The sequence below is a fragment of the Musca autumnalis genome, unplaced genomic scaffold (genome assembly GCF_047663935.1).
Source record: "Musca autumnalis isolate F117 unplaced genomic scaffold, ASM4766393v1 scaffold_1, whole genome shotgun sequence".
NCBI classification, from domain to species: domain Eukaryota; kingdom Metazoa; phylum Arthropoda; class Insecta; order Diptera; family Muscidae; genus Musca; species Musca autumnalis.
This window is the reverse complement of record NW_027411644.1, coordinates 132,383,004-132,455,092: the sequence shown is the minus strand read 5'-3', so window position 1 is coordinate 132,455,092 and position 72,089 is coordinate 132,383,004.

Genomic DNA, 72,089 nt, shown 5'->3' with positions numbered 1-72,089 from the left:
TCCTTTAGAAAAAGTTTAAGATTTTTCCTTGCAGACTGTTACTTTTAGGGTAAATTGTGCACCATACCTGGCAATACGAACTTGGCTTCAATTAATCCTACAGCTTCACAGATCCTTAAGAGTCAAATTTGCGTGGATGACATCTTACCTAGTGCTCATTCACTAACCGAAGCAAAATCGTATTTTCATGAGGTGATTGATTGGTTACAGTCCGCTGGATTTTCCTTTCATCCTCAAATACTGCTAAATCTTCCCCCATTTGGATCTTTTTGACGAAGATTTTTTACGGTTAGAAGATGTATGCGAAACTAAAACTTTGGGTATTCAGTAAAATGCCATTTACGATTATTTCTTTTACAAGGTGACACATTTCCATTTTGTCAACCGTTGCAAAACAGTTTGATCTTGCAGGATGGTTGATACCTATTGTTATAATCCTAATGCAGCAACTTTGATGGAACGGAAATTCCACGCTGGATCCATTTTTCTACTACAACTAAAATTCAGATACACGGATTTTGTGATGCCTCCGAAAAGGCGTACTGTGCATATTTGTATATATGAACTACATCTTCAGAAAATTCCACTTATACCAATCTGTTGGTTTCCAAGAGCAAAGTAGCACCATTTAAAACTGTAAAGGCCTGCGTACATAAGCTGCTCTGCCTGATTGCCTTGCTTTCCTGCTTCATTTTTGATATAATAAAAATAAAAGAATAACGAAGGTCGAGGAAATTTCGAACTGGGTTGCCCTTTTCTTTTTATTCTATTATCAGAAGTAAGCAAGGTAAGCAGGCAAGGCAGCTTCTGTACGCAGGCCTTAAGCCTCCCGATGCTAGAACCATGGTGGAATAAGAAGGTGTTACATCAAATCATGTCAAACGTCAAATTTGCTCACAATAATGCATTACTGTGAATTGCTTGTTTACATTTTGTATGTGATTTTATTCACAATAACGCATTTTGACAATTGTTATGACGATCAGGTGCTTTTGGCGCTACACCTTATTATTCCACCATCGCTAGGACTATGCGATGCAGCAATGTTATCCAAACTGTTAAAATCTGTTTGCCAAAATTTGGACCTTTCTTCTCCCTAAATATTCTTATGTACTGATTCCACCATAACTTCATTGGAAGATCTTTGTGTTCAATAAAGTTTCCGAGATACTCGACAATGTGGGAAATGCAAACTGGAAACATGTCGTATCAGCTGATAATCCTGCTGACCTGGGCACTCGACGTTGTTCCGCAGATGAACTTCGAACAAATACTCTTTGGTGGCATGGGCCACACTGGTTAGCCAAAGCACTGGCCAAAACTTGCAAATATCAAAGAACCAGAGCTCGAAAAGAAGGTTATTTCATTATATGCTCAAGTTGTTGGAGACGTCCTCCTAGAAGATTTTTCGTCGTTAAATCGAGTTCTCAGAGTTTTCGCTTACGCATTCCGCTTTCTAAATGGCTGTCGACGAAATACAACTCTAGGATTGCGGGCAAATTTAATACTTGCTTATGAAATTTCATTTGTAAAATATTACTTCATTCGATTGGCACAGATGGCACATTATCCGTGGGAATACCAGGCACTCGCATCTAACCAACCAATACCCAGCAAGAACAGACTGAATCCTGTGCTCGACGAAAACATGTTACTTCCGCTTAGCTAATACTGATATGAGCTTTAATGAGAGACACTCCATTATCCTTCCCGAATTATCGAATCGATTATGCAAGTTGCTGCTTGATTTCACACATATTTTGCTACTTCACGCTGAGCATCAGTTTTTTTTTGTGATTAGACCGAAAATTGAATTGTCCGTTCATGTATTCGAAACTGCCGAAACTGCTGTATATACAAACGCATTACCTCTCAAACGTTGGACATTTTCCCTACCTTTCACCAATACAGGACTTGATTTTGCAGGTCCATTTGACTTCGAAACATCAGGCCTACGTAATGCAAAACTACAGAAAGGCTACTCCGCCATTTTGTCTGTCTCTAAACCCGAGCAATTCATTTGAAAGTCTGTTTCGAATTGTCCTCTGAGGCTTTCCTGGCAACATTCAGTAGATTCGTTGGCCGAAGAGGTCTTTCCAACCAACTATTTTCTGATAATGGAACCAACTTCGTTGGAGCCAGTCGAACATTAACAAAGGCTACAAAGCATTTTTACGCAGCAGAACATTTGGTCTCCAAATACAATGTCCATGGTTTTACTTGGCACTTCATACCGTCTCATGCTCTATATATGGGAGGCCTATGGGAAGCTGCCGTCAAAAGTATGAAACCCATTTCCAAAAGGTAGCTGGAAAATTGAAATACACCTATGAAAAGTTCTCCACATTGCTTTTCAGAATTGAAAGTATCCTAAACTCCCGACCGTTGTCTCCTTTGAATGAAGAACCTACTGAACTAGCACCGCTGACTCCTGGCCAACTGTTGCGAGGAGCTCCTCCTATTGCCATTCCTGAACCATCTTCCGAAAATCTATCCCTCATGAATCGATGGCAAGGATTAAAAACTATACAATCTCATTTTGCCAAACGCTGGAAAAATGAATACGTAACCAATCTTCAGCGTAGATATAAATGGAAACGAACTCAGCGAGACCTCGCCCCAGATGACTTTGTCATCAATAAAGAAGATAACCTTCCTCCGACAGAATGACAACTTGGACGCGTGGTCAAAGTGTTTGCAGAGAAAGATTCTAAGATTCGCTTTGTAGCAATTCGCACGCAAAACGGGATCATAGTACGTCCACTCGTAAAACTATGCATCCTACCGAACTGTTAGCCTTTCTCTCTTTGCTCACAAATTTAATAACTTTTTACCTTTCAGTGGTGATTACAGTGTCCCTAAGTGCCGTATCTGCCACGAGAGGCACTTTATAAAATCTTGTCCCATATTCCAAAAAATGAACGTGATGACACGTCGAGACGAGGCACGTGAAAAGGGTTTCTGTTTCAACTGTCTCTGTACTGCACACAAAAGTGAATTTTGTTCAAGCCGTAAAACGAGTATGTTCTGTGATAGAGGGCATCATACCATGCTGCACATCGATACGTAACCAAGCCATCATTCATCTTCAAAACCGGCTTCGAAAAAGGGCTCACCATCACGTAGCTGTAGTCCAGAACATACAACATCAAGAAAACGTCAGAGTCGACGCGAAAAACAAGAGAACCGCTCAACCCCACACTCATCCAAACGCAACACCACTTCAACGCAGCGACGCCGTTCCAACGTTAGCGATCGATTAAACTCCCGGGCCAAATCGAACTTTTTCTTGCCAAAGCGACAAGGTCAGACTACTGACCACGATCTCTGCAAAATTACAGCGGCTACAACTCCCTCTTACACAAAGGGCTGGAAAACCTTTCACTGCCATCAATTTGTTATCATTCCATGATCAGTCCGTTACTGGCGAAGTCCGAAATCAACCCTGATTCGACAAAAGAGAAAAAAGCTACAATCAATATACAACCTCTTGACGGTTCTCGCAGATTAACATTTTTTTAACCCGGTGAATACGGAGATCGTGATAGCAAACGACCAAATTCCAAAAATTTCACGAGCCGGCCTAATTCATACTGCATTCAACATACCAATTGCCGAGAGTTCAGCTTTTGGGTGGATAATATCCGGAAGCTGTCAGTTCTGAAGGTGCAGTCCAGCAAAATGGGGCGGCATGTTGAACCGCTTTCAACAACGTAGACATAAAACTGTTAAAACTATGAATTTTATAAACCTGAATTAATGCACAATCCATTTAAATTTAAATCTACATAAAAATAATTGATGTGAGTGTTGAATGGATTAATCCATTGCGTTTTGTGTGTGGAATCGAAGTTTTCCTTTTATAGTGAGGAGAGTACATAAGGTTTGTTTTCACGTTTGTCTATAAAATATATTCCTATAAAGTATATTGGGAAAAGTTAAAATTTTATTTTCTATAAAAAAATTTAAGCTACATGAAAGATTCTTGGTACATGGATTGGAAAAAAAATCACATTCACAAATCTGTTCGAGATACTAATTTTTGTTATTGCGGTTTCAATTCTCATAATAAGAAAAAAACGTTATTATTATTGTTGTGGATAGTTGACCTGATGAGATTAACTTTTTTGATTTTTATTATTGTTTGGTCCTAGGTCATTAAAAACAATGTTTTTATTGTTCTGAATCTTAATTATCCAATATTTCGATTACCATCAGTAATCATCTTCAAGAAAATTTTAAAGAGAGATGCGACTATTCAATTCTATTGTCACTATCAACAAATAAGAACGGCGTTATACCATCCAACACGAATTGTATTGAAGAAAAAAGGAACAATTTGTTTCCTTTCGTTTATTAAGAAGACTTAATACAAAATTTCAGCAATTGCGGTAAAACAATGTGGCTAACATTCAAAATACCGTTCTATATCAAAACGTCGAGCTATACCGACAAATTTATGATTGGAATTTTTTTGACTCAAAGAAGACTAAATATCAAATTTCCGATATTTCGGTAAGATAATGTGGCTAAAACCTTCAAACTAGCTAAAATCGAGAAGTACGCTTCTGAGGGGGATATGGGAAGACGTGGAACTATACTGATAATTCTCTTCTAGAATATTTTATAACCCCATGGAAGACTATTTGTTATTTAGTCTTCCATGGGGTTATATGCCAATCGGTAGCGACATCTTACCAAGCATAATAAAGCCAGGGTTGGAAATGAATATTTCTAGTAACTTGGCTCAAAGCACTGAATTTGGGTGGATAGTCAGTGGCAAACCTACGCCACACTCTGTTGTAACATTCGCCTCCTGGGCGGCAAGAATTGATCCACTGAACGAGGAACTTAGGAAATTCTGGGAATTAGAAAACGTATCAAACGAAAAAAACTTTGTCTGAATCCGATATATGGTGCGAACAATTCTATATGAAGACTGTTGCGCGAAGATCAGATTGTAGATATGTTGTAAGGCTGTCGTTCAAACAGAATTTACCATCTGGCATATATCTTGGTTCCTCTAGACCTGCCGCTATGGGTCAGTTTCTAAGAATGGAGAAGACACTGGAAAAGAATCCAGTAGGCCTATTCTATAACTTTTATCGATTGAAAAGTTGTTAAAATTTCTTTTGTTTTTGTAACAACTACAAAACAAACAAATGAAATTGTTGTAAAATAAACAATGAGTAAAGTTGTTAAAAAGTTACGGAATAGGGGGGCAGCACTAGCAACGAAATATAATAATGTACTTTCCTTGGGTCTCATGCAAACCACCACAAATTTCGCAATTGTTCAAGATTCACACTACTTCTCCTACTATTTCCCACATCATGCTGTAGTGAAACCTGAAAGAACCTCCACCAAAGTAAGGGTCGTATTTAATGCTGCCAAAAGAACTGCTATTGGATTCTCATTGAACGATATTCTTCATACTGGGTCCACATTACAAAATTAATTAATGCACGTTGTTCTACGCTGGAGATTTTTCAAATATGTTTTCAATGGCGACATCCAGAAAATGTACCGTCAAATATTTGTACATGAAAAGGATCAACAATTTCAACGAATTCTGTTCCGATCCTCTCCTTTAGAAAATGTTGAAGATTTTTCCTTGTAAATGTTACTTTTGGGGTAAATTTTTGCATTTTGATGATAGTAAAGACTCACATCCTACAGCTTCAAAGATCCTTAGTTGTCAAATTTACGTGGATGACATCTTATCTGGTGCTCATTCACTAACCGAAGCAAAATCGTATTTGCGTGAGGTGATTGGTTACATTCCGCTGGATTTCCCTTGAAGAAAATAACAGCAAATCATCCTCAAATACTTGTTACGTGACCGGTACATTGCAAAACCGTCCCTCTCATATTACATCCACTATCAGTACAAAACTACCTTATCAGTACATGCATAATTCCAAATTCATGCATAATTACAACTCCATCCATACATTATTTAATCTTCAGTGTGTTTCCTGGTTGTATCGCCTTACAAATAATTCTCATTCACTCCGTAAACCTAGATGAATAAGATTTTTAGTTTTCGTCGCTGAATTGGGGGTGCTGGCTTTAACCGACGTGAAAGAGAAGACGGGTGGCAGTGTCCGCAGTCCTATTCTATTCAACCGAAGACTACATCAGCCATCGACCTTGCGATACGTTCGCTCCTTCTGATTTGTTCGCTCCTGTCGATTCGTTCGCTCCTGCCGATTCGTTCGCTCCTGTCGATTCGTTCGCTTCTGTCGATTCGTTCGCTCCTGCCGATTCGTTCGCTCCTGTCGATTCGTTCGCTCCTGCCGATTCATTCCCTCCTGTCGATTCGTTCGCTTCTGTCGATTCATTCGCTCCTGTCGATTCGTTCGCTCCTGTCGATTCGTTCGCTCTCTGCGATTCGTTCGCTCTGTTATCTAACTATACCCGACTCTTTTCTTTACAGAGCAGCAATGGAATACGAATAAACCGAACCCAATTCCATGAGCAACACGGTTGGAGAACTCACTGAGTCCTGAATCCCTTAGTTGGATATACCTACTAAAACGAGAGCAGTTGGTGGAGCAGTGCGAAAAGGTAGGCCTCGTAACCGAGGGATATACAGTCGATCACCTCCGGAAACTTCTTAGCAAATATCTAAGGGAGAAAAAGACACAAGCATCGGCTGAAAATTTGCTACGGGAATTGGAGAAGAAGGTTAAATCATCGGTACACGAGATGCAACCATCGCAGACCTTTGTTGAAGTACCAGCACCAGTCCAACGGATAGGTATTTCCGATCTGGATGTAATGAATATAATTCATCGATGGTCACTAAAATTTTCGGGTGACAGCCATCTCGTTGAATTCCTGGAGCGGTTCGATGAGTTGGCGGAATGTCATTCCATCCCATTCGATCGTCTTTTCCCGTCATTTTGGAGGGAAACGCGTTGAAATGGTATCGGGTCAAAAGAGACGAGATCAAATCATGGACGGAGTTTCGGACCGAGGCTGAGCGATTTTCCCTGTCTAAGGGATACATGAGCCAAATAGAGCATTCGTTCTACAACCGACGGCAGCACAATAAAGAAAGGGCAAAGGATTATATATTGGCAATGCTGACAACCTCTCGACGACACCCATTTAATATGGCCTTCGAGCAGAATACAGGCACTACGCTAGACGTCAAGATTTTACAACATTGGACGAATTGATGGAGTTAACCGATGACTTCGAAATATTGAAAAGGGATGAAGCCAGACTAGGAAAGCCGCACACCTCCCAATTGATTCAAGAGGTCACAGTGCCATACGCTCGTGCTGGCGCTGCAAACGCCCAGGTCATTTCCGGTTTCAGTGTCGGAGAACTCCCATAAAGTTCTGTGTGTGGCAAGGATGACATACTTTCTCGAGAGTGTAGCTGCGTCAAAAAGGAACCAATGAATTCGGAGACGAATACCTCCTCACGAGACAGTCGATATTTTATCCCAGTATCAGTGGAAGGGATAAAGGTCAATGCGCTCATCGACACGGGGTCATCGCTTATCTACATCGAGATGTGCAGCCGGGTACTTCAAAAAGAGCTATCCAGATGACAGATCAAAGGCTTGCGGAGTGTGAAACCGATATTCGGTTAGGAGTATAGTGTCGAGGAAAAACGACTAATCTTTTTGTTGCGGTGATCCCAACTTTGGCCGAACCCCTTGTGTTAGGGATGGATTTTCTGGCAGAAAGAAACTGCAGCCTAACCCTTGTAGAAAGCTACAGGGCACTTTCTGGTGTGAAAACCTTCAAACCTTGGCAGGCACGCAATGTCCCCTAATAGGACGATTGCTACAGCAGCCATCCAAATGCTGCTGATTGCTTTAGCAGGAGTCGGCGCGCAACCTCCAAAGGCTGCTACAATAGCCCATCTAAATGACTATTGATTACCTACAAGAGATACCAAGTAAGGTTTAATTTAAAGTTTTACTTCCCTCCAAAAGCTGCTACAATAGCCCATCTAAATGACTATTGATTACCTACAAGAGATACCAAGTAAGGTTTAATTTAAAGTTTTACTTCCCTTCAGAGCGGAGATGTGGTTCCTTCGATGGCCGTGAGTAAAAGAGGCCGCATTTTATTAGTTTATATTTGACATTTACAATTATTTGACAATGAGAAAAGGAACAAAGAACTAAGTATACAATGATGCCAAATTTACATTATTTTACAGAGTTGAACATAACAATTCATCATATTATAAAATTGTTTGAACGAAGTTTAAACACCCTTGATGGAGAGACCGTGTTAACATCCATGGCCGAGCAGCACACGGCATACATTCACACCGTTATATCCCACTCCAAAGGGGAATCTTTAAAATCTCAAACGAATCCAACCGAACCCGTCCATCCCAGTCCGAAGGAATGGAAAACCCGTTAAGATCTGATGGTGTTACCAAGCACACGAAGACCAGAAGCACTAAACCGTTTCCTAGTCAAATTCGACACAAGCTCTACAAGGTCGACAATCACCAGCCCAAGGAGGGCGCAATGACTAGACCAGAGCAAGCCAAGATAAAATGCTCCCGTTCTAAAATTTTTAAAGCAAACCTCACCGACCGCAACCGAGAACTTACTGGTAGGAAGACTAATGGTAAAGACATCGCCAAGGAAGACAGATGGTTACGAGACTGGTTCGCCGCAGGATAAACCGGTCGCAAAAATGAAGCGAAAGCATTTAAGAATAATAGAGGATTAGGAACGATTTGACTTGACCGCTCCTACACCTGATAACAAAAGGTAAACGAGAAGACGGAAAAAACATACGTAATATGTTTTTTTATGAAGCAAGGGGGGATGTAACTTGACCGCTACTTTGCAAAACCTTCCCTCTCATATTACATCCAGTATCAATACAAAACTACCTTATCAGTGCATGCATAATCCCAACTTCATGCATAATTACAACTCCATGCATACATTATTTAAACTTCTGTGTATTTCCTGGTTGTCTCGCCTTATAAATAATTCTCATGCACACCGTAAACCCAGATGAATAATATGTTTAGTTTTCGTCGCTGAATTGGGAGTGCTGGCGTTAACCGACGTGAAAGAGAAGACGTGTGGCATTGTCCGCAGTCCTATTCGATTCAACCGAAGACTACATCAGCCATCGACCTTGCGATACCTTCGCTCCTGTCGATTCGTTCGCTCCTGCCGATTCGTTCGCTCCTGTCGATTCGTTCGCTCCTGTCGATTCGTTCGCTCCTGTCGATTCGTTCGCTCCTGTCGATTTGTTCGCTCCTGGCGACTCGTTCGCTCCTGTCGATTCGTTCGCTCCTGTCGATTCGTTCGCTCCTGCCGATTCGTTCGCTCCTGTCGATTTGTTCGCTCCTGCCGACACGTTCGCTACTGTCGATTCGTTCGCTCCTGTCGATTCGTTCGCTCCTGGCGATTCGTTCGCTCCTGTCGATTCGTTCGCTCCTGCCGATTCTTTCGCTCCTGTCGATTCTTTCGCTCCTGTCGATTCGTTCGCTCTGTTGTCTAACTATACCCGACCCTTTTCTTTACAGAGCAGCAATTGGAATACGAACGAACCGAACCCAACACCCGAAGACTACCGAGCCGAACTCCACAGCCGCCCCCGGTGGATCTACTTGACGAAGATTTTTTACGGTTAGAAGATGTAAGCGAAACTGAACTTTGGGTATTCAATGAAATGCCATTTTCGATTATTTTTTTACAAGGTGACGCACTTCCATTTACCCGCTATTTTCATAACAAAACGAAAAGTTTTGTCAATCGTTGCAAAATTGTTCATCCTGCAGGATGGTGGACACCCATTGTTATAATCGCGAAAGTCCTAATGCAGCAACTTTGATGGGACTGATTTGGATGAGGAAGTAACAGCACATTTCTTTAAAAAATTGAATTATTTCATTTCTAAATTTGCTGACATCGAGAAAATTTAAATTCCACGCTGGATCCATTTTTCTACTACAACTAAAATTCAGATACACGGATTTTGTGATGCCTCCGAAAAGGCGTACTGTGCATATTTGTATATACGAACGACATCTTCAAAAAATTCTACTTATAGCTATCTATTGGTTGTCAAGAGCAAAGTAGCACCATTAAGCAGCAATGTTATCCAAACTGGCCGACCGTCCACGATTGCACAGGAATTCTATACTGTAATTATTGTTGTAAATTTGATTTAAATAAACTAAATGTTAAATGAAAATTTACGTTACAATTCAAATTCTTAAATTAGCAGAAACTCGTCTAAATTAACTTAAATACATCAGTTACATTCGTAACAATATGATTGATACTTTCAACGAGGGCCATTCCTGTACATTCCCTGAAAATGTAAGGAATATCGATTTAGTAGTTTTGTAGATGTAACATATTTTAAAAAGTGGGAATGGTCAATTCTTTGGGTCCCAAAATAGTATGTAAGGTCAGAGACATTTTTAAAAAATATGAGGAAGTTCCCGCCCCTCCGAAATTAGATAAAATATGTAGCCTATTTTCAACGGCGGTCATCCCTGCGTATTCCCTGACAATTTCAGGGAAATTATTTCAGTAGTTTTTGTAAAAATTTTTTTTCAAATTTTCTTTCCACAAAAACCTAAGTTGTGTCGAATCGTTTCAGCTGTTCTCAACTGATGCAATTACCAAAGAACGACATTTGATTTTTATTTATTAAGATCTAGCATTTTTAAAAATAGGGTATAGGGGAAGTTTCCCGCCCCCTCCGAAATTCAACAAAATATGTTGCATATTTTCAACGGGGTCCATCCCCCTATATTCCCTTACAATTTCAGAAAAATTTGTTCAGTTGTTTTTGTAATAAAATTGAACAAAGTGGGTTCAAAAGTGGGCGTGGTCAAATTTTCTTTACATAAAAACCTAAATTGGGTTATGACGAACAATTCAAAAAATAATAATCCAAATCGGTCCAGCCGTTCTCAACTGGTGGAACTACCAACGAACGATATTTAATTTTTATTTATAAAGATACTAGTGGACCCAGCGAACTTCGTCTCGCGGAAGGGTATTAAAATTGATTATTTGAGTCCAAATGCACATTGCAGTTGATTCTTTAATCTGATGTATTAGAACGTCGAAGAATGTTTGAAGTACTAACAGGAGTTTCGAGTATTTGGTAAATTGTGCATTATGAATTCAACATAATATTGTCTCGTTCTCATATACATATTTGCGAATCGTCATCTTTTACTCAAGTAAGTAACTATTATGTTCAGAACCACGTTGAGATTATGAAAAGGAAGGTGGTTTTATTCAATATTTAAGAAATATGGTTGCTATTCCAGTTGAGGCAACTGACACAATCATTTTCGAACTTATACGAATGTTACGTGGATTGTGTTCCTAGAGCCGTAGAGATGATGACTTTAGAAATTCGATGAGGAAGTTACTCGTAGAATCGAGGATTTTATGTAATCGAAGAGGTCTAATTGAATTGAATCCATTATTCTTTGTCATATTTTCCTAAGCAAAAAAATACGATTCTTAGCGTTCCATAGAAAGAATACCAATGTTATGTAGGAAAAAGTTAATGACGATTGATTTGAAAACAATATTCTAAAGCGATTTCTGACGGGTTCTCAAACCTTCTGTATCGGGGCTGTGTGAATGAGAATGCTCTACGATTTATATACCCTTCAAAATCAGATGGTATATTCAATTTATCAACGAAATAATTGTGTGGACCATGTACAGTAAACATTAGGACTAAAAAACAACACATCAGTACTACTTGGGGAGTAGTATCCTAATAACAAAATCGCGTATTTAAGGTAGTTTCAGTGAAAATGTTGCCGAACCGAAAACGATTTTTAAAGGTTTTGTTTACGTCAATGTAAATAAAAGAAAAAAGAGGAGAAATTAAACGGCAGCATTTGCGTTTTGGTATTTTGTTTGACTAGAAGTCAAATGGTTTTTATTTATTTATTATTAAATAAATAAGGCTTTTGGTAACGATATTACCTTGAATATTCGCAACGATTTTGCAGATGCTTACAATAAAGCTTCGATAGCGATCAACGATCCGATTGAAAGTAAAAGTAGATGATGAGAGGAGGGGAAATGCCAAAAAGAACTCAACGAAAGAATTATCGTTAAAATCTGCAATGCAAATGTTACAAGGGTGTAACAAAAAGGAGTTTGCAGATTTTAACGATAATGTCGGCTACAACAGATTGGCCGTTCATAAATTCATTTTTGGTTTGTTTTTAATTAATTTTTTCAAAAACACTTACAAACTAAACGATGGGGCCATTAGGGTCTGGGCCATTAGAGACCCAGAGCAAAGGGATCATTAGGGAAACTTTAATTAGTATAGACCCCAGAGAGCACCCAACCAATGATTGAGTACTGAGCTTGGACACTACTTGTCATCACCTTCGTATAGCGCTCTGGCCCCAACACCAAATCCACACGGCCAACTATATAAAAATGTGGATGGGCGAGGGGCAACCCGATGTAGGACTCCTTAACCCTTTCCGGAATCGCTTCAGCTGGCGTAGACACATGCGCCAAGTAGTTCACTCTAGCTGTCACTGCTTGTGCTGGATCGTATGTTGAGGTGATGGTGAAATGACTATAAGGTATACCATCAATTGAGAGCAGGGCAGTCGCAAATCACGCACCAATGACGTACACACCTGTCTCTGTCTGGCACACTGATCAATGATCGCGCGGACTAGGATGCTTTCAGTGGGGGTGGACAAGCGGACAACAACACTGGAGGAAAGAGATACCACGCCCACTAGTGGGAGACTGCTGAATGATACCGCATTTAAGCTTGTCGATTGGCTGACCGTTTCGGTCGGACGAGAATCGGGCTTGTGCTGCGGACGGACCTTGGACTTTTTAGTCGGACGATGCTTGTTAGCAGGACGAGACTCTGAGTTCGTGTGGTCTTCGGACCATCGTGGAGAAGGGTGTGGTGTTTGTCGTTGCAAATGCGGCAACTGCGTTTGCTACGACAATCCTTTTCCAAGTGACTGCGTGCCAGACAGACAAAATAGTTGTAGGAATTAGTGGATGGTGGTGCTTCAGTGACAGAAGAGGTCTTTGGCGACGGAGTGGTTGGGGGTGTAGTAGGCAAAGGAATGACAGCCGGGCTCGGAGAATTAGAAGCCGCGTCATTCGCCGAAGTGTCCATAGCCTCCGGTTCTTGGGGAGCAGACTCGATGGTGACAGTGGAGGCTATGGCGAAGGAACCCGTAGCAGCAGAAACGGCATCAGAGAGGCCCGTGGCTTGATCAATTTCCGCCATCAATTCATCGTAGTCCCTAAGTCCAACAGCAAAGAATGAAATTTTTTTCCATATTACTATAGAGAGAAAAATAGGTTAAAATATCGAAATTTATTCGGTCAAAACGACCAATTTAGTTATAGGCCGCCTTACAATGGTATTCTCAATGCGAATGTCCGCGAGGCGAACGTGCCCATCGCTGCCGGGAAATACGTTTTCGACCCTACCTAGTTTCCATATTTATACCGCATGTGAAGACTCTTTAAATACTCCTCCTTCCATCTCAAAAAAATTGATGTACCAAAGCCTGAACTTTTCGAAACCTGTAAACAAAGGCTGTTCAGTTATTAGGGGCTCTGGAGGAGCGAGCAAAGGGGCACCGATCCAAAAATGTCCTGGAGTTAAGGCAACAATGTAAGTAGAACTATCTGACATAGGATAAAGCTGTCGAGAATTCAGACAAGCTTCGATTCTCGCTAAGACCGTCGCTAACTCTTCGAAAGTGTAGCGGAGATTACGAGCCTGCTTTCGAAAATGCAATTTAAAACTTTTCACTCCAGCTTCCCAGAGCCCACCCATATGTGGAGCCCCAGCTGGAATAAGTTGCCACGATAGGCCTTGAACTGCATAATTAGATGAAACAGTTCCTGAACATTCTCGAAGAAAAGACTTAAAATTTCTTTCTATTTCTCTGGAAGCCCCGACAAAATTCGTACCATTGTCCGACAATACGGACCGAGGACAACGAGCAACGAGGATGAGCAACAAACCTATGAAATGCTGCCAGAAAATTTGCAGTCAATTAATCTGACACTGCTTCCAAATGAATCGCTTTCGTCGAGAAGCAAACGAAAACGCAAACATACCCTTTTGTAATTTTACAGGCACGACCAGTGAAGGATTTGTCATCGAAAGGCCCAGCGAAATCTACACCAGTTGTAGTAGAAGGCCTATTAATCACGGTTCGTTCCGGCGGAAGCGCAGCCATAAACTTCTAGAACGCTTCTTTTCTATTATGCTAATTCTGCAACGATTAATTACCGAACGAATCAGACTTTTCAATACAGGAACCCAATATTCAATTCTATGAATCCTCAACATCAATTGATTTCCACCATGAACGGAAATCTTGTGGACAAATTCCACTAAAATACAAACCGACAATGATAGGGTAGAATAATAGGATGTCTTTCCATATATGCAAGAGAAGGAGAGTTAAGTAATCTTCCATTCATACGAATTATACCATAATCATCCAAATAGGGGTTAAGAGGAACCAAAGGACTCTTACTATTAAGCGATTTATTTCTAATAAATCCGTATATTCGTCCGCATAGTATTTTCTCTGCGAAAATTATCAATCTAGTGCAGGCGCAATGGCTGTGTCTGGGTAAACAAAATTTCTTTTGTGTGTACGATGGAAGAATCTAAATATATACGAGATAACACGAAGAGATCTACCCAAGCAAGATAACCTAGAAAGAAAGTCCTCAGAGCTCGTAAGGAAAGAGGCATGACTTTTCACCGAACGCTTTTCATTATCGGTTTCAAGTGCCGACAGATCAGGAATTGACCATCTAGATTTTTGATCACTAAGCCAATGTGGCCCATGCCACCAAAAATAGAGGAATTGGCTAGATCAGAAGGAGCAAGACCGCGACTTCCCAAATGTATTATTATCCTCAGATTTAAGGTGGTACCAATTGTGAAAACCAACGTTTTCTTGGATACAAAAAACGCGATTAGCTACAAACGTAATCCAAGTCGAAGGAATTTTTCGCGAACAGGAGAGAACTATAGTTGAGTCCGTCCAACAATAGACCTGACGAAACTCAATATCAATTCCCCGAACTATTGTTTTTAGAAGCTCAAAAGCCAAAGCAGCACCACAGAGTTCTAAGCGAGGCAAAGAAATTGATTTTATGGGGGCCATGCATGGTAGAACAAATACAAGGTAAAGTTAATACTACAACAAATACAACTCGAACAACAACCACAAAGGAATTTGTTTTTGTTTGTAACGTTACTGCCACTTGTATTTGTAAACAAAACAAGGAAATGTCTATAAATTATTGGAATTAAAAAAACTAATAATTTTTCACATTTGGTTGAATATTTTGGAAAACATGAATGAAAATTCGTTACATTTTCAATTTGTATGTTTCCACATCATTCCACTAAATGCATAAATTCTCGCAGAAAGTAGAATTCTTGCAGAAAAGTTTGGGGTCGCTGGAAATTCATAGAAAAAGGAGAAGCTGTTTCAATGTTTTGTTTTAGAAATCAATGAAGCACATGTTTATTAGGGCTTTATTTTTTTAATTTTAATAAAATACCTCACATATTAACAAACGTTGTATCGCCTCTACAAGCGGGGATTTACTGCGCGGCTTATCGTTCGAATTTGGAGGAGGTTACATATCATATGATATGAAGAAGTCTTTCTGGGAAATGGTTTTTTCCGAATGATATATTTTTTTTCTCAAAAAATATATGTCCCTAATGTACATCAAAATATAAATAAATGTATAAAATGTCATATGAAATTTGGCACTAACGTTACAACCCAGTTCAGTCAGCTGTGTATTGCTGTTACCTTTTCTTATTCTACCATGAGGGCCATGCTAGTTTTACACGATAGTAAATGGACGAAAATATCTCCACTAGGGGACTCAATCCTAATATAAATTACCCCCGCGTATGCTTTTTCCGAGGCATCGGAAAAAACATGGATTTCAGCAGAGCAATCAGGAGTATACTGAACCCATCTCGGAATCCTAGCCGAATTAACATCCGTATAGGAATCTACAAATTTGCGTCAATCGGCATCTGTTGTTGACGAAAGGTCGTCATCTCAACCAATATTGTCCAACCACACCTTTGCATAACCATTTTTGCAACAACGATAACTAACACATGATCAAATAAGTTTGCAATTTTTTTGAAAGAACTTCCCGTTTAGTATACGAAGCCTTTTTTGCGATTGGAGCAACCTCGAAGTAAAATGTGTCCAACTGTGCATTCCACCTTATTCCTAACGGCTAACAAATGATCAGGAGAAATACCATCAAGAATCGATTTATTGTTCTCTGTCCACTTCCGAAGTTCGAATTTCGCAGAAACTAATTGATCCCTAGCAGATAAAATTGTCTCCAGGTCATGTGTTCCCGCCAACACGTCGTCAACGTACATACATTTGCGCAAAATGTGCGCCGTGAGTGGGAAATCGGTCTCGGTGTCTTCAGCCAGTTTTAATAGCGTTCGAATTGCTAAATATGGAGCACAATTTACACCAAAAGTCACCGTATGTAATTCAAAGTCTTGGACCGGTGGCGGTTTGTGGGGGAATTACAGAAGAGAATTCTCTGAAGCGAAGCATGTTTTGGATCGACGCAAATCTGCCTATACATCTGGGTAATGTCCGAATTGAAAACAAATTTCAAAACAAGTCACCGTAGTATCAGCAAGACTAAATCAAGCTGCAAAGTCGTCCGACATAAAGTAAGTCGTTCAGACTATTCCCGCTAGATGTTTTGAAGGAACCGTTAAAGACTACTCGAAGTTTAGTGTTCTGTTTATCAGGGTTTATGACGGGGTGGTGGGGCAAATAACAAGATAGAGTATCATTAGAGGAACTAGGCGATTCTAATCTCTTGTGTTCAAGATCTAAATATTCTTTTAAGACCGCGTCATAAACCTTAACGTCCGATTATCTCTATAAAGACGATTCATTTCTAAGGTATTGCTTTAAAACGGTTTCTCGTGACCTACCCAAGAACTCATGAGGATTAATGTCAGGTTTAATTGGCAGTGTTACAATATATCTACCGTCCGACATTTTGCGAGTGGTTTTTATATAATTATCTTCGCAAAAACGATTAGAAGGACATGCAGATTTCGTTTTGGAGGTAGCTCTAGCTCCCAAAAACGCAAAAGAGTTTTATTAATGTTGTCTTCTTCTATCACGTCAATTTTAGTCGCGAATGATCGAACTTCGGACGTGGGGACAGGACCTGTCACTAACCAACCGAATTTGGCCCAGAATTGGTCTACAACCATCTTATAAAATCTTCGGATAGAGATTAACACCTAATAAAAGATCTACGATCTGAGGGTCAAATTAGTTGACATCAGCCAGACGCAAATGAGGTATTTGTGGTCTTACAGTTTACATTAAAAGAGGGAATGTTTCCAGAAATCAAAGGCAAAATTACGCCGTAGTCTCCAAAGTACCACTGCTATCAAGAGGACTTCCAATTTTCAATGAAAAAATTTCCGAGAAACAGTACAATTCACACCAGAAATAGAAGCATAAGTGGAATGCACAGGACGTTTTAAACGATTCTGAACTCGCTCAGACAAGAATGACGACTCAGATGCTGGATCTATAAGCGCCCTTGCCGAATAGGAAGCACCATGATCAACAATATTAACCATGGCTCTTCTTAGCAAAACCGATTTGTTTTGTGCTACGTGAAAGGACAGACGAGGTGGACATCCAGCCGATGTGGATGGTCTAGGTTGCTCCGATGAAGAAGGGGCATGGCCTCTACTTAGACAATTCACACACAATTGGTAATGTTTAACTATTTTGTACCGTTCCGTAGAGGATAGATTTTGGAATCGCGGACATTCAAATAGTCGATGACTTTTATTTGGACAAAGCACACAACCACCTTTTCTCGACGAGTTAGGATCGTTGGAAATACGAGAAGGTTGAGAGGGTGCCGAGGAATCTGCATTAGTATAATGCGATTGCACTTTTTTAGTTGTGCGCTTTGCGTCATTTCCGCGCATGTCGTGAATACACATGAGCGTTTGAATCCGCTCCGACAAAAACGCATCTAAATCTATCCACGAGGACAAGGAAGATTTATTTTTCACACTTTGTTCCCATAAGGTTTGTGTGAGCTTAGGAAGCCTTTGCAGGTACATGAGCAATATTATCGGATCCCAATTATCCGTCGAAATATCATAAATGGACATTGCCGATAGGCATCCATTTATGCCGCGTTGTAAGGATTTCAAATTCGCACAAGTTTCACTATCAAGAACAGGAAGAGAGAAAAGGATTTTTAATTGATTGTGTACTATAACACGAGGATTGTCGTAAGTGTCCTTCAAAGATTTCCACGCGAGAACGAAACTACCATTAGTTAATGGAAATTTAGAAACTATCTCACGATCCTCTCCACTAGTCTTCCGAACCAAATAACACAACCGTTCGACATCGCTAAGCCGAGAAGATTTAGTATAAATGGCTGTGAATAAGTCGCGGAATGTGGGCCACGAATGAAATTCGCCCTCAAAAACCTCGACATCGCACGGTAGAAGTGCGAGATTATGAACGCTATCACTGGGAATTTCATCAAAACCAAGACTCCTATAAGACGAAGTATTAGGAGGATCAACCTGGGTTCCCACTTCTCGTGAAGCCTGAGTAGAAGTACTAAGGTTACCTCTCGCTTCTAGTGGACTAGCAACCGATTGTTGCGCTGCAGAGGCAACCGAATCGTTTATTTTAGAGTTCAAAGGATTTCTACGCGACCTTTTAAGTTGGCCTAACTGACGCCTAATAGCGGACAAACATCTCAAGTGAGTCTGATAAGAAACATCATACTTACTATCGACCGAATAAATATCCTCCTTTTTCGTATCAACGGAAAACATCAAAAAATCAAGACACTTTCCAAGCATTTCATGTGTCTCTGCCCATAATTTTTTAACTTCTTCTTTACGAACCTCTAACCCATATTGGTCTAACTCTTCAGGCTTAAGAGCACTATAATGAGATTCGAATGTTACCGTAGCATCCGAGACTCTGATAAAAAGGTACAATGAAGTGACTGGCATTTTGAATTATCAAAACTTCAACTAAAATCCGAAAAAATCACTCAAAAGAAAGTCCAAAAGCTAAAAAAAAAACACAAAAAGTTTGCTAAACTTCCAAAAATAGTTTAGAATTCGTACTGAATTTCCAAAAACTAATTCAAAACTTACTATAGAGACACGAAAATACCTGAAAATGGATTAAATTCTCAAAAGCACGAAACTATTTTCACTGGAAAGCGGTTTAGAAATACTCGATTAGTATCTAAATCTAAATAAAAATCAACAAGGATAGAATATAAATAAAAATATATTTATAAAAGATAAAAAAAAATATATATAAGAAATTATATATATATATATATATATATATATATATATATATATATATATATATATATATATATATATATATATATAAAAGTTATGGCGCTTTTATTTCGCTTTTTAAGAAGGAAAATATTATAAAAACGCTAATTATTTTAATGAGCATAATTGTTACTAAAAAGTTCGCTCGATGTGACTTCAGCGAGTAGATTGCATAATACCTGCAAAATGTTACACAGAATTCGCGGAATGTACATAAAATTGTTGTGGATCAAAACTTCACGGCGAATCAAATGAGACTACAATCATACAGATTGGTGTTATATTATCGATGTTACAGCCAAAATAAGCACATATTTTGGTAAAAAAAAATTGTTTCTTTGAAAAAATATTTTTTCACATGCATTATGTAGTAGAAAATATTGTAAAAATCTGTAGGAATACTTCCTTCATTTTACTCAATAAGATAGACGGATTTTGCTTTATTGACATTCATATTGATGAGGATATATCTCAAAGCTTCTGAAATGGAAATAGAGGTCAAATAACCGATTTTAATTTATATGCATTTTAAAATACGTGTAAATCGCGTAATTATCAAAATCATTTTGACCGCATGTGATTTTCATGTACAGGCCGTATCTATTAAGATGTATATATTTTTCGAAATATAATTTGGACTCTAAGATGTAGCATCGGCTGCATCTTAGCATTAAAAAGCCTATAAAATATCGCTAATTTGCGCAAAATGCATACAATTTTTGTCCGCATACGATTTCAGTGTTCACCATGAAAATCTACATCGATATATATCTGTTTAAAGGCGATCAATCAAGAACCGTGGATGTAGCATCACACATTATTTTTTGGGATAAAATTAATGTAGCTTCCTTATCAGTGAAGTTTTGAAATCTCTGTTTCCGCTAAAACGAAGATGCTGCACTAGTTTTTTCATTGCAGTGGAAACGATCGCAGAAGATACGCGATATTTTCAAAACCAATTTTAGGTGATTTTTCTACTTTGGAATTTCTCGTAACTCGCGTTTTAGTAGATGGATTTTCACGAGGAATGATTTATTGGATCCGGTATTCTAGAGACAATTGCAAATATTAGACCCGAAAAATATGATTTTTAGAAAAATGTTCGCACAAAATTTCCGCATTTGGATGCAGATTTCTATGAAGCTGTGCAGACTACATTCACAATATACGTATCAAATAACTCAGAATCGCAAGTACTACAATCCTATATATGATTTTTTGAAAAACCTGTTTGCGGAATGAAATTAGAAGAAAATTTCAAAAAACACTGTAAATCTGGCTTCAAAATGTCAGCATCATTTAATGGTAGAAGCAGTTCAAATTTTGATAAGTAATACATAAGTGAAATGATCCTTATTTAGTTTGCTTCTACAGGAAAATCGAGAAAAGTGTGGTTTACTCACAAATCGAGAGAAAACAAAAAAAGACATGGTGGCTTCAACTTATTTTTACCCATTTTTTAACATAAATAAAGCCACAGCTTCCACTCATATTATCTTTTAAGGTCAATATTTTTTGCCACGTCCAAAAATATTTATCGTTTATCGAACCGGACGTGTTTTTTACTAGCTCCACGAAAAATTCGTTTAAATCGCAAAAAAACTGATATTAAAAGTTAATATTGTTACCAGACCATCAAAACTTACATCGTGTGTGCGCATCTGTTGAACGCGACTTGTTTTCGTCTGCGTTAGCAGTGTATTCTCATGGAGAAAATAAACTCTTGTGTTTTGTTTTGTATCATAAACAACAACAACGACAAACCAAATAATCTATTTTGTGTGTTTAAAACAACAACAATAATAAAACCGGCTATTAGCGGCAAAACACATCGTTACCAGTTGGTCGACTCTAGTTGTCAAACCAATCAGAGTTGCCATTCTGGTAATCGATATACAATCTATCGCTGGTGAGTGTCTCAGCTAAATTCTCACTCAGCAAATACGACGTTAATTTGAATTACAATTAACCCATTGTGGTATGGCAGAAGACACTGTAACAAATTCCCCAAGGAATAGCTTAAGCTGTTTCCGCGTTAGCAAATTCAAACTTATCGAGCAAAAAAATGTAGAATTATTGCAACGAATTGCTGGCCTGGAAGATCATTGCCTAGGGTTACAACATGAAAATGGCATGCTTAAAAATGAAATTTCAAAATTAAAAACAATGTTAGAAAATCAACCATCAGTATCTACTGCCCTAGAACAAGCAATGATTTGCGAAACGTCTGAGAATCATGTCAGGAATAATAATAACACAGATCGCAATAATGAAATGTAAGACAATTCGTCTGATCACCAAGCAGTATACGAGACAGACGAAGAAGAGCTGGCAAAGGAGACAGAGTGAATAGTCAAAAAGAGTAGACGTAACAAAAAAATATTGAAAATTGGTCAACATGCCCCAATATCAGAAGCTAGTTCTGCATCCAAAGAGAAAGAAAGTAGAGAAAATCAATGTCAAGGGGTCATACCAAGACCACCCCCCATTGTAATAAACTCAAACGAGTCTTATGATAAATTACATGATATTATTAAAAGAAGCACTAAAGGCGAATTCAACATAAAAGTTATTAACAATAACATGTTCAAACTACTAACTTTTAATTCCGAAGACTATAGATCAGTCACAAAATCCTTGAACGATTTCAGAAATGAAACTAATTCAAATACCACTTGGCATTCTTATGAAAACAAACAAGAAAGGCCGATAAGAGTAGATGCCAAAAATCTGTACCATACATGTGGCAGGGAGAGCATTTTAATCGATTTGGAATCTAAAGGCTTTAAAATTATAGATGCTGTTAAGAAATACAAATACAGAACTAAGGAACCACTTGATATTTTCATTTTGTCGTTTGATCAATCAGAAAACATTGAAAAAATATACAACATCAAAAAGATCTTAGATATCACAGTCAAAATAGAACCAATTAAACCTCCTAAACAAATTCCTCAATGTATGAACTGCCAATCATTCAATCATTCAAAGAACTACTGCTCCAAACCTCCTAGGTGTGTTAAATGTGCTGGAGGTCACCCAACACAAGTGTGCAAGACGCTAAACCAAAATGTTACAACTGTGGTGAGGAGCATGCAGCCAATTACTGTGGCTGTATTGTTGCCAAAGAACTGCAGAAAATACGAAACAGGAAGTCACAATTGCACAAACCCGTCAAAAATATTCAGGAAAACACATCTTCCAACATTACGAAACAAAATCAGCTAAACATTGCAGGTGCCGGCGTAAGCCGAAATTCACTAAATAGGCAAGAGCCAGTAATCAAAAAACCAAAACTATTCTCCGAAATTATGTAAGACAATAAAACGAAAGATAATGAAAATGTACTTCTAAAAATTATGGAAAAATTGAACATTCAAAGACGATTAACTGCGCTGGAAGAAAACTTTTCAACCCATCAGCAATGACTTTGAAAATAATGGAGTGGAATGCAAACGGGCTCTGGATCAATACATTGAATTATTAAACAATCACTAATACAAATTTATAATGGGTGGTGACTATAATGCAAAGCATACCCAATGGGATTTAAGAATCAGCTTTCGAAAGCACGCCTAAAGGAAATCCACAGCGTGTTCAGTATACTTACCCACCATACATTCTGAACCAAATTCAATCCAAAAGAAAACTGCGAAAAAAGTGGCATAAACTGGATCTCCCGATGACAAGAAGGCGTTCAATAATGCATCAAAGTCTCTAAATAGAGCAATAAAGAAATTCAACAGCGAAAACTTAAAAACTCATCTTTCAGAACTATCCGCAGATAGATCGACTGACTATTCTCTGTGGAAACAAACTGGTAAATTCTAACGACCAATTCTACCAAAAACCCCTCTCAGGAACGAACCTGAAGGATGGGCTAGATCTGACTCTGAGAAGGCATCTGTTTTCGCAAAATATCTAGCCAGTGTCTTCTCTTGTAGAGGTGAGGAACATGATAATCTGGAACCAATTACAAACACTGATACAAGTGAAATTCCATTAATAGAGATTGAAGAAATCGAGTGGGAAATAAGTCATCTCAAATCCAAAAAAGCGCCAGGATATGATCTTATAACCCCTATCTTACTGAAGACTCTACCAACTAGTGGCTTAGAAATTTTAGCAAATATTTTCAACTCAGCTATACGACTTCAATACTTTCCTATTTACTGGAAAACATCAGAAGTAATTATGTTACACAAACCTGGAAAACCAACATCAGACGTGCAATCATACAGGCCAATATCTCTTCTCCCTATACTTGGAAAAGTTTTTGAAAAATTGATTTGTAAAAGGTTAAATAACATAATTGAACAGAAAAACCTCATTCCCGACCATCAATTTGGTTTTCGCAAATTCTACTCCACCATAGATCAAGTTCATAGTGTCACCCATACTATAGAGGACGCGCTGGAACATAAGAAACTATGCTGTGCAATCTTTCTAGATATATCTCAAGCATTTGATGCTGTATGGCATAAAGGCCTAATACATAAGCTGAGTTGCTGTCTTCCAAATTCCTTTTGTACACTCTTAAAGTCTTACTTATGAGAAAGATACCTTCGAGTTAAAGAAAAAGAATCTTACTCAGAACTTATGCCTATAAAGTCTGGAGTTCCACAGGGCAGTATACTGGGTCCGTTACTGTATTTATTGTTTACTATGGATCTGCCAACTTGCAATGAATGTGTTTTCGGTACTTTTGCAGACGACACAGTCATACTTTCTACTGTAAAAACAGTAGAGGGTTCTTCACAAAAACTGCAGTCCTCATTAAATGAAATAATATCATGGACAAAAAAATGGAAAATATCGTTGAATAGTCAAAAATCATGCGTTGTCTACTTCACAAACAAAAACATTGTCAGAAATCCTATCTATATTGACAATATAGAAGTGCCGATAGGAAATACTGCAAAATACCTTGGCATGACCCTAGATACTAAACTAAAATGGAAGGAGCACGTTAAAATAAAGAAAAAAGAACTTGAAATGAAATACTCGAGATTACGTTGGCTGATAGGAAAAAATTCTAAAACATCAGTGGAGAATAAAATACTTATATATTACCAGATTTTAAAACCAGTTTGGGTGTATGGAATCCAACTTTGGGGATGCGCCAAAAGTAATATAATCAATAAAATCCAAGTATTCCAAAATAAAGTTCTTCGAAATATTGTAAATGCCCCGTGGTATATAAGAAACAGCGATCTTCAGCGAGACCTACAAATCCCATCTGTTACTTATGAAATCGCACGCCAGGCTGAAAAACACCAGAGAAAACATCCGAACGATTTAATTCTACCTATTCTCAATTCTGAAAATATGCACAGAACTCTAAGCAAGTTTAAACCACATGATCTAATCGATCGATTTTCCGGCTAAGCTTCATAAAACACATTAGTGAAGTATGCTTACATTTATGAAATAAACTGCTCAAAATAAACTGCTAGTTAGTCCAGGTGACTAGTCGTAGTAATAGTTAAGTATTTACTGTAAATTGAAAATACTTAAATAAAAAAACGTCCAAAAACATTTCATTTTATCCAGAAAACATTGAAAAAATATACAACATCAAAAAGATCTTAGATATCACAGTCAAAATAGAACCAATTAAATCTCCTAAACAAATTCTTCAATGTATGAACTGCCAATCATTCAAAGAACTACTGCTCCAAACCTCCTAGGTGTGTTAAATGTGCTGGAGGTCACCCAACACAAGTGTGCAAGACGCTAAACCAAAATGTTACAACTGTGGTGAGGAGCATGCAGCCAATTACTGTGGCTGTATTGTTGCCAAAGAACTGCAGAAAATACGAAACAGGAAGTCACAATTGCACAAACCCGTCAAAAATATTCAGGAAAAACACATCTTCCAACATTACGAAACAAAATCAGCTAAACATTGCAGGTGCCGGCGTAAGCCGAAATTCACTAAATAAGCAAGAGCCAGTAATCAAAAAACCAAAACTATTCTCCGAAATTATGCAAGACAATAAAATGAAAGATAATGAAAATGTACTTCTAAAAATTATGGAAAAATTGAACATTCAAAGACGATTAACTGCGCTGGAAGAAAACTTTTCAACCCATCAGCAATGACTTTGAAAATAATGGAGTGGAATGCAAACGGGCTCTGGATCAATACATTGAATTATTAAACAATCACAAATACAAATTTATAATGGGTGGTGACTATAATGCAAAGCATACCCAATGGGGATCAAGGCTAACCACTACCAAAGGTAGAGAATTGTTGAAAGCTATTGAGAAAACTGGCTGCGATTTCATCTCTACAGGATCCCCAACGTACTGGCCAACGGATCCTGAAAAGAACCCAGACCTAATCGATTTCTTTATAACAAGAAAAATCTGTAAACAATGTCTCAAAATAGAAAAAGGGTACGATCTCAGTTCTGACCACTCGCCTATCTTTTTAACTTACTTAACTAAAGGATACTTCAACAACAACTCAAAGCTATGTTTAACCAGCAAATTTACCGATTGGAAATATTGTTCACACCAAATAAACTGTAGCGAAATGTCGTTTCACATAGAATCCGAAGAAGATTTAGATGAAGCAGTAATTAAATTTACCGCACTGATTTAAGAATCAGCTTTCGAAAGCACGCCTAAAGGAAATCCACAGCGTGTTCAGTATACTTACCCACCATACATTCTGAACCAAATTCAATCCAAAAGAAAACTGCGAAAAAAGTGGCATAAACTAGATCTCCCGATGACAAGAAGGCGTTCAATAATGCATCAAAGTCTCTAAATAGAGCAATAAAGAAATTCAACAGCGAAAACTTAAAAACTCATCTTTCAGAACTATCCGCAGATAGATCAACTGATTATTCTCTGTGGAAACAAACTGGTAAATTCAAACGACCAATTCTACCAAAAAACCGTCACAGGAACGAACCTGAAGAATGGGCTAGATCTGACTCTGAGAAGGCATCTGTTTTCGCAAAATATCTAGCCGGTGTCTTCTCTTGTAGAGGTGAGGAACATGATAATCTGGAACCAATTACAAACACTGATACAAGTGAAATTCCATTAATAGAGATTGAAGAAATCGAGTGGGAAATAAGTCATCTCAAATCCAAAAAAGCGCCAGGATATGATCTTATAACCCCTATCTTACTGAAGACTCTACCAACTAGTGGCTTAGAAATTTTAGCAAATATTTTCAACTCAGCTATACGACTTCAATACTTTCCTATTTACTGGAAAACATCAGAAGTAATTATGTTACACAAACCTGGAAAACCAACATCAGACGTGCAATCATACAGGCCAATATCTCTTCTCCCTATACATGGAAAAGTTTTTGAAAAATTGATTTGTAAAAGGTTAAATAACATAATTGAACAAAAAAGCCTCATTCCCGACCATCAATTTGGTTTTCGGAAATTCCACTCCACCATAGATCAAGTTCATAGTGTCACCCATACTATAGAGGACGCGCTGGAACATAAGAAACTATGCTGTGCAATCTTTCTAGATATATCTCAAGCATTCGATGATGTATGGCATAAAGGCCTAATACATAAGCTGAGTTGCTGTCTTCCAAATTCCTTTTGTACACTCTTAAAGTCTTACTTATGAGAAAGATACCTTCGAGTTAAAGAAAAAGAATCTTACTCAGAACTTATGCCTATAAAGTCTGGAGTTCTACAGGGCAGTATACTGGGTCCGTTACTGTATTTATTGTTTACTATGGATCTGCCAACTTGCAATGAATGTGTTTTCGGTACTTTTGCAGACGACACAGTTATACTTTCTACTGTAAAAACAGTAGAGGGTTCTTCACAAAAACTGCAATCCTCATTAAATGAAATAATATCATGGACAAAAAAATGGAAAATATCGTTGAATAGTCAAAAATCATGCGTTGTCTACTTCACAAACAAAAACATTGTCAGAAATCCTATCTATATTGACAATATAGAAGTGCCGATAGGAAATACTGCAAAATACCTTGGTATGACCCTAGATACTAAACTAAAATGGAAGGAGCACGTTAAAATAAAGAAAAAAGAACTTGAAATGAAATACTCGAGATTACGTTGGCTGATAGGAAAAAATTCTAAAACATCAGTGGAGAATAAAATACTTATATATTACCAGATTTTAAAACCAGTTTGGGTGTATGGAATCCAACTTTGGGGATGCGCCAGAAGTAATATAATCAATAAAATCCAAGTATTCCAAAATAAAGTTCTTCGAAATATTGTAAATGCGCCGTGGTATATAAGAAACAGCGATCTTCAGCGAGACCTACAAATCCCATCTGTTACTTATGAAATCGCACGCCAGGCTGAAAAGCACCAGAGAAAACATCAGAACGATTTAATTCTACCTATTCTCAATTCTGAAAATATGCACAGAACTCTAAGCAAGTTTAAACCACATGATCTAATCGATCGATTTTCCGGCTAAGCTTCATAAAACACATTAGTGAAGTATGCTTACATTTATGAAATAAACTGCTCAAAATAAACTGCTAGTTAGTCCAGGTGACTAGTCGTAGTAATAGTTAAGTATTTACTGTAAATTGAAAATACTTTAATAAAAAAACGTCCAAAAACATTTCATTTTATCCAGAAAACATTGAAAAAATATACAACATCAAAAAGATCTTAGATATCACAGTCAAAATAGAACCAATTAAACCTCCTAAACAAATTCCTCAATGTATGAACTGCCAATCATTCAATCATTCAAAGAACTACTGCTCCAAACCTCCTAGGTGTGTTAAATGTGCTGGAGGTCACCCAACACAAGTGTGCAAGACGCTAAACCAAAATGTTACAACTGTGGTGAGGAGCATGCAGCCAATTACTGTGGCTGTATTGTTGCCAAAGAACTGCAGAAAATACGAAACAGGAAGTCACAATTGCACAAACCCGTCAAAAATATTCAGGAAAACACATCTTCCAACATTACGAAACAAAATCAGCTAAACATTGCAGGTGCCGGCGTAAGCCGAAATTCACTAAATAAGCAAGAGCCAGTAATCAAAAAACCAAAACTATTCTCCGAAATTATGCAAGACAATAAAATGAAAGATAATGAAAATGTACTTCTAAAAATTATGGAAAAATTGAACATTCAAAGACGATTAACTGCGCTGGAAGAAAACTTTTCAACCCATCAGCAATGACTTTGAAAATAATGGAGTGGAATGCAAACGGGCTCTGGATCAATACATTGAATTATTAAACAATCACAAATACAAATTTATAATGGGTGGTGACTATAATGCAAAGCATACCCAATGGGGATCAAGGCTAACCACTACCAAAGGTAGAGAATTGTTGAAAGCTATTGAGAAAACTGGCTGCGATTTCATCTCTACAGGATCCCCAACGTACTGGCCAACGGATCCTGAAAAGAACCCAGACCTAATCGACTTCTTTATAACAAGAAAAATCTGTAAACAATGTCTCAAAATAGAAAAAAGGGTACGATCTCAGTTCTGACCACTCGCCTATCTTTTTAACTTACTTAACTAAAGGATACTTCAACAACAACTCAAAGCTATGTTTAACCAGCAAATTTACCGATTGGAAATATTATTCACACCAAATAAACTGTAGCGAAATGTCGTTTCACATAGAATCCGAAGAAGATTTAGATGAAGCCGTAATTAAATTTACCGCACTGATTTAAGAATCAGCTTTCGAAAGCACGCCTAAAGGAAATCCACAGCGTGTTCAGTATACTTACCCACCATACATTCTGAACCAAATTCAATCCAAAAGAAAACTGCGAAAAAAGTGGCATAAACTGGATCTCCCGATGACAAGAAGGCGTTCAATAATGCATCAAAGTCTCTAAATAGAGCAATAAAGAAATTCAACAGCGAAAACTTAAAAACTCATCTTTCAGAACTATCCGCAGATAGATCGACTGACTATTCTCTGTGGAAACAAACTGGTAAATTCTAACGACCAATTCTACCAAAAACCCCTCTCAGGAACGAACCTGAAGGATGGGCTAGATCTGACTCTGAGAAGGCATCTGTTTTCGCAAAATATCTAGCCGGTGTCTTCTCTTGTAGAGGTGAGGAACATGATAATCTGGAACCAATTACAAACACTGATACAAGTGAAATTCCATTAATAGAGATTGAAGAAATCGAGTGGGAAATAAGTCATCTCAAATCCAAAAATGCGCCAGGATATGATCTTATAACCCCTATCTTACTGAAGACTCTACCAACTAGTGGCTTAGAAATTTTAGCAAATATTTTCAACTCAGCTATACGACTTCAATACTTTCCTATTTACTGGAAAACATCAGAAGTAATTATGTTACACAAACCTGGAAAACCAACATCAGACGTGCAATCATACAGGCCAATATCTCTTCTCCCTATACTTGGAAAAGTTTTTGAAAAATTGATTTGTAAAAGGTTAAATAACATAATTGAACAGAAAAACCTCATCCCCGACCATCAATTTGGTTTTCGCAAATTCCACTCCACCATAGATCAAGTTCATAGTGTCACCCATACTATAGAGGACGCGCTGGAACATAAGAAACTATGCTGTGCAATCTTTCTAGATATATCTCAAGCATTCGATGCTGTATGGCATAAAGGCCTAATACATAAGCTGAGTTGCTGTCTTCCAAATTCCTTTTGTACACTCTTAAAGTCTTACTTATGAGAAAGATACCTTCGAGTTAAAGAAAAAGAATCTTACTCAGAACTTATGCCTATAAAGTCTGGAGTTCCACAGGGCAGTATACTGGGTCCGTTACTGTATTTATTGTTTACTATGGATCTGCCAACTTGCAATGAATGTGTTTTCGGTACTTTTGCAGACGACACAGTTATACTTTCTACTGTAAAAACAGTAGAGGGTTCTTCACAAAAACTGCAATCCTCATTAAATGAAATAATATCATGGACAAAAAATGGAAAATATCGTTGAATAGTCAAAAATCATGCGTGGTCTACTTCACAAACAAAAACATTGTCAAAAATCCTATCTATATTGAGAATATAGAAGTGCCGATAGGAAATACTGCAAAATACCTTGGTATGACCCTAGATACTAAACTAAAATGGAAGGAGCACGTTAAAATAAAGAAAAAAGAACTTGAAATGAAATACTCGAGATTACGTTGGCTGATAGGAAAAAATTCTAAAACATCAGTGGAGAATAAAATACTTATATATTACCAGATTTTAAAACCAGCTTGGGTGTATGGAAGCCAACTTTGGGGATGCGCCAGAAGTAATATAATCAATAAAATCCAAGTATTCCAAAATAAAGTTCTTCGAAATATTGTAAATGCGCCGTGGTATATAAGAAACAGCGATCTTCAGAGAGAAAACATCCGAACGATTTAATTCTACCTATTCTCAATTCTGAAAATATGCACAGAACTCTAAGCAAGTTTAAACCACATGATCTAATCGATCGATTTTCCGGCTAAGCTTCATAAAACACATTAGTGAAGTATGCTTACATTTATGAAATAAACTGCTCAAAATAAACTGCTAGTTAGTCGTAGTAATAGTTAAGTATTTACTGTAAATTGAAAATACTTAAATAAAAAAAACGTCCAAAAACATTTCATTTTATCAAAAAATATGTATGTATAAAATACAGTCGCGTGTTCTAAAAGGGTAAACCTTGGCTTCAGCTATGTTAAATTTTCAAAAATATTGGTGATATATATACATATATACATATAAACATTCCAAAAATGTTAATATTTTTCGCTCAAAATTTAAAAAACCGTAATTTCACGTACCGAAACCGTTCAAAAATTCAAAATATTTATATAAAATTATTATTTTCAACCGAAAATACCGAGATTTTATGATTTAATTTGCGAAAATACCTCAATTAGGCTCAGTACTACCGATTGTAGGGTGAATGTGTACCAAACAAACCACAAAGCAAATTAAATCAAAATAAAAATTCCTTGAACATTTTACTAAAAATAATTGATTTTTCACAAAACGGTAAAAAAATCACTTTTTTTATTAAAAAACAACTTGACCGAGTATAGGGTGTACACGGTTTTTTAATTTTCAAAAGTATTCAAACAACACTCTTATTATATTTGGGTGTACCAAGAAAATTTTGCCAACGGGGATGACGAAAAAATTTCCTACTGGAATACCACTACTCAACGAAAAACAGCTATACCTAACTCTCAGCGCGATGTACAAAAATTATTCACCAAATACGTTGAGTCCAAAATCACATTTAAAACACAAAATCCGCGACCGAAATCGAGAGAAAACAAAAAAGACATGGTGGCTTCAACCCATTTTTACCCATTTTTTAACATAAATAAAGCCACAACTTCCACTCATATTATCTTTTAAGGTCAATATTTTTTGCCACGTCCAAAAACATTTATCGTTTATCGAACCGGACGTGTTTTTTACTAGCTCCACGAAAAACTCGTTTAAATCGCAAAAAACTGATATTAAAAGTTAATATTGTTACCAGCCCATCAAAACTTACATCGTGTGTGCGCATCTGTTGAACGCGACTTGTTTTCGTCTGCGTTAACAGTGTATTCTCATGGAGAAAATAAACTCTTGTGTTTTGTTTTGTATCATAAACAACAAAAACGACAAACCAAATAATCTATTTTGTGTGTTTAAAACAACAACAATAATAAAACCGGATGTTGGCGGCAAAACACATCGTTACCAGTTGGTCGACTCTAGTTGTCAGTTGCTGCCCTGGAAGATCATTGCCTAGGGTTACAACATGAAAATGGCATGCTTAAAAATGAAATTTCAAAATTAAAAACAATGTTAGAAAATCAACCATCAGTATCTACTGCCCTAGAACAAGCAATGATTTGCGAAACGTCTGAGAATCATGTCAGGAATAATAATAACACAGATCGCAATAATGAAATGCAAGGAAATTCGTCTGATCACCAAGCAGTATACGAGACAGACGAAGAAGAGCTGGCAAAGGAGACAGAGTGGATAGTCAAAAAGAGTAGACGTAACAAAAAAATATTGAAAATTGGTCAACATGCCCCAATATCAGAAGCTAGTTCTGCATCCAAAGAGAAAGAAAGTAGAGAAAATCAATGTCAAGGGGTCATACCAAGACCACCCCCCATTGTAATAAACTCAAACGAGTCTTATGATAAATTACATGATATTATTAAAAGAAGCACTAAAGGCGAATTCAACGTAAAAGTTATAAACAATAACATGTTCAAACTACTAACTTTTAATTCCGAAGACTATAGATCAGTCACAAAATCCTTGAACGATTTCAGAAATGAAACTAATTCAAATACCACTTGGCATTCTTATGAAAACAAACAAGAAAGGCCGATAAGAGTAGTTGCCAAAAATCTGCACTATACATGTGGCAGGGATAGCATTTTAATCGATTTGGAATCTAAAGGATTTAAAATTATAGATGCTGTTAAGAAATACAAATACAGAACTAAGGAACCACTTGATATTTTCATTTTGTCGTTTGATCAATCAGAAAACATTGAAAAAATATACAACATCAAAAAGATCTTAGATATCACAGTCAAAATAGAACCAATTAAACCTCCTAAACAAATTCCTCAATGTATGAACTGCCAATCATTCAATCATTCAAAGAACTACTGCTCCAAACCTCCTAGGTGTGTTAAATGTGCTGGAGGTCACCCAACACAAGTGTGCAAGACGCTAAACCAAAATGTTACAACTGTGGTGAGGAGCATTGCAGCCAGTAATCAAAAAACCAAAACTATTCTCCGAAATTATGCAAGACAATAAAATGAAAGATAATGAAAATGTACTTCTAAAAATTATGGAAAAATTGAACATTCAAAGACGATTAACTGCGCTGGAAGAAAACTTTTCAACCCATCAGCAATGACATTGAAAATAATGGAGTGGAATGCAAACGGGCTCTGGATCAATACATTGAATTATTAAACAATCACAAATACAAATTTATAATGGGTGGTGACTATAATGCAAAGCATACCCAATGGGGATCAAGGCTAACCACTACCAAAGGTAGAGAATTGTTGAAAGCTATTGAGAAAACTGGCTGCGATTTCATCTCTACAGGATCCCCAACGTACTGGCCAACGGATCCTGAAAAGAACCCAGACCTAATCGATTTCTTTATAACAAGAAAAATCTGTAAACAATGTCTCAAAATAGAAAAAGGGTACGATCTCAGTTCTGACCACTCGCCTATCTATTTAACTTACTTAACTAAAGGATACTTCAACAACAACTCAAAGCTATGTTTAACCAGCAAATTTACCGATTGGAAATATTATTCACACCAAATAAACTGTAGCGAAATGTCGTTTCACATAGAATCCGAAGAAGATTTAGATGAAGCCGTAATTAAATTTACCGCACTGATTTAAGAATCAGCTTTCGAAAGCACGCCTAAAGGAAATCCACAGCGTGTTCAGTATACTTACCCACCATACTTTCTGAACCAAATTCAATCCAAAAGAAAACTGCGAAAAAAGTGGCATAAACTGGATCTCCCGATGACAAGAAGGCGTTCAATAATGCATCAAAGTCTCTAAATAGAGCAATAAAGAAATTCAACAGCGAAAACTTAAAAACTCATCTTTCAGAACTATCCGCAGATAGATCGACTGACTATTCTCTGTGGAAACAAACTGGTAAATTCTAACGACCAATTCTACCAAAAACCCCTCTCAGGAACGAACCTGAAGGATGGGCTAGATCTGACTCTGAGAAGGCATCTGTTTTCGCAAAATATCTAGCCGGTGTCTTCTCTTGTAGAGGTGAGGAACATGATAATCTGGAACCAATTACAAACACTGATACAAGTGAAATTCCATTAATAGAGATTGAAGAAATCGAGTGGGAAATAAGTAATCTCAAATCCAAAAAAGCGCCAGGATATGATCTTATAACCCCTATCTTACTGAAGACTCTACCAACTAGTGGCTTAGAAATTTTAGCAAATATTTTCAACTCAGCTATACGACTTCAATACTTTCCTATTTACTGGAAAACATCAGAAGTAATTATGTTACACAAACCTGGAAAACCAACATCAGACGTGCAATCATACAGGCCAATATCTCTTCTCCCTATACTTGGAAAAGTTTTTGAAAAATTGATTTGTAAAAGGTTAAATAACATAATTGAACAGAAAAACCTCATCCCCGACCATCAATTTGGTTTTCGCAAATTCCACTCCACCATAGATCAAGTTCATAGTGTCACCCATACTATACTTACTTACTTATGAGAAAGATACCTTCGAGTTAAAGAAAAAGAATCTTACTCAGAACTTATGCCTATAAAGTCTGGAGTTCCACAGGGCAGTATACTGGGTCCGTTACTGTATTTATTGTTTACTATGGATCTGCCAACTTGCAATGAATGTGTTTTCGGTACTTTTGCAGACGACACAGTTATACTTTCTACTGTAAAAACAGTAGAGGGTTCTTCACAAAAACTGCAATCCTCATTAAATGAAATAATATCATGGACAAAAATGGAAAATATCGTTGAATAGTCAAAAATCATGCGTTGTCTACTTCACAAACAAAAACATATAGAAGTGCCGATAGGAAATACTGCAAAATACCTTGGTATGACCCTAGATACTAAACTAAAATGGAAGGAGCACGTTAAAATAAAGAAAAAAGAACTTGAAATGAAATACTCGAGATTACGTTGGCTGATAGGAAAAAATTCTAAAACATCAGTGGAGAATAAAATACTTATATATTACCAGATTTTAAAACCAGCTTGGGTGTATGGAAGCCAACTTTGGGGATGCGCCAGAAGTAATATAATCAATAAAATCCAAGTATTCCAAAATAAAGTTCTTCGAAATATTGTAAATGCGCCGTGGTATATAAGAAACAGCGATCTTCAGCGAGACCTACAAATCCCATCTGTTACTTATGAAATCGCACGCCAGGCTGAAAAGCACCAGAGAAAACAACCGAACGATTTAATTCTACCTATTCTCAATTCTGAAAATATGCACAGAACTCTAAGCAAGTTTAAACCACATGATCTAATCGATCGATTTTCCGGCTAAGCTTCATAAAACACATTAGTGAAGCATGCTTACATTTATGAAATAAACTGCTCAAAATAAACTGCTAGTTAGTCCAGGTGACTAGTCGTAGTAATAGTTAAGTATTTACTGTAAATTGAAAATACTTAAATAAAAAAAACGTCCAAAAACGTCCAAAAACATTTCATTTTATCAAAAAATATGTATGTATAAAATACAGTCGCGTGTTCTAAAAGGGTAAACCTTGGCTTCAGCTATGTTAAATTTTCAAAAATATTGGTGATATATATGCATATATACATATAAACATTCCAAAAATGTTAATATTTTTCGCTCAAAATTTAAAAAACCGTAATTTCACGTACCGAAACCGTTCAAAAATTCAAAATATTTATATAAAATTATTATTTTCAACCGAAAATACCGAGATTTTATGATTTAATTTGCGAAAATACCTCAATTAGGCTCACTACTACCGATTGTAGGGTGAATGTGTACCAACCAAACCACAAAGCAAATTAAATCAAAATAAAAATTCCTTGAACATTTTACTAAAAATAATTGATTTTTCACAAAACGGTAAAAAAATCACTTTTTTATTAAAAAACAACTTGACCGAGTATAGGGTGTACACGGTTTTTTAATTTTCAAAAGTATTCAAACAACACTCTTATTATATTTGGGTGTACCAAGAAAATTTTGCCAACGGGGATGACGAAAAAATTTCCTACTGGAATACCACTACTCAACGAAAAACAGCTATACCTAACTCTCAGCGCGATGTACAAAAATTATTCACCAAATACGTTGAGTCCAAAATCACATTTAAAACACAAAATCCGCGACCGAAATCGAGAGAAAACAAAAAAGACATGGTGGCTTCAACCCATTTTTACCCATTTTTTAACATAAATAAAGCCACAGCTTCCACTCATATTATCTTTTAAGGTCAATATTTTTTGCCACGTCCAAAAACATTTATCGTTTATCGAACCGGACGTGTTTTTTACTAGCTCCACGAAAAACTCGTTTAAATCGCAAAAAACTGATATTAAAAGTTAATATTGTTACCAGCCCATCAAAACTTACATCGTGTGTGCGCATCTGTTGAACGCGACTTGTTTTCGTCTGCGTTAACAGTGTATTCTCATGGAGAAAATAAACTCTTGTGTTTTGTTTTGTATCATAAACAACAAAAACGACAAACCAAATAATCTATTTTGTGTGTTTAAAACAACAACAATAATAAAACCGGATGTTGGCGGCAAAACACATCGTTACCAGTTGGTCGACTCTAGTTGTCAGTTGCTGCCCTGGAAGATCATTGCCTAGGGTTACAACATGAAAATGGCATGCTTAAAAATGAAATTTCAAAATTAAAAACAATGTTAGAAAATCAACCATCAGTATCTACTGCCCTAGAACAAGCAATGATTTGCGAAACGTCTGAGAATCATGTCAGGAATAATAATAACACAGATCGCAATAATGAAATGCAAGGAAATTCGTCTGATCACCAAGCAGTATACGAGACAGACGAAGAAGAGCTGGCAAAGGAGACAGAGTGGATAGTCAAAAAGAGTAGACGTAACAAAAAAATATTGAAAATTGGTCAACATGCCCCAATATCAGAAGCTAGTTCTGCATCCAAAGAGAAAGAAAGTAGAGAAAATCAATGTCAAGGGGTCATACCAAGACCACCCCCCCTTGTAATAAACTCAAACGAGTCTTATGATAAATTACATGATATTATTAAAAGAAGCACTAAAGGCGAATTCAACGTAAAAGTTATAAACAATAACATGTTCAAACTACTAACTTTTAATTCCGAAGACTATAGATCAGTCACAAAATCCTTGAACGATTTCAGAAATGAAACTAATTCAAATACCACTTGGCATTCTTATGAAAACAAACAAGAAAGGCCGATAAGAGTAGTTGCCAAAAATCTGCACTATACATGTGGCAGGGATAGCATTTTAATCGATTTGGAATCTAAAGGATTTAAAATTATAGATGCTGTTAAGAAATACAAATACAGAACTAAGGAACCACTTGATATTTTCATTTTGTCGTTTGATCAATCAGAAAACATTGAAAAAATATACAACATCAAAAAGATCTTAGATATCACAGTCAAAATAGAACCAATTAAACCTCCTAAACAAATTCCTCAATGTATGAACTGCCAATCATTCAATCATTCAAAGAACTACTGCTCCAAACCTCCTAGGTGTGTTAAATGTGCTGGAGGTCACCCAACACAAGAGTGCACTAAACCTGCAGACGCTAAACCAAAATGTTACAACTGTGGTGAGGAGCATGCAGCCAATTACCGTGGCTGTATTGTTGCCAAAGAACTGCAGAAAATACGAAACAGGAAGTCACAATTGCACAAACCCGTCAAAAATATTCAGGAAAACACATCTTCCAACATTACGAAACAAAATCAGCTAAACATTGCAGGTGCCGGCGTAAGCCGAAATTCACTAAATAAGCACGAGCCAGTAATCAAAAAAACAAAACTATTCTCCGAAATTATGCAAGACAATAAAACGAAAGATAATGAAAATGTTCTTCTAAAAATTATCGAAAAATTGAACAACATTGAGGCAGTCAATCAGGTCATTCAAAGACGATTAACTGCGCTGGAAGACAACTTTTCAACCCATCAGCAATTACTTTGAAAATAATGGAGTGGAATGCAAACGGGCTCTGTGCCCACAAGGATGAACTATCAGTCGTTTTAAGCAGTCAAATGGTGGACGTATGTTTAATTAGTGAAACCCACTTTACGAAAGAGTCGTTTCTACGCATAAGGGGATATAATATCTACCACACTATACACCCAAGCAATAATGCAAGAGGCGGATCAGCCATTCTAATAAAATCATTTATAAACCATTATGAAGAAGGAAAATTTAGTTCTGACTTTTTCCAAGCTACAACAGTTACAGTAATATTAAACGGGCAACATTTTTCCTTTACGTCAGTTTACAGTCCACCGCGCCATAATGTGAAAATGGATCAATACATTGAATTATTAAACAACCACAAATACAAATTTATAATGGGTGGTGACTATAATGCAAAGCATACCCAGTGGGGATCAAGGCTAACCACTACCAAAGGTAGAGAATTGTTGAAAGCTATTGAGAAAACTGGCTGCGATTTCATCTCTACAGGATCCCCAACGTACTGGCCAACGGATCCTGAAAAGAACCCAGACCTCATCGATTTCTTTATAACAAGAAAAATCTGTAAACAATGTCTCAAAATAGAAGAAGGGTACGATCTCAGTTCTGACCACTCGCCTATCTTTTTAACTTACTTAACTAAAGGATACTTCAACAACAACTCAAAGCTATGTTTAATCAGAAAATTTACCGATTGGAAATATTATTCACACCAAATAAACTGTAGCGAAATGTCGTTTCACATAGAATCCGAAGAAGATTTAGATGAAGCCGTAATTAAATTTACCGCACTGATTCAAGAATCAGCTTTCGAAAGCACGTCTAAAGGAAATCCACAGCGTGTTCAGTATACTTACCCACCATACATTCTGAACCAAATTCAATCCAAAAGAAAACTGCGAAAAAAGTGGCACCAAACTAGATCTCCCGATGACAAGAAGGCGTTCAATAATGCATCAAAGTCTCTCAATAGAGCAATAAAGAAATTCAACAGCGAAAACTTAAAAACTCATCTTTCAGAACTATCCGCAGATAGATCAACTGATTATTCTCTGTGGAAACAAACTGGTAAATTCAAACGACCAATTCTACCAAAAACCCCTCTCAGGAACGAACCTGAAGGATGGGCTAGATCTGACTCTGAGAAGGCATCTGTTTTCGCAAAATATCTAGCCGGTGTCTTCTCTTGTAGAGATGAGGAACATGATAATCTGGAACCAATTACAAACACTGATACAAGTGAAATTCCATTAATAGAGATTGAAGAAATCGAGTGGGAAATAAGTAATCTCAAATCCAAAAAAGCGCTAGGATATGATCTTATAACCCCTATCTTACTGAAGACTCTACCAACTACTGGCTTAGAAATTTTAGCAAATATTTTCAACTCAGCTATACGACTTCAATACTTTCCTATTTACTGGAAAACATCAGAAGTAATTATGTTACACAAACCTGGAAAACCAACATCAGACGTGCAATCATACAGGCCAATATCTCTTCTCCCTATACTTGGAAAAGTTTTTGAAAAATTGATTTGTAAAAGGTTAAATAACATAATTGAACAGAAAAACCTCATTCCCGACCATCAATTTGGTTTTCGGAAATTCCACTCCACCATAGATCAAGTTCATAGTGTCACCCATACTATAGAGGACGCGCTGGAACATAAGAAACTATGCTGTGCAATCTTTCTAGATATATCTCAAGCATTCGATGCTGTATGGCATAAAGGCCTAATACATAAGCTGAGTTGCTGTCTTCCAAATTCCTTTTGTACACTCTTAAAGTCTTACTTATGAGAAAGATACCTTCGAGTTAAAGAAAAAGAATCTTACTCAGAACTTATGCCTATAAAGTCTGGAGTTCCACAGGGCAGTATACTGGGTCCGTTACTGTATTTATTGTTTACTATGGATCTGCCAACTTGCAATGAATGTGTTTTCGGTACTTTTGCAGACGACACAGTTATACTTTCTACTGTAAAAACAGTAGAGGGTTCCTCACAAAAACTGCAATCCTCATTAAATGAAATAATATCATGGACAAAAAAATGGAAAATATCGTTGAATAGTCAAAAATCATGCGTTGTCTACTTCACAAACAAAAACATTGTCAAAAATCCTATCTATATTGACAATATAGAAGTGCCGATAGGAAATACTGCAAAATACCTTGGTATGACCCTAGATACCCAACCAAAAGTGGAAGGAGCACGTTAAAATAAAGAAAAAAGAACTTGAAATGAAATACTCGAGATTACGTTGGCTGATAGGAAAAAATTCTAAAACATCAGTGGAGAATAAAATACTTATATATTACCAGATTTTAAAACCAGTTTGGGTGTATGGAAGCCAACTTTGGGGATGCGCCAGAAGTAATATAATCAATAAAATCCAAGTATTCCAAAATAAAGTTCTTCGAAATATTGTAAATGCGCCGTGGTATATAAGAAACAGCGATCTTCAGCGAGACCTACAAATCCCATCTGTTACTTATGAAATCGCACGCCAGGCTGAAAAGCACCAGAGAAAACATCCGAACGATTTAATTCTACCTATTCTCAATTCTGAAAATATGCACAGAACTCTAAGCAAGTTTAAACCACATGATCTAATCGATCGATTTTCCGGCTAAGCTACATAAAACACATTAGTGAAGTATGCTTACATTTATGAAATAAACTGCTCAAAATAAACTGCTAGTTAGTCCAGGTGACTAGTCGTAGTAATAGTTAAGTATTTACTGTAAATTGAAAATACTTAAATAAAAAAAGTCCAAAAACGTCCAAAAACATTTCATTTTATCCAAAAATATGTAATTTGTATAATATACAGTCGCGTGTTCTAAAAGGGTAAACCTTGGCTTCAGCTATGTTAAATTTTCAAAAATATTGGTAATATATATACATATATACATATAAACATTCCAAAAATTTTAATATTTTTCGCTCAAAATTTAAAAAACCGTAATTTCACGTACCGAAACCGTTCAAAAATTCAAAATATTTATATAAAATTATTATTTTCAACCGAAAATACCGAGATTTTATGATTTAATTTGCGAAAATACCTCAATTAGGCTCACTACTACCGATTGTAGGGTGAATGTGTACCAAACAAACCACAAAGCAAATTAAATCAAAATAAAAATTCCTTGAACATTTTACTAACAATAATTGATTTTTCACAAAACGGTAAAAAAATCACTTTATTTATTAAAAAACAACTTGACAGAGTATAGGGTGTACACGGTTTTTTAATTTTCAAAAGTATTCAAACAACACTCTTATTATATTTGGGTGTACCAAGAAAATTTTGCCAACGGGGATGACGAAAAAATTTCCTACTGGAATACCACTACTCAACGAAAAACAGCTATACCTAACTCTCAGCGCGATGTACAAAAATTATTCAACAAACACGTTGAGTCCAAAATCACATTTAAAACACAAAATCCGCGACCGAAATCGAGAGAAAACAAAAAAGACATGGTGGCTTCAACCCATTTTTACCCATTTTTTAACATAAATAAAGCCACAGCTTCCACTCATATTATCTTTTAAGGTCAATATTTTTTGCCACGTCCAAAAACATTTATCGTTTATCGTTTATCGAACCGGACGTGTTTTTTACTAGCTCCACGAAAAACTCGTTTAAATCGCAAAAAAACTGATATTAAAAGTTAATATTGTTACCAGCCCATCAAAACTTACATCGTGTGTGCGCATCTGTTGAACGCGACTTGTTTTCGTCTGCGTTAACAGTGTATTCTCATGGAGAAAATAAACTCTTGTGTTTTGTTTTGTATCATAAACAACAAAAACGACAAACCAAATAATCTATTTTGTGTGTTTAAAACAACAACAATAATAAAACCGGATGTTGGCGGCAAAACACATCGTTACCAGTTGGTCGACTCTAGTTGTCAGTTGCTGCCCTGGAAGATCATTGCCTAGGGTTACAACATGAAAATGGCATGCTTAAAAATGAAATTTCAAAATTAAAAACAATGTTAGAAAATCAACCAACAGTATCTACTGCCCTAGAACAAGCAATAATTTGCGAAACGTCTGAGAATCATGTCAGGAATAATAATAACACAGATCGCAATAATGAAATGCAAGGAAATTCGTCTGATCACCAAGCAGTATACGAGACAGACGAAGAAGAGCTGGCAAAGGAGACAGAGTGGATAGTCAAAAAGAGTAGACGTAACAAAAAAATATTGAAAATTGGTCAACATGCCCCAATATCAGAAGCTAGTTCTGCATCCAAAGAGAAAGAAAGTAGAGAAAATCAATGTCAAGGGGTCATACCAAGACCACCCCCCATTGTAATAAACTCAAACGAGTCTTATGATAAATTACATGATATTATTAAAAGAAGCACTAAAGGCGAATTCAACATAAAAGTTATAAACAATAACATGTTCAAAGTACTAACTTTTAATTCCGAAGACTATAGATCAGTCACAAAATCCTTGAACGATTTCAGAAATGAAACTAATTCAAATACCACTTGGCATTCTTATGAAAACAAACAAGAAAGGCCAATAAGAGTAGTTGCCAAAAATCTGCACCATACATGTGGCAGGGATAGCATTTTAATCGATTTGGAATCTAAAGGATTTAAAATTATAGATGCTGTAAAGAAATACAAATACAGAAGTAAGGAACCACTTGATATTTTCATTTTGTCGTTTGATCAATCAGAAAACATTGAAAAAATATACAACATCAAAAAGATCTTAGATATCACAGTCAAAATAGAACCAATTAAACCTCCTAAACAAATTCCTCAATGTATGAACTGCCAATCATTCAATCATTCAAAGAACTACTGCTCCAAACCTCCTAGGTGTGTTAAATGTGCTGGAGGTCACCCAACACAAGAGTGCACTAAACCTGCAGACGCTAAACGAAAATGTTACAACTGTGGTGAGGAGCATGCAGCCAATTACCGTGGCTGTATTGTTGCCAAAGAACTGCAGAAAATACGAAACAGGAAGTCACAATTGCACAAACCCGTCAAAAATATTCAGGAAAACACATCTTCCAACATTACGAAACAAAATCAGCTAAACATTGCAGGTGCCGGCGTAAGCCGAAATTCACTAAATAAGAAAAGAGCCAGTAATCAAAAAACCAAAACTATTCTCCGAAATTATGCAAGACAATAAAACGAAAGATAATGAAAATGTACTTCTAAAAATTATCCAAAAATTGAACAATATTGAGGCAGTCAATCAGGTCATTCAAAGACGATTAACTGCGCTGGAAGACAACTTTTCAACCCATCAGCAATGACTTTGAAAATAATGGAGTGGAATGCAAACGGGCTCTGTGCCAACAAGGATGAACTATCAGTCGTTTTAAGCAGTCAAATGGTGGACGTATGTTTAATTAGTGAACCCCACTTTACGAAAGAGTCGTTTCTACGCATAAGGGGATATAATATCTACCACACTATACACCCAAGCAATAATGCAAGAGGCGGATCAGCCATTCTAATAAAATCATCTATAAACCATTATGAAGAAGGAAAATTTAGTTCTGACTTTTTCCAAGCTACAACAGTTACAGTAATATTAAACGGGCAACATTTTTCCTTTACGTCAGTTTACAGTCCACCGCGCCATAATGTGAAAATGGATCAATACATTGAATTATTAAACAACCACAAATACAAATTTATAATGGGTGGTGACTATAATGGGGATCAAGGCTACCCACTACCAAAGGTATAGAATTGTTGAAAGCTATTGAGAAAACTGGCTGCGATTTCATCTCTACAGGATCCCCAACGTACTGGCCAACGGATCCTGAAAAGAACCCAGACCTCAACGATTTCTTTATAACAAGAAAAATCTGTAAACAATGTCTCAAAATAGAAAAAGGGTACGATCTCAGTTCTGACCACTCGCCTATCTTTTTAACTTACTTAACTAAAGGATACTTCAACAACAACTCAAAGCTATTTTTAACCAACAAATTTACCGATTGGAAATATTATTCACACCAAATAAACTGTAGCAAAATATCGTTTCACATAGAATCCGAAGAAGATTTAGATGAAGCCGTAATTAAATTTACCGCACTGATTCAAGAATCAGCTTTCAAAAACACGTCTAAAGGAAATCCACAGTATACTTACCCACCATACATTCTGAACCAAATTCAATCCAAAAGAAAACTGCGAAAAAAGTGGCACCAAACTAGATCTCCCGATGACAAGAAGGCGTTCAATAATGCATCAAAGTCTCTAAATAGAGCAATAAAGAAATTCAACAGCGAAAACTTAAAAACTCATCTTTCAGAACTATCCGCAGATAGATCAACTGATTATTCTCTGTGGAAACAAACTGGTAAATTGAAACGACCAATTCTACCAAAAACCCCTCTCAGGAACAAACCTGAAGGATGGGCTAGATCTGACTCTGAGAAGGCATCTGTTTTCGCAAAATATCTAGCCGGTGTCTTCTCTTGTAGAGATGAGGAACATGATAATCTGGAAGCAATTACAAATACTGATACAAGTGAAATTCCATTAATAGAGATTGAAGAAATCGAGTGGGAAATAAGTCATCTCAAATCCAAAAAAGCGCCAGGATATGATCTTATAACCCCTATCTTACTGAAGACTCTACCAACTAGTGGCTTAGAAATTTTAGCAAATAATTTCAACTCAGCTATACGACTTCAATACTTTCCTATTTACTGGAAAACATCAGAAGTAATTATGTTACACAAACCTGGAAAACCAACATCAGACGTGCAATCATACAGGCCAATATCTCTTCTCCCTATACTTGGAAAAGTTTTTGAAAAATTGATTTGTAAAAGGTTAAATAACATAATTGAACAGAAAAACCTCATTCCCGACCATCAATTTGGTTTTCGCAAATTCCACTCCACCATAGATCAAGTTCATAGTGTCACCCATACTATAGAGGACGCGCTGGAACATAAGAAACTATGCTGTGCAATCTTTCTAGATATATCTCAAGCATTCGATGCTGTATGGCATAAAGGCCTAATACATAAGCTGAGTTGCTGTCTTCCAAATTCCTTTTGTACACTCTTAAAGTCTTACTTATGAGAAAGATACCTTCGAGTTAAAGAAAAAGAATCTTACTCAGAACTTATGCCTATAAAGTCTGGAGTTCCACAGGGCAGTATACTGGGTCCGTTACTGTATTTATTGTTTACTATGGATCTGCCAACTTGCAATGAATGTGTTTTCGGTACTTTTGCAGACGACACAGTTATACTTTCTACTGTAAAAACAGTAGAGGGTTCTTCACAAAAACTGCAATCCTCATTAAATGAAATAATATCATGGACAAAAAATGGAAAATATCGTTGAATAGTCAAAAATCATGCGTGGTCTACTTCACAAACAAAAACATTGTCAAAAATCCTATCTATATTGAGAATATAGAAGTGCCGATAGGAAATACTGCAAAATACCTTGGTATGACCCTAGATACTAAACTAAAATGGAAGGAGCACGTTAAAATAAAGAAAAAAGAACTTGAAATGAAATACTCGAGATTACGTTGGCTGATAGGAAAAAATTCTAAAACATCAGTGGAGAATAAAATACTTATATATTACCAGATTTTAAAACCAGCTTGGGTGTATGGAAGCCAACTTTGGGGATGCGCCAGAAGTAATATAATCAATAAAATCCAAGTATTCCAAAATAAAGTTCTTCGAAATATTGTAAATGCGCCGTGGTATATAAGAAACAGCGATCTTCAGCGAGAAAACATCCGAACGATTTAATTCTACCTATTCTCAATTCTGAAAATATGCACAGAACTCTAAGCAAGTTTAAACCACATGATCTAATCGATCGATTTTCCGGCTAAGCTTCATAAAACACATTAGTGAAGTATGCTTACATTTATGAAATAAACTGCTCAAAATAAACTGCTAGTTAGTCCAGGTGACTAGTCGTAGTAATAGTTAAGTATTTACTGTAAATTGAAAATACTTAAATAAAAAAAACGTCCAAAAACATTTCATTTTATCAAAAAATATGTATGTATAAAATACAGTCGCGTGTTCTAAAAGGGTAAACCTTGGCTTCAGCTATGTTAAATTTTCAAAAATATTGGTGATATATATACATATATACATATAAACATTCCAAAAATGTTAATATTTTTCGCTCAAAATTTAAAAAACCGTAATTTCACGTACCGAAACCGTTCAAAAATTCAAAATATTTATATAAAATTATTATTTTCAACCGAAAATACCGAGATTTTATGATTTAATTTGCGAAAATACCTCAATTAGGCTCAGTACTACCGATTGTAGGGTGAATGTGTACCAAACAAACCACAAAGCAAATTAAATCAAAATAAAAATTCCTTGAACATTTTACTAAAAATAATTGATTTTTCACAAAACGGTAAAAAAATCACTTTTTTTATTAAAAAACAACTTGACCGAGTATAGGGTGTACACGGTTTTTTAATTTTCAAAAGTATTCAAACAACACTCTTATTATATTTGGGTGTACCAAGAAAATTTTGCCAACGGGGATGACGAAAAAATTTCCTACTGGAATACCACTACTCAACGAAAAACAGCTATACCTAACTCTCAGCGCGATGTACAAAAATTATTCACCAAATACGTTGAGTCCAAAATCACATTTAAAACACAAAATCCGCGACCGAAATCGAGAGAAAACAAAAAAGACATGGTGGCTTCAACCCATTTTTACCCATTTTTTAACATAAATAAAGCCACAACTTCCACTCATATTATCTTTTAAGGTCAATATTTTTTGCCACGTCCAAAAACATTTATCGTTTATCGAACCGGACGTGTTTTTTACTAGCTCCACGAAAAACTCGTTTAAATCGCAAAAAACTGATATTAAAAGTTAATATTGTTACCAGCCCATCAAAACTTACATCGTGTGTGCGCATCTGTTGAACGCGACTTGTTTTCGTCTGCGTTAACAGTGTATTCTCATGGAGAAAATAAACTCTTGTGTTTTGTTTTGTATCATAAACAACAAAAACGACAAACCAAATAATCTATTTTGTGTGTTTAAAACAACAACAATAATAAAACCGGATGTTGGCGGCAAAACACATCGTTACCAGTTGGTCGACTCTAGTTGTCAGTTGCTGCCCTGGAAGATCATTGCCTAGGGTTACAACATGAAAATGGCATGCTTAAAAATGAAATTTCAAAATTAAAAACAATGTTAGAAAATCAACCATCAGTATCTACTGCCCTAGAACAAGCAATGATTTGCGAAACGTCTGAGAATCATGTCAGGAATAATAATAACACAGATCGCAATAATGAAATGCAAGGAAATTCGTCTGATCACCAAGCAGTATACGAGACAGACGAAGAAGAGCTGGCAAAGGAGACAGAGTGGATAGTCAAAAAGAGTAGACGTAACAAAAAAATATTGAAAATTGGTCAACATGCCCCAATATCAGAAGCAAGTTCTGCATCCAAAGAGAAAGAAAGTAGAGAAAATCAATGTCAAGGGGTCATACCAAGACCACCCCCCATTGTAATAAACTCAAACGAGTCTTATGATAAATTACATGATATTATTAAAAGAAGCACTAAAGGCGAATTCAACGTAAAAGTTATAAACAATAACATGTTCAAACTACTAACTTTTAATTCCGAAGACTATAGATCAGTCACAAAATCCTTGAACGATTTCAGAAATGAAACTAATTCAAATACCACTTGGCATTCTTATGAAAACAAACAAGAAAGGCCGATAAGAGTAGTTGCCAAAAATCTGCACTATACATGTGGCAGGGATAGCATTTTAATCGATTTGGAATCTAAAGGATTTAAAATTATAGATGCTGTTAAGAAATACAAATACAGAACTAAGGAACCACTTGATATTTTCATTTTGTCGTTTGATCAATCAGAAAACATTGAAAAAATATACAACATCAAAAAGATCTTAGATATCACAGTCAAAATAGAACCAATTAAACCTCCTAAACAAATTCCTCAATGTATGAACTGCCAATCATTCAATCATTCAAAGAACTACTGCTCCAAACCTCCTAGGTGTGTTAAATGTGCTGGAGGTCACCCAACACAAGTGTGCAAGACGCTAAACCAAAATGTTACAACTGTGGTGAGGAGCATTGCAGCCAGTAATCAAAAAACCAAAACTATTCTCCGAAATTATGCAAGACAATAAAATGAAAGATAATGAAAATGTACTTCTAAAAATTATGGAAAAATTGAACATTCAAAGACGATTAACTGCGCTGGAAGAAAACTTTTCAACCCATCAGCAATGACATTGAAAATAATGGAGTGGAATGCAAACGGGCTCTGGATCAATACATTGAATTATTAAACAATCACAAATACAAATTTATAATGGGTGGTGACTATAATGCAAAGCATACCCAATGGGGATCAAGGCTAACCACTACCAAAGGTAGAGAATTGTTGAAAGCTATTGAGAAAACTGGCTGCGATTTCATCTCTACAGGATCCCCAACGTACTGGCCAACGGATCCTGAAAAGAACCCAGACCTAATCGATTTCTTTATAACAAGAAAAATCTGTAAACAATGTCTCAAAATAGAAAAAGGGTACGATCTCAGTTCTGACCACTCGCCTATCTATTTAACTTACTTAACTAAAGGATACTTCAACAACAACTCAAAGCTATGTTTAACCAGCAAATTTACCGATTGGAAATATTATTCACACCAAATAAACTGTAGCGAAATGTCGTTTCACATAGAATCCGAAGAAGATTTAGATGAAGCCGTAATTAAATTTACCGCACTGATTTAAGAATCAGCTTTCGAAAGCACGCCTAAAGGAAATCCACAGCGTGTTCAGTATACTTACCCACCATACTTTCTGAACCAAATTCAATCCAAAAGAAAACTGCGAAAAAAGTGGCATAAACTGGATCTCCCGATGACAAGAAGGCGTTCAATAATGCATCAAAGTCTCTAAATAGAGCAATAAAGAAATTCAACAGCGAAAACTTAAAAACTCATCTTTCAGAACTATCCGCAGATAGATCGACTGACTATTCTCTGTGGAAACAAACTGGTAAATTCTAACGACCAATTCTACCAAAAACCCCTCTCAGGAACGAACCTGAAGGATGGGCTAGATCTGACTCTGAGAAGGCATCTGTTTTCGCAAAATATCTAGCCGGTGTCTTCTCTTGTAGAGGTGAGGAACATGATAATCTGGAACCAATTACAAACACTGATACAAGTGAAATTCCATTAATAGAGATTGAAGAAATCGAGTGGGAAATAAGTAATCTCAAATCCAAAAAAGCGCCAGGATATGATCTTATAACCCCTATCTTACTGAAGACTCTACCAACTAGTGGCTTAGAAATTTTAGCAAATATTTTCAACTCAGCTATACGACTTCAATACTTTCCTATTTACTGGAAAACATCAGAAGTAATTATGTTACACAAACCTGGAAAACCAACATCAGACGTGCAATCATACAGGCCAATATCTCTTCTCCCTATACTTGGAAAAGTTTTTGAAAAATTGATTTGTAAAAGGTTAAATAACATAATTGAACAGAAAAACCTCATCCCCGACCATCAATTTGGTTTTCGCAAATTCCACTCCACCATAGATCAAGTTCATAGTGTCACCCATACTATACTTACTTACTTATGAGAAAGATACCTTCGAGTTAAAGAAAAAGAATCTTACTCAGAACTTATGCCTATAAAGTCTGGAGTTCCACAGGGCAGTATACTGGGTCCGTTACTGTATTTATTGTTTACTATGGATCTGCCAACTTGCAATGAATGTGTTTTCGGTACTTTTGCAGACGACACAGTTATACTTTCTACTGTAAAAACAGTAGAGGGTTCTTCACAAAAACTGCAATCCTCATTAAATGAAATAATATCATGGACAAAAATGGAAAATATCGTTGAATAGTCAAAAATCATGCGTTGTCTACTTCACAAACAAAAACATATAGAAGTGCCGATAGGAAATACTGCAAAATACCTTGGTATGACCCTAGATACTAAACTAAAATGGAAGGAGCACGTTAAAATAAAGAAAAAAGAACTTGAAATGAAATACTCGAGATTACGTTGGCTGATAGGAAAAAATTCTAAAACATCAGTGGAGAATAAAATACTTATATATTACCAGATTTTAAAACCAGCTTGGGTGTATGGAAGCCAACTTTGGGGATGCGCCAGAAGTAATATAATCAATAAAATCCAAGTATTCCAAAATAAAGTTCTTCGAAATATTGTAAATGCGCCGTGGTATATAAGAAACAGCGATCTTCAGCGAGACCTACAAATCCCATCTGTTACTTATGAAATCGCACGCCAGGCTGAAAAGCACCAGAGAAAACATCCGAACGATTTAATTCTACCTATTCTCAATTCTGAAAATATGCACAGAACTCTAAGCAGGTTTAAACCACATGATCTAATCGATCGATTTTCCGGCTAAGCTTCATAAAACACATTAGTGAAGTATGCTTACATTTATGAAATAAACTGCTCAAAATAAACTGCTAGTTAGTCCAGGTGACTAGTCGTAGTAGTAGTTAAGTATTTACTGTAAATTGAAAATACTTAAATAAAAAAAAAACTTCTAAAAACGTCCAAAAACATTTCATTTTATCCAAAAATATGTAATTTGTATAATATACAATCACAAGTCGCGTGTTCTAAAAGTGTAAACCTTGGCTTCAGCTATGTTAAATTTTCAAAAATATTGGTGATATATATATATATATATATATATATATATATATACATATATATATATAAACATTCCAAAAATTTAAATATGTTTCTTTTTATTTGAAAATTTCGCCTATTAGGCGAAGGTCATTTTTTTTATTAATTTTTTAATTAATTTCTCGTTAGAGAAGAGCTTACTGACCAAGATGCTTTTTGAAAAAGGAAAGCCGACGATACGAACCCACACAATCACCACTGTGTGACATGCATGTTTCGCCTTTGGTTTAGGAAGGCTCCTCAGACACATCGACTGTGGGGCGGCTTCGCTATCCTCTAACTTATTTCCTCTTTCAAATGCAAGTTGTTTTTTTACAAAGTTGAATTTTTTGTTCAAATCTTTGTATGGCTTTCATGACAAACGCTTAGCGTAGCCTTTGAAAGTTATGAGTTTGGTTCTGAACACTAACACGCCGTGACAACACTTTTTTCCATGTGTTTTTCAAGGACGTGGGTTCGAACCCCAGCCTGGCTCAAGCTGATTTTTATTTTTATTTGAAAATTTTGCCTATTAGGCGAAGGTCATTTTTTTATTAATTTTTTAATTAATTTCTCGTTAGAGACGAGCTTACTTACCAAGATGCTTTTTGAAAAAGGAAAGCCGACGATACGAACCCACACAATCACCACTGTGTGACATGCATGTTTCGCCTTTGGTTTAGGAAGGCTCCTCAGACACATCGACTGTGGGGCGGCTTCGCTATCCTCAAACTTATTTCCTCTTTCAAATGCAAGTTGTTTTTTTACAAAGTTGAATTTTTTGTTCAAATCTTTGTATGGCTTTCATGACAAACGCTTAGCGTAGCCTTTGAAAGTTATGAGTTTGGTTCTGAACACTAACACGCCGTGTCAACACTTTTTTCCATGTGTTTTTCAAGGACGTGGGTTCGAACCCCAGCCTGGCTCAAGCTAATTTTTATTTTTATTTGAAAATTTTGCCTATTAGGCGAAGGTAATTTTTTTATTAATTTTTTAATTAATTTCTCGTTAGAGACGAGCTTACTGACCAAGATGCTTTTTGAAAAAGGAAAGCCGACGATACGAACCAACACAATCACCACTGTGTGACATGCATGTTTCGCCTTTGGTTTAGGAAGGCTCCTCAGACACATCGACTGTGGGGCGGCTTCGCTATCCTCTAACTTATTTCCTCTTTCAAATGCAAGTTGTTTTTTTACAAAGTTGAATTTTTTGTTCAAATCTTTGTATGGCTTTCATGACAAACGCTTAGCGTAGCCTTTGAAAGTTATGAGTTTGGTTCTGAACACTAACACGCCGTGACAACACTTTTTTCCATGTGTTTTTCAAGGACGTGGGTTCGAACCCCAGCCTGGCTCAAGCTGATTTTTATTTTTATTTGCAAATTTTGCCTATTAGGCGAAGGTCATTTTTTTATTAATTTTTTAATTAATTTCTCGTTAGAGACGAGCTTACTGACCAAGATGCTTTTTGAAAAAGGAAAGCCGATGATACGAACCCACACAATCACCACTGTGTGACATGCATGTTTCGCCTTTGGTTTAGGAAGGCTCCTCAGACACATCGACTGTGGGCTGCTTCGCTATCCTCTAACTTATTTCCTCTTTCAAATGCAAGTTGTTTTTTTACAAAGTTGAATTTTTTGTTCAAATCTTTGTATGGCTTTCATGACAAACGCTTAGCGTAGCCTTTGAAAGTTATGAGTTTGGTTCTGAACACTAACACGCCGTGACAACACTTTTTTCCATGTGTTTTTCAAGGACGTGGGTTCGAACCCCAGCCTGGCTCAAGCTGATTTTTATTTTTATTTGAAAATTTTGCCTATTAGGCGAAGGTAATTTTTTTTATTAATTTTTTAATTAATTTCTCGTTAGAGACGAGCTTACTTACCAAGACGCTTTTTGAAAAAGGAAAGCCGACGATACGAACCCACACAATCACCACTGTGTGACATGCATGTTTCGCCTTTGGTTTAGGAAGGCTCCTCAGACACATCGACTGTGGGGCGGCTTCGCTATCCTCTAACTTATTTCCTCTTTCAAATGCAAGTTGTTTTTTTACAAAGTTGAATTTTTTGTTCAAATCTTTGTATGGCTTTCATGACAAACGCTTAGCGTAGCCTTTGAAAGTTATGAGTTTGGTTCTGAACACTAACACGCCTTGACAACACTTTTTTCCATGTGTTTTTCAAGGACGTGGGTTCGAACCCCAGCCTGGCTCAAGCTGATTTTTATTTTTATTTGAAAATTTTGCCTATTAGGCGAAGGTCATTTTTTTATTAATTTTTTAATTAATTTCTCGTTAGAGACGAGCTTACTGACCAAGATGCTTTTTGAAAAAGGAAAGCCGACGATACGAACCCACACAATCACCACTGTGTGACATGCATGTTTCGCCTTTGGTTTAGGAAGGCTCCTCAGACACATCGACTGTGGGGCGGCTTCGCTATCCTCTAACTTATTTCCTCTTTCAAATGCAAGTTGTTTTTTTACAAAGTTGAATTTTTTGTTCAAATCTTTGTATGGCTTTCATGACAAACGCTTAGCGTAGCCTTTGAAAGTTATGAGTTTGGTTCTGAACACTAACACGCCGTGACAACACTTTTTTCCATGTGTTTTTCAAGGACGTGGGTTCGAACCCCAGCCTGGATCAAGCTGATTTTTATTTTTATTTGAGAATTTTGCCTATTAGGCGAAGGTCATTTTTTTATTAATTTTTTAATTAATTTCTCGTTAGAGACGAGCTGACTGACCAAGATGCTTTTTGAAAAAGGAAAGCCGACGATACGAACCCACACAATCACCACTGTGTGACATGCATGTTTCACCTTTGGTTTAGGAAGGCTCCTCAGACATATCGACTGTGGGGCGGCTTCGCTATCCTCTAACTTATTTCCTCTTTCAAATGCAAGTTGTTTTTTTACAAAGTTGAATTTTTTGTTCAAATCTTTGTATGGCTTTCATGACAAACGCTTAGCGTAGCCTTTGAAAGTTATACGTTTGGTTCTGAACACTAACACGCCGTGACAACACTTTTTTCCATGTGTTTTTCAAGGACGTGGGTTCGAACCCCAGCCTGGCTCAAGCTGATTTTTATTTTTATTTGAAAATTTTGCCTATTAGGCGAAGGTCATTTTTTTATTAATTTTTTAATTAATTTCTCGTTAGAGACGAGCTTACTGACCAAGATGCTTTTTGAAAAAGGAAAGCCGACGATACGAACCCACACAATCACCACTGTGTGACATGCATGTTTCGCCTTTGGTTTAGGAAGGCTCCTCAGACACATCGACTGTGGGGCGGCTTCGCTATCCTCTAACTTACGAGGGCAGTTCGGAAACTTCTTAGCCTAGCACAAAAAGCGCGGTATAAACAGAAAAAAGATAAATGTTTTGGAAACTTCCATCTCTGTTATGAACACATGTTAAATTTTGTTTCGATTTGGCAACTCCTTCATATAGAAACAGGTGTTCAAAAAAGACGCATTCGCAATTTTTTTACAATGGAAAAATTAGAAATGCGTGCTGTCATTAAATATTTACATAAAAAAGGTTTATCGGGACAAGAAATTCATAATGATATGGTGAATGTGTTAGGTGAAAGTGCTCCTTCATATGCAACAGTAAAAAATTGGGTTGCTGAATTTAAACGTGGTCGTACAAGCATTGAAGATGAAGCACGTAGTGGACGTCCAAAAACAGCAACAACAACAGAAATTGTAGCCAAAGTGCATGATATGGTATATAAAATGATCGACGAATAAAAGTGCGTGAAATTGCTAATATCATGGGCATCTCAAATGGTCGAGTCCATTTAATTTTGCATGAAGAACTACAGATGAAAAAGCTTTCTGCAATATGGGTGCCGCATTTGTTAAAAGTCGATCAAAAACGCACAAGAATGAACATTTTTCAAGCTTGTTTGGATCGTTTTAAGCGAAATAAAATGGATTTCAAGCGTCGTTTGATACCTGTTGATGAGACATGGATCCACCACTATACTCCAGAGACAAAAGAACAATCCAAACAATGGACTGAAGCTGGAGGAAGTGCCCCAAAGAAGGCAAAAATAATTCAATCGGCTGGTAAGGTTATGGCAACGGTTTTTTGGGACTTGAAAGGTATTTTATTGATTGACTATCTGCCAAAGGGTAAAACAATAAATTCAGAGTACTATTGCAACCTTTTGGATCAATTTAATTTACAAATTCGAGAAAAACCTCCTGGCTTACAACACAAAAAAATAATTTTTCATCAAGACAACGCACCAGCGCACAAGAGTGTTTTAACAATGGCTAAAATCAACGAATTAAAGTACGAGCTGCTTGACCACCCACCTTATTCTCCTGATTTAGCTCCCAGTGACTTTTACTTGTTCCCAAATCTTAAAAAAATACTTGCTGGCAAGCGTTTTACCTCAAATGAAGATGCAATTACAGTTGTAAAGACCTTGAGGGAAACTATTTTGCTAAAAAAGCGTTGGACTAAGTGTATTGAACTTTCAGGAGATTATATTTAAAAATAAAAATATTTTTGAAAAACTAACTATTCTCTTTCATTGATAGGCTAAGAAGTTTCTGAACCGCCCTCGTATTTCCTCTTTCAAATGCAAGTTGTTTTTTTACAAAGTTGATTTTTTTGTTCAAATCTTTGTATGGCTTTCATGACAAACGCTTAGCGTAGCCTTTGAAAGTTATGAGTTTGGTTCTGAACACTAACACGCCGTGACAACACTTTTTTCCATGTGTTTTTCAAGGACGTGGGTTCGAACCCCAGCCTGGCTCAAGCTGATTTTTATATTTATTTGAAAATTTTGCCTATTAGGCGAATGTCATTTTTTTTATTAATTAATTTCTCGTTAGAGACGAGCTTACTGACCAAGATGCTTTTTGAAAAAGGAAAGCCGACGATACGAACCCACACAATCACCACTGTGTGACATGCATGTTTCGACTTTGGTTTAGGAAGGCTCCTCAGACACATCGACTGTGGGGCGGCTTCGCTATCCTCTAACTTATTTCCTCTTTCAAATGCAAGTTGTTTTTTTACAAAGTTGAATTTTTTGTTCAAATCTTTGTATGGCTTTCATGACAAACGCTTAGCGCAGCCTTTGAAAGTTATGAGTTTGGTTCTGAACACTAACACGCCGTGATAACACTCTAACTTATTTCCTCTTTCAAATGCAAGTTGTTTTATTTTACAAAGTTGAATTTTTTGTTCAAATCTTTGTATGGCTTTCATGACAAACGCTTAGCGTAGCGTTTGAAAGTTATGAGTTTGGTTCTGAACACTAACACGCCGTGACAACACTTTTTTCCATGTGTTTTTCAAGGACGTGGGTTCGAACCCCAGCCTGGCTCAAGCTGATTTTTATTTTTATTTGAAAATTTTGCCTATTAGGCGAAGGTCATTTTTTTATTAATTTTTTAATTAATTTCTCGTTAGAGACGAGCTTACTGACCAAGATGCTTTTTGAAAAAGGAAAGCCGACGATACGAACCCACACAATCACCACTGTGTGACATGCATGTTTCGCCTTTGGTTTAGGAAGGCTCCTCAGACATATCAACTGTGGGGCGGCTTCGCTATCCTCTAACTTATTTCCTCTTTCAAATGCAAGTTGTTTTTTTTACAAAGTTTACAAAAATTCAACTTTGTAAAAACACAACTTGCATTTGAAAGAGGAAATAAGTTAGAGGATAGCGAAGCCGCCCCACAGTCGATGTGTCTGAGGAGCCTTCCTAAACCAAAGGCGAAACATGCATGTCACACAGTGGTGATTGTGTGGGTTCGTATCGTCGGCTTTCCTTTTTCAAAAAGCATCTTGGTCAGTAAGCTCGTCTCTAACGAGAAATTAATTAAAAAATTAATAAAAAAATGACCTTCGCCTAATAGGCAAAATTTTCAAATAAAAATCAGCTTGAGCCAGGCTGGGGTTCGAACACATGGAAAAAAGTGTTGTCACGGCGTGTTAGTGTTCAGAACCAAACTCATAACTTTCAAAGGCTACGCTAAGCGTTTGTCATGAAAGCCATACAAAGATTTGAACAAAAAATTCAACTTTGTAAAAAAACAACTTGCATTTGAAAGAGGAAATAAGTTAGAGGATAGCGAAGCCGCCCCACAGTCGATGTGTCTGAGGAGCCTTCCTAAACCAAAGGCGAAACATGCATGTCACACAGTGGTGATTGTGTGGGTTCGTATCGTCGGCTTTCCTTTTTCAAAAAGCATCTTGGTCAGTAAGCTCGTCTCCAACGAAAAATTAATTAAAAAAATTAATAAAAAATGACCTTCGCCTAATAGGCAAAATTTTCAAATAAAAATAAAAATCAGCTTGAGCCAGGCTGGGGTTCGAACCCACGTCCTTGAAAAACACATGGAAAAAAGTGTTGTCACTGCGTGTTAGTTTTCAGAACCAAACTCATAACTTTCAAAGGCTACGCTAAGCGTTTGTCATGAAAGCCATACAAAGATTTGAACAAAAAATTCAACTTTGTAAAAAAATAACTTGCATTTGAAAGAGGAAATAAGTTAGAGGATAGCGAAGCCGCCCCACAGTCGATGTGTCTGAGGAGCCTTCCTAAACCAAAGGCGAAATATGCATGTCACACAGTGGTGATTGTGTGGGTTCGTATCGTCGGCTTTCCTTTTTCAAAAAGCATCTTGGTCAGTAAGCTCGTCTCCAACGAGAAATTAATTAAAAAATTAATAAAAAAAAATGACCTTCGCCTAATAGGCAAAATTTTCAAATAAAAATAAAAATCAGCTTGAGCCAGGCTGGGGTTCGAACCCACGTCCTTGAAAAACACATGGAAAAAAGTGTTGTCACGGCGTGTTAGTGTTCAGAACCAAACTCATAACTTTCAAAGGCTACGCTAAGCGTTTGTCATGAAAGCCATACAAAGATTTGAACAAAAACTTCAACTTTGTTAAAAAACAACTTTCATTTGAAAGAGGAAATAAGTTAGAGGATAGCGAAGCCGCCCCACAGTCGATGTGTCTGAGGAGCCTTCCTAAACCAAAGGCGAAACATGCATGTCACACAGTGGTGGTTGTGTGGGTTCGTATCGTCGGCTTTCCTTTTTCAAAAAGCATCTTGGTCAGTAAGCTCGTCTCTAACGAGAAATTAATTAAAAAATTATTAAAAAAATGACCTTCGCCTAATAGGCAAAATTTTCAAATAAAAATAAAAATCAGCTTGAGCCAGGCTGGGGTTCGAACCCACGTCCTTGAAAAACACATGGAAAAAAGTGTTGTCACGGCGTGTTAGTGTTCAGAACAAAACTCATAACTTTCAAAGGCTACGCTAAGCGTTTGTCATGAAAGCCATACAAAGATTTGAACAAAAAATTCAACTTTGTAAAAAAACAACATGCATTTGAAAGAGGAAATAGGTTAGAGGATAGCGAAGCCGCCCCACAGTCGATGTGTCTGAGGAGCCTTCCTAAACCAAAGGCGAAATATGCATGTCACACAGTGGTGATTGTGTGGGTTCGTATCGTCGGCTTTCCTTTTTCAAAAAGCATCTTGGTCAGTAAGCTCGTCTCCAACGAGAAATTAATTAAAAAATTAATAGAAAAAATGACCTTCGCCTAATAGGCAAAATTTTCAAATAAAAATCAGCTTGAGCCAGGCTGGGGTTCGAACCCACGTCCTTGAAAAACACATGGAAAAAAGTGTTGTTACGGCGTGTTAGTGTTCAGAACCAAACTCATAACTTTCAAAGGCTACGCTAAGCGTTTGTCATGAAAGCCATACAAAGATTTGAACAAAAAATTCAACTTTGTAAAAAAACAACTTGCATTTGAAAGATGAAATAAGTTAGAGGATAGCGAAGCCGCCCCACAGTCGATGTGTCTGAGGAGCCTTCCTAAACCAAAGGCGAAACATGCATGTCACACAGTGGTGGTTGTGTGGGTTCGTATCGTCGGCTTTCGTTTTTCAAAAAGCATCTTGGTCAGTAAGCTCGTCTCTAACGAGAAATTAATTAAAAAATTAATAAAAAAATGACCTTCGTCTAATAGGCAAAATTTTCAAATAAAAATAAAAATCAGCTTGAGCCAGGCTGGGGTTCGAACCCACGTCCTTGAAAAATACATGGAAAAAAGTGTTGTGTTTGCGGGGTTATGTTTTTTATACTTAACCTTTTGCCTTTTTATTTCAAATTATAACACAATTATGTACACTGTTTTTAATTCTTCGATTTTATTTTTATTTTAGATTTCCTTTTAGCATAGATTAAGTTTCTAGTTTCTAGGATATGTTTTAGCGTAGTGTAGTTAGCAAATTATTCAATTTAGTTCAATTTTAGGCAAATTCTCATAGTACAACTCTTTAGATTTATTTAGCGAAATTCACTAGGTTTAGGTTTTTATTTAGGGTTTACGTAGTAAGATTTTATTTAGGTTTAAGTATTAGATTTCAAATAATACACTTTTAGGTAATAAATTTTTAGAGTATAAGTAGAAACAATTGCTTTCTTGAATTCAATTTATGTTTAACAATTTTAGGTTATATATAAGTTAGTTTTCTTTAGCACATAAGTATTTATTCTTTAGTAGGTAAGTATTTATTCTTAGCACGTAAGTTTTACTTTAGTTTTTAAGTATGTATGTTTTAGCACATAGGGGTTTTAACTTTAGCGGGTAAGTATGTACAAGGTAAGTGTTTTTAGGTAAGTATTTTAACCATTTAGTTTATAAGGATTTTATCACTTTAGATTTTAAGTTTTAATGTGTTAACTTATTTGTTCTTTAACCTTGTGTTTGTTTGTATGTACAATTTTTTCTATTTGTTTTGTGTTGTTAAATTTTTACTTTATTCACTGGGGGGAGAAAATGTTCCGGCGCTTTACAAGATGACGTGACGAATGAAAACTTCTTGAACTTCATTTCAACAGCAAACCTGTTTGCCGGTCTGCTGTTGGAAATATTTACATATTTACTTTGTTTTTTACATGTAAAACCGTTGCAATGTGTGGGTGTGTGTGGAAAGAACAAATGGCAAAATTAACACCACACCGCCACCACCCACAATTTCAACGGCGTTCACGCATGACATCTTAAGGCACGTTCACACTAGGGCACTAAACCCTATATGCGTTCACATTGTTGTGAACATGTTCTGCCCCCGCAGTGGTTAGTGTTAGCTACCTTAATTGGGATCATCTTGCGGGGGATTTCTAATTGGACCTGACAGCACATACCCCAGCCTGGTCTGGTACCCGTATACGTCGCCACCACCCGAGAAAGTCGGGCCCTCCTGCACGATGGCCGAATACGCATCCGCGCCCAACTCAACCTCTATCGGCGTATTACTCCTCGGGTCCACGTCAGCCAAGCTACCACCGCCAAAATCCCTGGTTGGGTCTTCAATTATTGGGTCAATGTATGGTCTGTATGGCAGCTCGTCTGTTACGAGTGCATGCACCCTTAGAGCCCAAGTTGAACTCTCGTTTCGGGCCTGGATTTTTAACGTGGTGAATCGCCTACCAAGATAGAGAAAGGAGCGAAGTCCTATTCGTTGAAACGACGCATACGAAATTCGCGACATCGCCGACCCTTGATGAACGAGAGCACGCACCGATGCCCACAACCTGGCCTCTTCTCCCATTATTCTTATGGTTGCTGTAGGGATCATGACTAGGTTCCAGCGTAGAACTTGGGATGGTGTCGGTGGCTGCAGTGAGTTGCTGAGTTGTGGGGCTCCATGAATCAACGTATGATGGCGATGATCACAGCGTCGACATGCTGTAAGTGAGGGGCAGTCCGGGGCGAGATGACTGCGCGCCAGGCAGTTGCGGCAGTAGCTTCTCCGCTCTACAGTTTCGTAGCGTTGGTAGGGTGTTAGCTGCAGAAATCGCTCACACAAACTGAGTGCATGGTCTTCGTGGCATAGCCCACAAGCATACTGCCAGTAACTCGGTCTATCCCTCCTCTCTTCTCTTTGGCCTCTTCTTTGGTTGGATCGACTGCGCTCTTCATGCCGCCTGACGTTCTGCTCTGCCCTGGGCTGACGGTTAGAGTTGGCAGCTGGGGCCCCACGTTGGGCACCTTCTTCCAGTCTCCAATCTTGGTTGGGTAAGTAGGCGGCCATATCTGCAAAAAACAAGATGGGAGTACTAAATTCTTTTATTAGACATAACCCGACTAGTCAGTCGGAAAACAATTTGACAAGTTTTGTAATGGGTCTGCTTATTGAGCCACTAGCCGTCCGAACGTCGACTACCCTTGTGTTCTGGTCGCTACCTGGATAAGTTTTATCAACGCGTCCCATTTTCCATTCATTTGGCGCGAGTTGGTCATCTTTTATAACTACTAAGTCTCCCTCCTTAATGTTCTCCCGAGTATACTTCCACTTCGTTCTTCGATGAAGCTCGTGGAGATATTCTAGTTTCCAACGATTACAAAAATATTGTGAAATGACTTTGAGTCGTTTCCAACGATTAACAAGACTGATATCAGTGTCAGAAATATCGGGCTCAGCTGGTGTAAGAATAGCTGTGCCGATTAAGAAATGGCCAGGGGTTAAAGGAGAGAAATCATTTGGGTAGTCGCTTGCAGGACTGAGGGGTCGCGAATTAAGGCAAGCTTCGATTCGAGTCGAATAGTCGTGAATTCTTCAAAGGTAAAGTTCATCTTGGGAATACTTTTCTTCAAATGGGTCTTGAAAAATTTAACTCCGGCCTCTCACAAACCGCCCATGTGCGGAGCTCCGGGTGGAATAAACTTCCAATTAAGATCTTGGTGAAAGTTCTTCTGAAGAATACTATTTTGCAGGTTTTTTACAAAGGCAATCCTGTCTCTTTTTAAAAGATCAACTGCCCCTACAAAGTTTGTACCGTTGTCGGAATAGATACAAGCTGGGCAGCCACGACGGCTAATGAACCTCGAGAAGGCAGCCAAAAAAGCGTATGTCGACAAGTCTCTTGTCGGCTCCAAGTGTATGGCCTTTGTCGCAAAGCATATAAATATATAAATACACAGACGTATCCTTTGGTAAGAAAGCAGGCCCTGCCCGAATAACTTTTAATATTGAAGGGTCCCGCAAAATCAACACCTGTATTTGTAAAGGGTCTTGAAAGGAATGTTCGCTCGGGCGGCAGTGATGCCATTAGTTGATCTTGGGTCTTTTTCTTATGAATGATGCATACTTTGCAGTTCCGTATGGTTTTCTTTACAAGTGACTTAAGGCCGAATATCCAGAATTCTGACCTGAGCACTCTTAACATCAATAAATTACCGCCGTGTAAGGTTATTTTATGTGTAAAATCAACCAGCAGCTGACTAAGGGTCGCTCCATGTGGAAGAATTATGGGATGCCGCTCACTATACGTGAGGGCTGTCGACTGTACCAATCTACCATTGGCTCTTATGATTCCTTTAGGGTCTAAAAATGGATTCAGAGTTAGAAGTGAGCTAGTTGCAGAAATTCTTGCCTTTTTCTCCAAGGCCTCGTACTCGTCTAAATAAAAGAACTTTTGTGTCTGTATGATACTGGATCGTTTTCCATCTTGAATCTCGGCGGCAGTCAGCTCCAATGTTGAGGCTCTAAGGTGTTGCCGATTAATTCCAGTATTTTTCCAGAGTCTTAAGGCATATGCATATGCCCGATAAGCTTTAGATAATGACGAGAAATTTTTCAAGGGGTCATCTTTTTGCTCGAAAAGCGTTAGGGCCTTGACCGCCTTGGCTTCTAGGTCTGTTTCATTATGAATTTGATTCGATGGCCACCGGTCTTTGGGCATTGTGAGCCAATGAGGTCCATTCCACCAGAGTTTATGAGCTTTAAGTTCTGTGGGTGAGCATCCTCGGCTGGCTATGTCAGCAGGATTGTTTTCTGAGTCTACATGTCGCCAGTTCTCTTGGCCAACATTTTCAGAGATCTCCGAAACTCGATTGCCCACGAAAGTGCTCTAGTGACAAGGAGGCTTTTTCAACCAGGCTAAAACAATGGTGGAATTTGTCCAAAACTGGGTCGTATAATACGATATCTGAAGATTTCTCATTGTGCTGGCTGCTAGTTTTGAAAGTAAAACCGCGCCACATAATTCCAGTCGTGGTATTGACAATTTTTTTATTGGTGCCACCCGAGTCTTTGCGGCTAACAGAAAAGTCTGAACATTGTGACCTGGGGTTTCTACTCTAATGTACAACGTAGCCCCGTACGCGCTTTCCGACGCGTCGCAGAATCCATGTATTTCCACAGAACTATTCAATGTAAATGTTATCCATCTTGGAACTTTCAGTAACTCAATATCCTTGCTGTTTCTCACAAAGTTTTTCCAATTTATAAGAGTAAGGGGCTTTAAAGTGTCATCCCAATCGATTTTATCCAACCATATCTGTTGCATCACGAGTTTGGCTACAATTATGATCGGTGCCAGCCATCCGCATGGTTCAAACAGCTTGGCTATAGTAGACAATACTTCTCGCTTTGTATATACATCTCTATCTTCCATCGCTGGGGGCGTAAATGAGAAGAAATCGCCTGAAATGTTCCATCTAATTCCCAATGTCTTTGTGGACGCATCTTCAGCGATGTCCAGCCAGTTAAGCGGCAATAAATTCTCTTGAGGGATATCTTTTATGATGATTTGAAGCCCATTTCATGAGTTTAAAACCTGCAGAATCTAAGGCTGTAACCAATTCCTATCGGGCTTGAATTGTTTCTCCAACTGTGTGTCCTCTAGCAAGAACATCATCCACATATAGATTTTGCAAAATAATATTGGCTGCTTTGGGATATGTCTCTTTGACATCTTCTGCTAATTTTATAAGAGTCCTCAAAGCTAGGAACGGCGCACAATTTACTCCAAATGTCACGGTTAACAATTCATAATCCTCAACTGGGTCTTGTGGTGATTTTCTGAAGAGAATTCGTTGAAATTTGGTTTGTCTCGAGTCCAAAAGTATCTGCCTATACATCTTTGTGATGTCAGCATTGAAGGCATACTTAAAAAATCTCCATTTTAAAATTTGTATCACCAAATCCTGTTGTAGAATGGGTCCAGGAAACAATGTGTCATTGAGACTAGTTTTGTTCGAGGATGGGCATGAGGCGTTAAACACAACTCTTAATTTCGTTGTGAGCCTATCAGGTTTAATCACTGCGTGATGTGGTAAATAATAGTTGGGTGTGTCATTAATTTCCTCAGGATTAATCTTTCTCATATGACCAAGCTCCAAATACTCGATAATTGATTTATCATATTCCTCTTTTATTTCGGGTGTTCTCATGAGTTTTTTCTCCATTCGAAAGAATTGAGCTAAGGCAATGTTCCTAGAATTCCCCAATTCCTCGCACTTTTTGAATGGGAGATTCACAATATATCTTCCTTCCTTATTACGTATTGTTGTATCAATGTAATTTCTTTCGCAAAATTGGTCTTCTTCTGACCGTAAAACTTTTTTAGGGGTCTCTTCCACCTCCCAAAAACGTGTGAGAATCTTTTCAATCGATGTTGTGTTGAGCAAAGCAATTTGTTTTCGTTAAATATTGTTTCCAGGTATGGGTCCTCCAACAATCCATCCAAATTTAGTTTTTTGGGTTAAAATTGATCCAAATGTTTTCATCGGAGTTCCAAGTGCAAATATCAAGGGTCCTATGTCCATACCTATGAGTAAATCGATAGGCTGACTGATATAAAACTTCGGATCGGCTAATTCCAACGATGTAATATCTTGTAGTTGAGATTTGTCTAAGTTTTGTGGCGGTAAGTTCGAAGGTAGGGTCTTTAAAACTGGAGCCCACACATCTAGTTTAAAATCTGGGTCAAACTTGGATCGCATTGTAAATAAACAAGATTTTGTAGATGTCTCCGAGACAAACTGACTTAAGCCAGTGACATGAACTAGGTTGTTTCTTGTTGGTGATTTCAAAAGATTTTTCAGTTTTTCAGAAATGAATGTTGATTGTGATCCAGAATCTATCAGAGCTCTGGCATCATACAGCTGTCCTTTTGTTTCTATTTGTACCATGGCAGTGAACAGTAATGTACCTCCAGATTGTTTTTCACCAATTTGTTTATCTTGGAGGGTCAAAGTTGTAACAGTTTCTGGTGCTAAGTTTGTTGTGGACTGTATTTGTTGTGTATGAGTGGCGGCACTGTTTCTAGGTTGTGTATCCACCCGAGCTAGGTATGCATTTGTTGACTGGGTTTCCGTTCCCTTATGTAGCAAAGTATGGTGTCTCAAATTACAAGTTCGACATCCAAAGCGACTCTTGCAATCTTTCACTCCATGATTTGATGACAGACAGTTGTAACATAAGTGCGAAGTCTTTACTAGGTGAATCCGATCGTTGATACTCTTATTGTTTTAAGTGGAATAATTTTTCGACATTGCTTAATTTTGATCCTGTGATGTAAATCGTCGTAAATAATTCTCGAAATGTTGGCCATTTAAATATATTTGTGTCGCATGGTGGTAAGCGGGATACGGAAGTAAATTCCTTTTCCTTTCCTTCTTGGGTCATTGATGATTCTCTTTTTGTTTGTTCCATCATCCGTTTATCACGAACATTTTGCAATTGTATATTAATGGCACTTAATGCCTTTTTATACGAGTCCATTGCCTCCATATAGTTCTTCCTTAACTTATTTTTGTCAATATCTTTTCCTCCTTCCTCTGCTTTATGTTCTCTACATTCAACATACGCTCTCTTGACTAAACTCCAATGTGAATCTAACTCCATACGGGTTGTCTCCAAAGTGTCCGCCGTGTCTTCTGGGTTGGTGATTGAAAAAATTGAAATATAATCCAACAGGTCGTTGACACTGTTCGCGTATCTATCGCATAATGTCTTATCCATCTTCCTTTTATGCGTTTAACTTTACACAAATTTTGTTGATTTTCCAAAATCCGAAAGAAGCCCAACGAGAAGGACTTTTTGTTTAGGAGTTCAACTTTTATCTTTCTTTTGATGATCAAAAGAAAGAAAGTGTTTCCTTTTTTGTAGTTGACAACGAATAATTGGGTCCAATTTTCCAAAAAACGAACAAAAGCTTTGAAAATATTAAAATATCTTCAAAAATTTCAACCCTGGTACACCTTTTCATAGGTTTTCGATCCAATACGTGGAGAAAATCTTTAATTTTCAAAAACGTATGCGAATGATTTGGTTAAGCGAAAAGTCAATTGAGAAAATTTATTTTGGAGAGAAAGGTGAAAGCATAAATTACGTGAAAAAAAACAAATTAAGAAAAACAAACAAAACCTCGAAATAATCATCCAACGTGTCTCCGCTTCAAGAACAATCAATGAATTTATCCGAAAAAAAACGAATTAAAAAAGGTGTATAATAATTTTTCTATCCACTAAACGAACGTCGAAAAATTGTTTGCTGGGATGTCAAACTTCCAAAGGTCGAATATCAATGAGTTTTACGAATGAATAATCCAAATGTGCATAAAATCTCTTACATATCCTTGGCAAGGAGGATTTTATGGCCTTTTGATAAAAAATCTTCTTCAAAATAAGACTTATTTCCAAAGGAATCTGAATGTCTGAATCAAACGACAACAAAGGAAATCCACAAAAGGCAATAAAAAATCGCAGTAGATACAATTTTGGGTCAAATAAATCAGCTATTGTTTCCAAAAAGTTTTTCGAAAATGAAAAAATTTAAAACATATTTCAAAAAATTTAAAAAATATTTCAAAAATTTAAAAAATATTGGGTCAAAACAACATAAGTGATCAACAATTTCAAAAAGTTGTATAATTCCCAAAATTATTTCAAATTTAGAAAATATTTATGAAGCAAACGACCAAAAATTTCGCAAAAAATTAACCGGAAACGTAATCAAAAATGTGTGCTGGGTTGCACGTATCAAAACGAAGAAAAAATATGTTTTCACCTCCTTTAACCGCCGACAGTGTATAAAATCTCTTGTTGTCCTATAGGAGGAGGATTTTTCTTATCAATTTTCCTTTTAAATTTGATGTGTGTCAAATATTTATCTTAATCGACAAATATTTAAAAAGAACGCTCAAAATGAGTATATGTAGGGTCGTAATCACATAGGAGAAATTCAATAAGGTCTCCAGAATGATAAAAGGGCTTTAAGTATTAAAAAGGTATGGGTTACCACAAAATGGTTATTCAAGAAAAAATTTACCAGCAAAATATTTCTGCAATAAATCACAGAAATATTTTAGGTCACAGAAAGTTGCTGAAAATTTATAGCAGTTTATGAAGCAAAATAATAATGTAATAAAGGGTTAGACTAACTACTTTGGCAAAAAAAATATTTTTCAAAATATTTCGTTGTAATTGTGTGCTGGGTTACTAGCCGTCTGTCCAACGGCCGCTTGTTATATTTCGCATGAAACTTATATTGTGGTTATGTTGAGTATTTCTTTTTGTGTTTTAGGTCTGTGCACCAGACGTTTAAGCTTTATTCAAAAATCTTCCAAAAATGTTTTCAGGTCTGTATCGTTCCAACTGACTACTTGTTTTCAAAAAAAAATCCAAAAATATGCTTGTAAGTGATGTATGAGTGTTTCATCGCTGTGTCTGTCCACCAGACTGCAATGTTTTTTTCCAAAAATTTCCACAAAAAATGTTTATTAGGTTAGGTATGGTTAGATAATCGATGTGTCTGTCCACAGACGTATTATTTTTTCCAAAAAATTTCAAAAAAAACTTTCTAGGTTAAGGATTGATGTGTCTGTCCACAGACGTAAAATATTTTTGCCAAAAAAAATTATGCTAGGTTAGTTTTTTTCAACGTTATCTACGATTAAATAATATGTCTGTCCGCCAGTCATTTACTACTTAATGTATATAATCGCTTTTATGTATTTCCAGTTTGTATTTACGCAGAGAATTTAAAAAAATTGTTTTTTTCTTTCCCAAATCAATATGGCGGTTATGTATGCTGGGTATGCAAACTTTCCATTAACTATCGCATGTGTTTGTATATATGTATGTGTCAATATGGCGCATATGAACTTGGCTTCGAACTGCACGTTCAGTTTGGTTTCCAATATTTTTTCCACGAAAATATGTTTTTCTAACAAAGTATATATAACCCGTTAAAAAATGTCCGTCCAAAATAACGGTTTAACCAACGGTTTTGATCGAGTCAGTTTCAACAATTTTTGAGTCTTGTGGCAATAGGCAGTGTTACAAGGGTCAAAATTGTTTTTGGGTCACAATGAGGATATGGGTCAAAGCAAATATTGAGGATTTGCCTGCTCCCAATATTCTCCTTTTGTCGTAACGAGAAAAAAAATCCAACCAGTACTCACTTTGTTCCTTGGGTTTAGCTAAGTGTGGGTTTTGGGGTCTTCTTCTTCTTGTGTTGTTCCTTGTTGTGATGTGCTGCCTTGTTGTTTTGTAATTTGTTTGGTTTACGCGTACCGAACCGATTTTTTGTTGTATTTGTAAAAAATTAATTGTTCTTTTCGTTTAAACTTTTTGTGTTTTTGTAAAATTGTCACTTTGTATTCTTTGTAATGTGCTGTTCAAAACGATCTTGTTTGCACTCACGTTGTCTTTGTATATATTATCCCAGCAAAATTTGACGGAAGGGGTTCTTTGCGATGACGTGATTTCATGTCATCTTTTGCATTGGTTCAAAGGAAGTCGTGAAAGATCCGATCTTTTCATTAGGATTTGAACCAATGCCAAGGAAGTCGTGAAAGATCCGATCTTTTCATCAGCATTTGTACCCATTCCATCGATCCAATAGAGATGATGTTTGTGTTTTTATTTACACACCTGTTTATTTTCATTTTGGTATGTTCCAGTACTGCAAAAATCTACTAATTTTTACTATTTTTTCCGATAACATAAAGGAAAAATTGTTTTCGTAGTAAAAATAAGTAGATTCTTGCAGTTTCTGGAACAGACCAAAGTTGTTAGAACTGTCGTCGTGATGTTGTCTTACATTTCCTGCATATCAAACAACTAAAGCTTCTAAACAATTGGTATTATATGAAGTCCCAACCATCGAGCTAAAAATAGAATCGGATTGCACACATTGCTATTTTAAAAGTTCCCTTGTCTGTTCTAAATCTGACATAGAATGAAATCAATCAAATCTCGCTTCTTGGAATTTGAAAAAAAGTCCGAAACGAAAAGGAACAAGAATCTCAAAATAAAGAAGAAACTACTTCTGGAAAGAAACAATTAAAAATAAATTAATTAAGCATAAATGGTATTTTCCACAAAAAGTCTCTCCTCCCCGTTCGTTACATTTTGTTCTTAGAGATCCCTAAAGCAAGCCGGGTTGTAGATCCCTACATATTTCCGTCACTAAACAAAAGAGTATAAAATGTTGTTATAAAATAACAAAATTATAAAATAAAAGTAATTTACGAAATAAAAATACTTAAAGTAGTGCATTTGGAGTCCATGTTGAAATCTGAACTGATGATGGGAAGATAATTGAAAAAACCTTTTGTAAGATGAAAGAATATCAGCGGAGAACGGAGGAAGTAATCTTTTGCGTTGCAGCGGTGGTGATTACATTGCAATTTTGGATGTAAACTTTTGAAAAACTAAACTGATAAATTAATTGTAGTTATTTCATGAATTCGTTTGAATTAATAAAGAGTTTTGTTTTTCATGAAAACCATATTTCAATACAGCATTTCCATTTTCCAAACAATATGAAAATTTCATGCCAAGGGGTTGGTGAAAATGACATGCCAAAGCATTGGTTAAAATGACATGTCAAAGCATGGGTGAAAATGACGTGTCAAAGCATTGGTGAAAATGACATGTCAAATCATTGGTGGAAATGACATGCCAAAGCATTGGTGGAAATGACATGTCAACGCATTGGTTAAAATGACATGCTTAGGATCCAGAAAAGAACGTCATCTTTTGGGGTCCACGCTCATATAAAATTCATCGATGAAGATGCTAAAAAGATGACATGCTAGATCACTTGCACCCATGATTGAATGTCATCTTTGGCATCGAACATTTTGCTGGGATGTTTTGTTTTTGTGAATATTTCTTTTTGTTTTTAAATTTGTAAAACTTTTTTGTTTACTTTGTATTTTTGTATTGTACCCACTGTGTCTTGTTCACTTTGTATTTGCTTAATTTTTTGTTTTTAATTATTTAAAAAACATCAGTTTTTTTTAATCCGGTTCCGGAGGACCAAATGTTTGCGGGGTTATGTTTTTTATACTTAACCTTTTGCCTTTTTATTTCAAATTATAACACAATTATGTACACTTTTTTTAATTCTTCGGTTTTATTTTTATTTTAGATTTCCTTTTAGCATAGATTAAGTTTCTAGTTTCTAGGATATGTTTTAGCGTAGTGTAGTTAGCAAATTATTCAATTTAGTTCAATTTTAGGCAAATTCTCATAGTACAATTCTTTAGATTTATTTAGCGAAATTTACTAGGTTTAGGTTTTTATTTAGGGTTTAAGTAGTAAGTTTTTATTTATGTTTAAGTATTTTATTTATGTTTAAGGGCGGGGGGGTGGGGGGAAATGTTCCGGCGCTTTACAAGATGACGTGACGGATGAAAACTTCTTGAACTTCATTTCAACAGCAAACCTGTTTGCCGGTCTGCTGTTGGAAATATTTACATATTTACTTTGTTTTTTACATGCAAAACCGTTGCAATGTGTGGGTGTGTGTGTGGAAAGAACAAATGGCAAAATTAACACCACACCGCCACCACCCACAATTTCAACGGCGTTCACGCATGACATCTTAAGGCACGTTCACACTAGGGCACTAAACCCTATATACGTTCACGTTGTTGTGAACATGTTGTCACGGCGTGTTAGTGTTCAGAACCAAACTCATAACTTTCAAAGGCTACGCTAAGCTTTTGTCATGAAAGCCATACAAAGATTTGAACAAAAAATTCAACTTTGTAAAAAAATAACTTGCATTTGAAAGAGGAAATAAGTTAGAGGATAGCGAAGCCGCCCCACAGTCGATGTGTCTGAGGAGCCTTCCTAAACCAAAGGCGAAACATGCATGTCACACAGTGGTGATTGTGTGGGTTCGTATCGTCGGCTTTCCTTTTTCAAAAAGCATCTTGGTCAGTAAGCTCGTCTCTAATGAGAAATTAATTAAAAAATTAATAAAAAAAATGACCTTCGCCTAATAGGCAAAATTTTCAAATAAAAATAAAAATCAGCTTGAGCCAGGCTGGGGTTCGAACCCACGTCCTTGAAAAACACATGGAAAAAAGTGTTGTCACGGCGTGTTAGTGTTCAGAACCAAACTCATAACTTTCAAAGGCTACGCTAAGCGTTTGTCATGAAAGCCATACAAGGATTTTAACAAAAAATTCAACTTTGTAAAAAAACAACTTGCTTTTGAAAGAGGAAATAAGTTAGAGGATAGCGAAGCCGCCCCACAGTCGATGTGTCTGAGGAGCCTTCCTAAACCAAAGGCGAAACATGCATGTCACACAGTGGTGATTGTGTGGGTTCGTATCGTCGGCTTTCCTTTTTCAAAAAGCATCTTGGTCAGTAAGCTCGTCTCTAACGAGAAATTAATTATTAAATATTTTTCGCTCAAAATTTAAAAAACCGTAATTTCACGTACCGAAACCGTTCAAAAATTCAAAATATTTATATAAAATTATTATTTTCAACCGAAAATACCGAGATTTTATGATTTTATTTGCGAAAATACCTCAATTAGGCTCACTACTACCGATTGTAGGGTGAATGTGGACCAAACAAACCACAAAGCAAATTAAATCAAAATAAAAATTCCCTGAAAATTTTACTAAAAATAATTGATTTTTCACAAAACGGTAAAAAAATCACTTTATTTATTAAAAAACAACTTGACCGAGTATAGGGTGTACACGGTTTTTTAATTTTCAAAAGTATTCAAACAACACTCTTATTATATTTGGGTGTACCAAGAAAATTTTGCCAACGGGGATGACGAATAAATTTCTTACTAGAATACCACTACTCAACGAAAAACAGCTATACCAACCGAATCGTTTATTATAGAGTTCAAAGGATTTCTACGCGACCTTTTAAGTTGGCCTAACTGACGCCTAATAGCGGACAAACATCTCAAGTAAGTCTGATAAGAAACATCATACTTACTATCGACCGAATTAATATCCTCCTTTTTCGTATCAACGGAAGACATCAAAAAATCAAGACACTTTCCAAACATTTCATGTGTCTCTG